At 37.1% G+C, this 69,483-nt stretch overlaps 7 protein-coding genes across 10 annotated transcripts; 4 read left to right on the top strand and 3 right to left on the bottom strand.

Moving 5' to 3' along the window:
- The first annotated feature begins 15,860 nt into the window (after positions 1-15,860).
- On the top strand, positions 15,861-29,333 carry LOC125219038 (calpain-type cysteine protease DEK1-like). Of its 2 annotated transcripts, none has more exons than XM_089066058.1 (31): positions 15,861-16,248; positions 16,466-16,609; positions 17,731-17,981; positions 18,529-18,711; positions 18,796-18,931; positions 19,138-19,268; positions 19,354-19,468; positions 19,558-20,536; positions 20,646-20,756; positions 21,494-21,552; positions 21,651-21,813; positions 22,263-22,536; positions 22,665-22,815; positions 22,943-23,054; positions 23,139-23,304; positions 23,434-23,504; positions 23,611-23,702; positions 23,807-23,969; positions 24,132-24,203; positions 24,766-25,143; positions 25,226-25,341; positions 25,426-25,723; positions 25,829-26,148; positions 26,271-26,622; positions 26,706-27,026; positions 27,116-27,220; positions 27,325-27,453; positions 27,531-27,911; positions 27,991-28,128; positions 28,209-28,445; positions 28,598-29,333. In XM_089066058.1, the coding sequence occupies exons 2-31, from the start codon at positions 16,488-16,490 to the stop codon at positions 28,901-28,903; spliced, it is 6,432 nt and encodes a 2,143-aa protein (XP_088922184.1). In that variant the 5' UTR covers positions 15,861-16,248; positions 16,466-16,487; the 3' UTR covers positions 28,904-29,333. The 2 variants fall into 2 exon arrangements, with proteins under 2 accessions (XP_088922184.1, XP_088922182.1); XM_089066056.1 differs by having other exon boundaries at positions 23,422-23,504.
- Positions 29,334-30,062: 729 nt separating this feature from the next.
- Positions 30,063-31,748, bottom strand: LOC148934151 (AIG2-like (avirulence induced gene) family protein). The gene is made up of 5 exons (XM_089066059.1): positions 31,577-31,748; positions 31,161-31,233; positions 30,728-30,820; positions 30,566-30,649; positions 30,063-30,377 (listed from the first exon to the last, which is right to left on the bottom strand). The coding sequence occupies exons 1-5, from the start codon at positions 31,690-31,692 to the stop codon at positions 30,234-30,236; spliced, it is 510 nt and encodes a 169-aa protein (XP_088922185.1). The 5' UTR covers positions 31,693-31,748; the 3' UTR covers positions 30,063-30,233.
- Positions 31,749-33,858: 2,110 nt separating this feature from the next.
- Positions 33,859-38,209, bottom strand: LOC125219039 (aspartate--tRNA ligase 2, cytoplasmic-like). The gene is made up of 10 exons (XM_089066054.1): positions 37,554-38,209; positions 37,110-37,220; positions 36,898-37,011; positions 36,381-36,671; positions 36,190-36,300; positions 36,050-36,103; positions 35,489-35,568; positions 35,266-35,381; positions 34,497-34,611; positions 33,859-34,143 (listed from the first exon to the last, which is right to left on the bottom strand). The coding sequence occupies exons 1-10, from the start codon at positions 38,055-38,057 to the stop codon at positions 34,017-34,019; spliced, it is 1,623 nt and encodes a 540-aa protein (XP_088922180.1). The 5' UTR covers positions 38,058-38,209; the 3' UTR covers positions 33,859-34,016.
- A 979-nt stretch (positions 38,210-39,188) lies between these two features.
- On the top strand, positions 39,189-43,011 carry LOC148934150 (uncharacterized). 2 transcript variants are annotated; one of them, XM_089062353.1, is made up of 14 exons: positions 39,189-39,430; positions 40,071-40,198; positions 40,278-40,460; positions 40,967-41,035; positions 41,123-41,179; positions 41,387-41,440; positions 41,541-41,603; positions 41,694-41,756; positions 41,832-41,987; positions 42,057-42,212; positions 42,282-42,362; positions 42,437-42,498; positions 42,564-42,689; positions 42,778-43,011. In XM_089062353.1, exons 1-13 carry the CDS (start codon positions 39,298-39,300, stop codon positions 42,616-42,618), a joined length of 1,260 nt encoding a protein of 419 aa, XP_088918479.1. In that variant the 5' UTR covers positions 39,189-39,297; the 3' UTR covers positions 42,619-42,689; positions 42,778-43,011. The 2 variants fall into 2 exon arrangements, with proteins under 2 accessions (XP_088918479.1, XP_088918478.1); XM_089062352.1 differs by having other exon boundaries at positions 42,774-43,011.
- Positions 43,012-51,675: 8,664 nt separating this feature from the next.
- Positions 51,676-55,629, top strand: LOC125220370 (protein arginine N-methyltransferase 1.5-like). Its single transcript, XM_089066045.1, has 11 exons — positions 51,676-51,930; positions 52,034-52,102; positions 52,222-52,275; positions 52,361-52,435; positions 53,339-53,449; positions 53,546-53,646; positions 54,072-54,120; positions 54,214-54,486; positions 54,595-54,665; positions 54,919-55,012; positions 55,263-55,629. The coding sequence occupies exons 1-11, from the start codon at positions 51,817-51,819 to the stop codon at positions 55,266-55,268; spliced, it is 1,017 nt and encodes a 338-aa protein (XP_088922171.1). The 5' UTR covers positions 51,676-51,816; the 3' UTR covers positions 55,269-55,629.
- Positions 55,630-61,868: 6,239 nt separating this feature from the next.
- Positions 61,869-65,021, top strand: LOC125220371 (uncharacterized). 2 transcript variants are annotated; one of them, XM_089066032.1, is made up of 3 exons: positions 61,869-62,408; positions 62,617-64,823; positions 64,900-65,021. In XM_089066032.1, the coding sequence occupies exons 1-2, from the start codon at positions 62,056-62,058 to the stop codon at positions 64,784-64,786; spliced, it is 2,523 nt and encodes an 840-aa protein (XP_088922158.1). In that variant the 5' UTR covers positions 61,869-62,055; the 3' UTR covers positions 64,787-64,823; positions 64,900-65,021. The 2 variants fall into 2 exon arrangements, with proteins under 2 accessions (XP_088922158.1, XP_088922156.1); XM_089066030.1 differs by having other exon boundaries at positions 62,617-65,021.
- Positions 65,022-65,379: 358 nt separating this feature from the next.
- On the bottom strand, positions 65,380-68,970 carry LOC125222448 (eukaryotic initiation factor 4A-3-like). Its single transcript, XM_048125069.1, has 8 exons — positions 68,564-68,970; positions 67,956-68,196; positions 67,794-67,874; positions 67,402-67,509; positions 66,645-66,764; positions 66,235-66,402; positions 65,969-66,055; positions 65,380-65,847 (listed from the first exon to the last, which is right to left on the bottom strand). Exons 1-8 carry the CDS (start codon positions 68,869-68,871, stop codon positions 65,734-65,736), a joined length of 1,227 nt encoding a protein of 408 aa, XP_047981026.1. The 5' UTR covers positions 68,872-68,970; the 3' UTR covers positions 65,380-65,733.
- Positions 68,971-69,483: the final 513 nt, after the last annotated feature.

Below are 69,483 nucleotides of genomic sequence, written 5' to 3'. Positions count from 1 at the left end.
ATCTTCGTGCTTGTTTTCCGTGTTTTGTTTTAGATCTGTTTTCTCTTTCGTGTTTTATGTTGAGTCCTAGTTTAGATTTGATGTTTTTCTGCTTGAGTTGTCATTCTCTGTTTAGATTTAGTTGTTTATTTTTCGTTTCTGCATGAAAATGTCGTAGTTCGTATTTTTACATTGTCGTAGCTTAGATCGTAGAAGTAGTCCAGAGCCTTTGTCCTAGTGGCAAGGAGCTTAGACATCTATGTATGAGGTGTCGAGTTCGAGCTCTTGACATCATTTGTAATTTCCTCCTTAATATAGGAGTTAATTTTTAAAAAAAGCTTTGATTGTAGAAGTAATTTTAAGTTTTATGTGTTTTCTTTTGTTTTGTCTTCTTCAGCTTTTCAGATCTGTTTCTGCTATGTTTTCTTTATGCTGATTTGTTGAAGAAGATGATTTTGTTAAAGTTGTTTTGCTTTTTCGTAGATTTCGTAGGGGACTGACAATCCCGTTTATTCTGTTTGTCCAGTTATAGTAATGTTTGTCGAGTTGATCAGGTAGGTAGCTTAGTTGTTCAGTTTAGTCTTTCCTTTCAAACCCAATAGTTAACTTAACCCACCCCAAAGTAAAGCGTGGCAGCAGCCAAGCCCCAAGCCGTATCAAACAATGTCCAACACCTCATCTCTGTGGGATTGATCCTTACTTCCCTATACTAATCAAATAGTATTAGTGGGTCAAGGTTTTTGTTCGATCGCCCTCCTTTAGCTCTCCACTTCTTCTCACTCAAGTCGGAGCCACTCAGCTTGATCAGCCTGAACTTTTACCGGATCCACTAACCCGCATTTTGCAGGTAAACAAGCAGAAATAGGCCAGTCGAACAAGTAGTAATACCGTAATCATAATAAAACTGAAAACTGAAAACATCTATATCAAATAAAAAAAATGATAATTAAAGTATTTTATAAACTCATCTTAATATTGAAATAAATTTTGCATATGAGTTTGAACGATCAATTATTTAGATGGTTATAAAATAATGGAAATGAAGTACAATTACCCATCCTCAAAATATTCAAACAATATAAATAATATTTTAAAATAATACTCTCTCAGTTCCTAAAAAGTTATGAGCATTAGCTTCAGTACGATAATAAATCCTACCCCATTAGAGATAAAAAGTTTTCAAAATTAGAGTGTTCATAATTTTTAAGGGATACACTAAAAGGAAATTATTCATACTTTTCAGGACTAAGGGAATAATATCATCCGTCCCATAAAAATATGGACATTTGAGACGGCACGAGAATTAATCCACATTTGGTAAAGTAAGAGAGAGATAAGATAAAAAATGAATTATATTATTGTTAGTAGAGAATGAGCCTCAACTAATTAGAGAGAAAAAAGTTACCAAAAGTAGAAGAGGATATTTTTATGGGACATCCCGAAATGGAACATGACCTTGTTTTTATGGGACGAATGAGTAATAATAAATATTATTACAAATATTGTTATTACTATTATAATTTTCAGCCCCGGTTTATTCGAATTTCTAGTTCCATCACTGCCCGTGCCGAAAAGAAGTGGCTCGCTTATGGTGGGGCGGAGGGAGTAGCATTCTTGAAATCTTCGGATTCTTTGGTTGATAAAATGTGTTTTGATATACCAATAGAAAGTGCTTCACCAATCAAATTGGACCCCCAATACTGAAGCCTTGTTGTTACGTACAATTTTACTAATGAAATTCACGATTGGAAAGGGGTCATGATTACCAAGTCACATTTTAGATGATGCTCAAGCTGCCATTGAAACGGAGTTCGGTATTCGGTTCACATGGGACGAACCATATGAGCGTCTTCATTGGTTGGAGTTTCAGTACCAAACTATTAGGAAGGTTTTAGCTATTCATTGTACACACTGGAATGTCCATAACAACAATATGATAGTTTCGGAAAAGGAGTGTAAATACATATTCAAGGTTTGTACTATATTTAAGAATTATTTTTATTAGTTTAAATTTGCTAATCCTCGCATACCAGGTCGCATATTCTCAAGATAAAGCTAATACATTTTTATTTTCAGAGCAATCCATTGGCGAAAGCTTACTACTATAAAGGCGAACCTAAGTTTAACAACTTATCCATTTTGTTCGGATCAAACGTGCTAAAGAAGAAGTTTGAGAATACCGTTATCGTCATTTCTGACACGACCATTTCAGTTGACGATGATGTGGGAGATACTCGATGCAACACAATGGCAGTGACAAGTGATGAGGTCACATGTCCATGGGATTTCGTCCAATAATGAGAATGTGTATCCACCTATTTTTCAATTCAGTAATCCAAAATCCAGTTCTTGTCTTGCCATCTCTTGTGCATCTTTTAGCCCAAGTAAATGGCGGAGGAGTCCCTTTATTTAATTAAGAAGTCTTGTTATAAGTTATTCCTCTTTCCTTTTCATAATAAGTTTGTGATTACTTTCTTTTCATAACTAGACTTTGATTGGATCTTGTGTATTTCTGGATTTGTAGTCAGTAACACATCAGCTATGTAGAGGCTCAACAGGTTGTTTTTTTAAAACTAGTGACTGTCTTTCAAAAAGCAGTCAAACACTTTGTGTGTGTCTTTTATATCTCTATTCTATGCTTTTTATGAATAGGACGTCACCTTAACTGATGCATACTTGTCCAATTAACAAAATTACACAGTAACTATTCTATGTTGTATTATTATTTTGAAACTTTGTATAATTCATTTTTAACTTAAAGCTACAGTTGGAGAAACAACCAACCCCCCTGGAATTCCTTCCAAGGTTTGTTGGATTATTTTTATGGATTCTCTCATTTCACCGATTCGTACTAAATAATGAGCTAATGAATCACCTTCGTTTTGCCATTGAATCTCCCAATCTGATCATTATCTCTTTCATATATTTTTAGATAAAGCAATTCATGAATTTCATCGAAATAAGCAGAGCACATTCAACAATATATTTTAAGCAATTAAAAAACATACACAAGAGTTGGAAAATGCATGCTCATTTGCAAATATAGTCCCAAACAAACAACTTTCACCTATACATTTTAACAAACAAGAGTTGTGTTTCTTGTACCACAGTAAAGCTTAATAGAAAAAATAACATTCATTAGGAAAAACAAATACATTTTAAAAGTACCATATGCTAAAATCACAAATCTAAACAAAACAAACTATGCATCATGTTTCCTACCAAAATAAAAAAGAAGACAAGCTAAAACATAACACTAGATAAACTTTCCTATCAAAGCAAACATACATAAGACTTTCATTTTTCGCTAAGAATGCGCATCACGTAAATGTCATGAGTGTCATCAGGTATGCCCATAAAGAAATCTAGTCGATCTCTTTCTTTGACGAGGGTGTCACAAATATCAAGTTTGTCGTGAATAGTCAGACCAGGAATTTGACCCAAATGATCATATAACTCATTTCTTGCCCTTGCTTAAATCAACTTCATAACCAATTCTGTCAGAAAAGGGCTCCGTTCGAAAATTATTGTCCTTGTGCATATTGGTAAACAAATCAAGGAAACCATCCATCGCATCACTTACTTTATGCTTTTTACTAGACCGTTTTGGCCTTGGGTGTCCTCCGTTACATCGTTGGGACAGTATCTTTAGCATTCTCGTTCGCCAAAATGTCTTCTAGTTTGACATGGTAATCATTATTCATTACCATCAAGTCTCATGTTCCCTATGTTGTCATGTCCATCTAGTCCATTAATAGCTCCAAGAATATATACAACGTTCTTGTCATTCGTTTGGTCATGACCAAATATTTCTTTCTAATCCTCCCAATACGCCCATAACTTGTTACGCATAGATCTAGCATTTCCGTCAACCTAAGTCATAAAGAACAAATATAGTAAATCCGTAGAGTGATAATATTAAAAATAAATCTAAAAAACTCACACCCATATTTACACCCATAAATATATTTTGGTAAATTAATTGTATGATGATATTCAAACAAAGTAATAATCAAACACAAATAAATAAACTTTGTGGCACGGCTATTACTCACACAAAGTGAATCTAATTATTTACATCAAACCTATAAATATATTTCGATTTCTCACCTAAATTTAGTGGAACAAAGTAATAATCGAAAATGATTAAATAAACACATTGGTTATACCTTGATGATTTGTTTCCATTGTTCGTCCTCACACTCGATCCTATGATCGTCATTGAGATTGAATCTAATCCTGCTGCGACTAATAATATCTCGCAGCGAGGAGTAACTCCTCTTTTGATGATATGTGAGGGGTAGCCCTTAAATCAGTGTTAGGGAAGTCCCGTTTCAAAGCATCTTCAATTTGAAGAGGTATCCGTTTCTAAAACCATTTTCCGATTTCCATCCTTGCCCTATTATGTCCTTCAAAGAAGCTAGTGGGACTTTTTCTTCACGATGAGACCAGCCATGTCTTGTCTTTTCACTCCTGGGCTTGTTACGCCTCATATCACTACCACATGTGGACGAGAACCATATCAAAATAAATCTATATAGTCGACACATAATCAATTACAAAACTAAGCTAGTAAGTAGTATTTACTAATACAAAATGCAAAGATACGAACTTTGATATCAATAGAAGTGATAGCTGAGCCTTTGGCAACAAAATATAATCTTTTAACAATCTAAATTGGAAAACTCTCTAAACCAAACAATGTTACAATGGACCCTAGTTAGCAATAGTGAGAACCAACAGAAATAATGGTTTTTAAAAAAGGGGAGCTCCCTCAAGACTTAAGCAATGTTACAAGAAATCATGCAAAAGTAATCCTGCTTGCACTCCAGCAGTCCCTTGAACCGGGACCAATAAGAACTAAGAGACTCATCGTATTCCTGCTTGCACTCCTGAATCTCCTTCTTCAAGGCATTCGTCTTGTTGGACGGGAAAAAGTAATCCAAAAACTCTAGTTTATATCCTCATGGTCCTCCTCATTTCCATGCTCGTTATGTTCAGCATCTGATTGTTGTTCAAATGTATCTACATCCATTTCGCCGCGAATGAAATTGTGTATCGAAAACATGTTATGATTAACTTAGTCTGAATTTTGATCGGGTAATAAGTGGCACTCCTGAATCTCTTTCTTCAAGGCATTCGTCTTGTTGGACGGGAAAAAGTAATCCAAAAACTCTAGTTTAAAGTCCTTCCATGTGTTGATCGAGTCCGTTGAGAGCCTTAGCAGCCAAGTATTCGCCTCCCCCTTGAGAGCAAACGGGATTGCTCGTAGACGGTAGTCCTCCTCCGTCGCCTCGTTGGGTCGCTTTTGAATGCTGCATAGTTTACTGAACTCGTTCAAAAATTCATAAGGGCATTCGTTCCTTCGTCCAGAGAACGTAGGTAGAACTCCGAGTACATTCGTTTTGATATCGATCGACCTCCGGCGCGGGTTTGAGACTATAGCATGGGCAGGTTCACCGTCGAGATGTGCGGTGAGTGACCCTATCTCCGGACCAGGGTCTACTAGATGAGCCATATTCGGGTCCTCCTCTTCCTCCTCGGTCTCGGAATGCTATGTTTCTGTTGATGACTCCGGGTCCTCCTCTCCCGACGAATTCCACTCTTTTTCACTCTCTGACTCGAACGGGAATGGATCCTCCGTCCTCAATCCTGATCTGGTGGTGATGGTAGATGTAGATTCCTTGACTCGCCACTTGTATTGGCCACTCCCTGACCCAGATGAGCTCGCCCAACTTCCAGAATGGAAGCCTGCGTTCATAAACTGTCAAGGAGAAAGAAAATAACAGAAATTAAATTATTTACACCAAATCCTTAAATGCAATAACAATAAACGCCATCCTTCCCCGGCAACGGCGCCATTTGAAAGGAGAGAAAACTACACGTGCTAGTGTTAACACGCTGTGTGCACAGAAAGAATATAACAGGTTCCCTTGGTCCAGCAAATCCACTAGATCACGCGGTCTAGGAACTCGTTGGTCGTCGGAAAATCCTGGTCGTCGGACACACAGAGCACTCTTTCAAAAACCCTCAACCACTTTACTAAACCTAGCATAGGGAAGTAGGGATCGATCCCACAGAGATGGATGCGTAATAATCATGTTCAAGGATTTGGACTTATTTTTGGGGTTGGCTGCTGCCACGCATTTTTTCTTGGGTTGAGGAAACTAAACTTAACTTGGGAATTTAAACTGCTACGCTAACAGCTAGACCTAGGAGAAACAGCAAAAGCATGCACAAAAATTAACCGAACAATCACTAGATCTAAGAAACTGCTCTAATTACCTAGACCTGGGAAACAAACTGACTTGGGGACCATGACTGAAAAAAAAACAGAGTACGGACGAAAAGCTGGCAAAACAACTAACTCTGGTACTAACTAACAGCGACATCATCTTCTTCAACCAATTTGCGTAAAAACTCAGAAGAAAAACAACATGAACAAAATCAGAACAGAGCAAACTGAATCTAAACCATTTTAAAGAGTAATAACAAAGAACTAAACAGATCTACAGATGCTAGACGAAGCAAAACAGAAAGCAATCGGAAAACTCAAAATCCATGCACAACTCAACCTCCTCACTTCGGATCCAACCTCAGACGCTAAATCCACTCCGGATCCAAGCATCCGACACAAACTCCAACCAAAAGAGACATTTCATAACTTCAGATTTAAACAACAACCTCCAATCAATCAACAAACCACAGATCTATCACCAAATTCCCAGATCAAGTATCACAGCAGCAAAAACAGAGATCGACATATAACTTGTCAAAATAAACTCTCAATAGTAGGATCTACGTAAATCAACTTGAAAAATCAAAGATAAACGCAAACTAACAGAAGTGAATAGATAATCAGTAGCATCAACAACCGCATCGACTCCCAAAAGTGAAGTTCGGCCGTAAAAGTGCAAAACGAACTGAAATTTAAAGAGATTGTATCTTCGCTCTCACGCGGACGGTGTTACGACTGAAATTCTGAAGAACAAACCCCCTCGGAACCGAAACTACCCCAGATCTCCCATTCCCAAGTGTGTGTGGTGTGTGTGAGCTAAGAGTGAGCGAAAAAGAGTGATAATTTGTGTGTTGCATGCTCTTCTATTTATAGGCGTTGGAGTGGGGCCCAGCGAGGTATAGATAGACTTTGTTGCCCTCAGCTACTGACTCCCTCCTTCACGCCTTCTTTTTCCTTAGATTCTGCTCATTTTTACTTCATTCCTTCGCTAGATTGTTTCCTTCAGCACCTCCTTGATCTAGCGATTCTGTCATACACCTGGCTTATAAATTGTGTTAGACCCAGCAAAATGTAACGCTTTTCACCATATAACCGATGCATGAAATTAGTCTTATCATTAGAGCATACCCATTTGGTTTGCATCACGTTGTCCAATGATCTCCTCTAGAAGTGGGTACAATGATGTGCTCACACAAATCTTAAGCGACATATTTTGCACTTCACACTTGCCTTCATTTATCTGCAATCAAATGGAAGATGGTTATTATTTAGTAGGAGTATATTATTTTGCCACGCTTAAACAGAGAACTTATCATCTTCAATTTCTATATTTAAATAAGTCATAAGATATAAGAAATATATTTAGGCTTTCATCATATGAGCAACAATAGTTTTTACTTGAAGAACCTTGTACATACAATCTTTTGGACCACAAAAAAAAAATCATTCATCGGGATAGCATAAACAAACAAAAAATAGATCCAATATTCTAACTACTTTCAAATTCTTATATAAATATAATTAAAAAAGAATAGTGCAAAGCTTGTGTCACACAGTACAAATGCTAATACTTATGCAAAAAAATTGCAGAGAACTAATAGTACAATGAATTTGACATCTTATTAGTTTTCTTTCTCTTGTACTCCCTCCGTTTCTTCATAGTTGAGGCATAACTTTTTGGCACGGAATTTTAGAAATGAATGTTGGACGTGTTAAATAAATAGATAAAAAAGTATGAGAGAGGAAAAGTTGGAGAGAATAAAGTATAAAGTGAATAAAGTAAAGAGAATAAAGTAAGAGAGAGTAAACTAAGAAAGAGAAAAAAGTTACCATATATAGAAATGACTCAACTATGAAGAAACTTCCCGAAATGGAAAAATGACACAACTATAAAGAAATGGAGGGAGTATTAATTTAGCAAAAGATGAGAAGAAAAGTCATTAAAAGGAAAGAAAAATATATACAAAAAGTGGAAATAGGAGGTGCTTCAAGGAAACCGAGAAAGGAAGAAGAAGCTCAAGCTACCGGCTTGAGAGAATGAGATTAAAACAGTAGTTGATTTGTTGAGGCGAGTTCAGCTAGATATGTAAAAATCCTATGCTAAAACTGATTGAGACAAGAGTAATTGACCGCGAAGATTTGTGTAAGAATATATCGAAAATAGGGCTCCACAATCACGAGCAATTGACCGCGACTGCAACGACGAGCAATTAAGCGCATGACCTAGTCCATACAACAGAATTGCGTCAATGTTATAACGAAATTGATCAGGGAACATGATTTAGGAAAAAGTTATCAAAATTACCTGCGTAGGATGACAGAATTGAGAATTGCGATTCATACACTTTTTTTGCCAATTACTGCACATTCTTCATCGTGGAGTATTGAGATCAATTTCCAAGTAGTTTAGTTTGTGAATGATGGAATGTCTGAATAAAAACAAAGGATATTTGTGTAAAAATGGTTAATGTGAGGGTATTTGTATTAGAACATAGGTTTTTCATGTTTTAAAATTGATGCAGATAAATAATCACACCATGGAGACCAGATCTGTAATATGAATGTTTATTATCTTGGTCTTCCTCGGGCCTGGTCTTAATCACAGGCTTTTGAGATAAATAAACTATTCTACCAAATGATCAATACTGTAAGTTATACTATAAGTTAATCTAGCCTTAATGTATTAGGAAATGTGTTTAGGATAGTTTGAGTTTTAGGGGACTTTTTATATATATTAAACAAAATTATCCACATGTCAATTTTATATTGGTGTGTTAGGAGATGAACTAGGAGATGTTATAGGTGATCTTTACCAGAAGGGAAGGGGGGAATTTCATTTTCCTTTTGGGCCTCTTAAATTTTAATTGATGAATAAATGGACCTATAAATTAATCTTAACTTTGAGCCAAATTTAATTACATGTTGGGCTATAATACTTTAATTGAGTGGGCTATCCATTAATTAACTTGTTGGATTAAGGTAAATGAAATTATTGGGTCTTATTAAATTCATTCTCGAATAATTTAATTACGGTGTGGGATTATTCCTTGTCCCAGAATAGTTACTTAATTAAATCACACTAATTAAATCGTGTGATTTAATTAACATATGAATTTTTTTCAAGAAAAATACAAGTGGTCGAATGAGAAATTTTGGGGAACGTGAGCTGCTGGCCTCTCAATATCGGACTCTGATTGAGGCGTGCAAGATACTCATGTGAAGTTCTTTCGAAATGAAGACAACAGTGGTCCTTGAATAACGTTTGGATGTCATCTAGATAGGCCAATTACTGTTTGAATCCTACTTCGGCTGCAACTTAGCTCCTTGGCATGCATGACTTGCCCTCTTCTTGGGTCCCCAATCTATTCATGGTTCACGTCTTGAGTGAATCCTTTGACGCACGACATCCATGATCGTATCGTTGGGTAATACCGATTTCCAATCGGGTTACCCAATACCCAAATTATGTTAAATTTCATTACCCAATTCCATAAAATTGGATATTTGGTATCCATTACGGGTACGGGTAAACCCAATACCAGATATCCACATTGCCACCCTTAGCTTTTAGCATGTTTTGGCATGAAATATTATTGAATGATTTGTCTTGCCGTGTTGTGATTTTTGTGGAATACCGGTTTCAGCAAGGACTGCAAACCCTGCTTAGACTAGTGTCACCTATGGGAGGACTAGGTTCCATCTTTCAAGTTGGACGGTCTAGTGACCGTCATGGAATGTGGCTATATTCCCAGTTCATTTGGTTCAGATATGATATTGACAACGGAAAATGGTTGATTAACCGACTTTGATGAAAATGTGATATTTTAGTGTACTCAGGCCTTTTTAAAGTAAAACCCCGAGGTCACTCAAAAGCTGGCTTGACAAATTTGTGTTACGAAATGTTATTTTGGCATGTGTTCACTAGGTATATCAAGTACTTAGACGTGCATATGTTTTAAAAATGTGCAGCTTGAGCGGCGACGAGCATGGTGAGTGTTGAGTAGACTTTTGGCACCTGCTCTTATTTAATATACAGAATCTTCATACATGATGTCATTCTTACTCTCAAATGCTTTCGCTATTATGTTTTTCTTTAGAATTATTATTTCATTGACTATGGATTTCCGAGTATTTCGTACTCACAAAAGATACTCTTATATTAATAAGTCATTTCTTAATCGATAATTGTCCAAGTATATATTATTTCTTCGTTTTCTCCTTTCTTCCCTCTAATCACTGTCAATCGTACATGCTACTCTTAGTAAAGGCGGGCGTGACACAAGCATAAAATCTTACAACTCACATTGTCATCATTGATTCATTAAGCACTGTTAGCAAGTAGACTTGCGAAATTCATATCAAAATTCTTCTACTGGATCGAGCACAATACATTACAACTCATATTGATGAACTTTTTATTAGCACTAAAAATACCTGCAAGTATACATGGTAGATCTAGTATAGCTAAAGGTCAGTACCGGGATATCAAACACGGGGAATATAATTGCAACTGGCTATCATGTACTAAGCGTCAAATACTATCTAGAGAAACAAGAGTTTTGGTGTGAAATTTATAAAACTAGACATAAAGTAAAACAATAAAAGCAAATAAGATAGACATAGGCAAATAGAGGAATTTCAAGGATAGTGATTTCACTAACTCTTTAGTTATTCTAATTAGTTCTATGTTCATCCGACTCAAGTTTACCACGATTTCTCCCTATCATGCATCAATACTAATGTCACAATTATTGTATGAACATATAAGATAAACCAATCAAAGCTATCACCGATCAAAGATTAACAATAATCAAGGTTACGGCCAATTAGTCGAACAAAAGTTTAAGAAAAATCAAGTGGAACGAGTTCTGAACATTAAACATAAAAAGAACAACATAAAAATCAATTACTATCAAACCTCAAAATTCTATTGTTTAGTAATCCATAGACAGATGAACTAAAACAATAATTAAAGTACGAGACATGAAATAAACAAACAAAACCCAAGGATGAATCTTGAAGTCTTCATGCTCATCTTGTCTTGCTTCAATCTCCAAGAATGATAGAAGAATTAGGTTAAGAGCATCTCCAATGGCGGACGTCGCGGTAGGACGTCGCCGACATCCGACCGGACGTCCGCCGTAGTGAAGAAGAAGGGCGGACACGCCCATCCCATATGCCCGTCGGATGGTCTCGGACGTCCGACCCACGGGCGGGCGGACGTCCGCCACTGTGGCGAGGGTCAGACGTCTGAGTTTTAATATTTTTTTATTTAAAAAAAAAACTCTATAAATAGGGCTCGTTGAACTTCATTTCATTCACACCACTTGTGTTGACAAGTTTCTCTCTCTAATCTACAAGTTTCATTTCTACTATAAAATGGAGTACAATAGGAACTCCCCCACCACGAGCGGAGGAAACATACCCACGTTTCCTGCCGGAACGGAAGGAAACTTTGCGGGGATAAATCCCCAAATGGCGGGGATGAATCCTCAGATGGCAGGGATGAATCCCCAAATGACGGGGATGACGGGGATTACTCCCCAAATGTTCTATAATATGTACAATTGGATGAGTCAGATGGGTGGGAAGATGCCCGGGGCAGTGGGGATGGGCAGTATGCCGCCAAATATGGCGGGGGTGGGTGGGATGATGCCCGGGGCAGCGGGGATGGGCGGTACGCCGCCAAATATGGCGGGGGTGGGTGGGTCGATGCAGCACAGGAGCCCGAGGATGCCTAGGGAATCTGACTATCACACATACATAGATTTGTTGGCCGATGATTCCCCTAGTATTGTTCCGGAGACTCAGTACGCCGGCCTCGAGACTTTCTCTTTTGAGGATTGGGGCTATCGCCGATCCGTGAGACTCCCGATGAGGCGGAGCCTGCTGCAAGGGGCAGGGGCAAAGGCAAGGGCAAGGCCAAGGGCAGGGGTAGGGGTAAGGGCAAAGCCCCGAGCTCTTCCTCGTACACGGGGGCAGAGGAGGAGGAGGGTGAGGATGATCGGGAGAAGAGGACGATCTGGACCGTGTGGAAAAATGTCGCGCTTGCGAAGGCCTGGGTCGGGGTAGTCGAGGATCCCTATGTCGGGGCGAACCAGTATGTTGACCGATTGTGGCATCGCATTAGTGAGGCCTACCTCATACTCAAACCGGCTGGGGCGAAGCCTCGCACTCCTGAGCAACGGAAACAGTGGGATCGGTTGAGGCCTAAGCTCAGTCGTTTTGCCGGCCTCTACCAAAAACAACATGCACATGGCAACCAGCGGCATGTCTGAGGAGGATGTGAAGAAACGGGCCTTATCCCAGTACCCCGACAAAGAATTGAAGTTCAAAGAGTTTGACCAATGGGAGGCCTTTCTCGTGGTCAGGGAGTCGCAAAAGTTTTGTGCGGGTGTCGACTCGGGCTGGAAGCGGACGAAGATCAACTCTTCCGGTGAGTACAGCAGCAGTGCTGGTTCGCACGAGCTCCCCGAAGTCGAGGAAGTGTCCCCGCTACCACGATCAAACTCTCACCGTCGTCGTCGCCCGATGGGGCAAAAGGCTGCGCAGCGGATGACGAGGGGAAGCTGCAGCGGGTCCTACGAGGTCGAATCGGAGGCCCCTGAAGCCCCAGATTTAAACGACCGTCTCGCCCGCGCGCAGCTAACGAAGACCCTGATGCAGAGCATGCATATGTGGTTTAGCACGCACGATCCTGTGTACAAAAGGATGTGCAAGGATGTGATCGATGTATGTCGGCGCGATTTAAGAATGCCACCCATTGATGATTATGGCGTCGAGATTGAGGGCGGGGACGTCGGAGGCGGCAGCGGCACGGGCGACGGGGACGAGGACGAGGAGGAGTGAGAGCCGAGGGTTGTATTTTCTCGACTTTTTATGATTATGTAACTTTTAGGTATTATGTAATTTTTAGGTATTATGTAATTTTTTTTAAAATTATGTATTTTTTTTCAAATTATGTCATTTTTCTTTAAGTATTATGTAATTTTTTAATGAAGTATTCGAATTTTCTCGTATTCCGTGTTGACATTTTAATTCCGTAAATTGAATAATTGCGGGAAGTCCTAGTGGATGTCCTAGTGGGAAGTCCTAGTGCATGGGAAATCCCAGTGATGTGGCAGTAAAATGGGAAGTCCTAGTGATGACGTGGCAGGAAGTTTTTGTGGGAAGTCCTAGTGGGAGGGGCGCCACCGGAGATGCTCTAAGGAGTGGAGAGGGAGGAGCTTTGGAGGCTCCCCTTTTGGAAGCTATGGAAGGGTTCATTCTATGAATTAGGTTATGGGGTATATATAAGCTTGAGAGGGATTTAAATTTGGTAAAAAAGTCTCATTCAAGTAATAGGAAAGATAGAATTTTCGTTCCCCATAGTAGAAGGAAAAGATTTATCTTCACAAGGTAATATCTTCTTTCCTTCTTTTCATTTCAGCCTAGACTGCAGTTGACAGCTTTGCGCGACTTTGGTAGAACGGCCATAACTTTCTCCGCAGAACTCTGATTGAGGTAATCTTGGTACCAACGCGAAGCTCTTTCGAAGACAAAGAGAATCACATGTAGAACGCCTTGATAGGACTTCAGGATCGCCGGAAATTTGAGTTTGAACACAGCTGTCGTGTGCCGCGTTTCTGTGGCGGGCCGCCGCACCTTGGCCGGCAGTCGCCGCGCGTTGTCCAAAAGCTTCTGAATCCTTTTGGTGGTGGCCGGAAGTGTTGCGGCGGTCGCGGACGCCAGCTGAAGCTCTCCTGATTTTGTACTTCGCGTTTAACTCCCTTTTTAGGCTCAAATATGCACATTTCTCACAAAACATGTCAAAATACCAAAATAGATAAAATATGCAAATAATGAACATGTAATGCAACTTTGACATTAAAAACAGACCAAATAGTGGCCTTAAAACAATGCAAAATCCGAGCGTATCAAATATATCAACAAAATGACCAAAAAGACTATTGAATTTGGGTTGTAATGCGGCTAAAGACGAGGTATGATAAATATATGTGGTAGGCTAAAAACTACTACCTCCGTCCCTCAAATTTTGACACAGTTTACTATTTCGGTCCGTCCCTGAAAATTTGACACACTTCACTTTTTACCATTTTTTGTAGTGGACCTCATATTCCACTAACTAATTCCTACTCACATTTTATTATAAAACTAATACTTTAAAAGTAGGACCCACATCCCACCAACTTTTTCAACACACTTTGCATTACATTTCTTAAAACCCATGCCGGGTCAAACCGTATCAAAATTTGAGGGACCAAATTGAGTACCAAAACTTTCCCTACGACACCACCCACAAAAATTTTCACATCTTTGATCTTTACAACCGACATTTCATTCCCCCAAAACTTAAGATATTCCTACACAATCATACAATTGAAGCTCTATTTTATTATTTCAACCTTTTTTTTTTCCTATAGGCCTTGACTTTATAATTGAAAGACGTCTTTTCTATCGCGAAGAACTTCTTTTTCTTTACAATTCTTGTGAACTATGAATTCTCTACGCAATACAAATCACCAATTGTCACTAGTAACTCAAACATCATTACAAATCGATTTTAATCATTAGCAAAAACAAAAGAGAATGCTAAAATGATATATAGTCAAGTGGTTAAGAGCCCAATATACTAAAAAGCATCCAACAATAATATTTTTTCTGGCAAAACACGTTTAAGAAAACATCATTGTACTAATACATTTTGATTCATTAGGTCCTTTTATAAACTTTTGGTTTATTAGGTTCTTTACCAATGTTCTTTGTTTAATCAGATCATTTTATAAATTTTTTTATTCATTATATCCTTATTTAATGCATTTTGATTTAAGAGATTTTGTACTTTTATTTTTAATTTAGTTGAATCTTTTTATTAATGGGAATTTAATTAACTTTTCTTGTACTGTATTAATTAAGTTCATTTATTTTTCTTTTCTTTTTACATATTTATTTTGGAACTAATTCAACTGAAGTAGTCATTTAAGAATCATTGGGAAAATGAAATTTTATTGATTTTCCATTATAAATCTATAAATCTATCATTTTCAATGAATTTTGAGTCGATAATTACAACTGAATTAATGTTAAAATAAAAAAAAAGAAAAAACCAAAATAAATAAGTTTAATTAGCAAAAAAAAATTAATTAAATAAATATTTAATAAAAAAACTTCTTAAACTAAACTAAAATGAATTATTATAAGCATCTAATGCAATAAAAAAGTTATAAAAAAATTAAAACAAAATACATAGTCCTAAATTCTAATGAAACAAAAATTTTATTAATAGGTTTTATAAAATAAAATTTATAAACTAATAATTCATACTCTGTGTTTTACCTTTTATTAATCAATAATTAAAAGCGATACCTTAACTTAATTTATTCTATAATTTAAAATGTCCAACGCAGGTAATTTACGCTATAAATAGGACTCATGTCTGAATAAAATCCCCCACCCACACGCGCATCATAGCAACCCTACATCTATCTCGGCTTCCCATTGGTCCGTATTCTCTACGCGCATTCCACGAGCGTGAGAAGATAATCCACTTGGCCAAAATTCCAGCTGTTAATTTTTATATTTACACCAAAAAACAAATTACTGTATTTTATTTTAATATCCAAACGAGCACACTTTACTCTTTTCTTCTCCACTGCCTCTGCTCTCTCTCCTTTTCTCTCCAAGTACTGCAACCTAAGTCCCTGCATTTTTTCCACCCCATAATTGTATTACACTTCTCTTTTGTAAAAAAGTGTAGGGTTTTAAAATTCATCTACTTTGACCTTAACACTACATTCTTGTACAAAAATTACCCTTTGCATTTTTAAAGTTTCTTGCTTTCTTTTCCTATTTAATTCCAATTTTCGTTTCTGCCTCTTCTTCTGCTCGTTTAGATGTGGTGAAGGTAGGAAATTAGGGCCATACCCTTAGCTTCTTGCTGTTGATTATGATAGGGACGGACATTGTGCTGAAAGGCTGGAGCTTTTTGAGCTGAAATCTTGATAGGAATGACTCATTTTTTTCTGGAATAGGTGAGTTTTGTGTATTTGCTTTAAGGGTTTTGTTTAATTATTGATTAGGGCTTCCCGAAGTTTAAAGTTTAAATTTTTACTTCATAATTTCAAATGCTCCCCTGCAAATTGAACTGGCCAATTTTATTTATATTTTTTCTGGTTTTTGTTAATGGTTTTTTATTTTATTTTATTTGGATTAATTTACTTCTCTGATGGGTTTCTGTTGTGCCTGTAGTTGAGATAAAAGGAGGGGGGAAATGGAGGAGGAGCATGAGTTGATCCTGGCATGCATAATTTCAGGGTCCCTTTTCTCTGTTCTTGGGGCTGCTTCCTTTTCTATACTCTGGTTGGTCAATTGGCGGCCGTGGCGCATCTATAGGTGCCTCTCTTACCCCCTTTGGCTCTCAATCTTGCATAGTGTCTTTCCTTTTGATCATGAACTGTATTAATGTGGTAGAACTGCTGCCTTGCTTTTTAAGTTATGTGCGTATTGTAATTACATCTGGCTAGTCTGGTAGTGATATGAAGTAGTAGTAAGTTAGGAGATGCTGCTAAGGGAGTATTGTTTTGTTATCATCCACCTTTAATTTTCTGGAAATGGGGGCTAATCTTGATTGCTAAATTGGACAATTTAGTTATATGGATGATTGTGAGTCTCAATGGCTCTTGGAATTAGAGCTCAGCAAATCACTTAGTGTTAACATATTCTGGAACCACTGCTTTGATTCTTTAGTGCCAGTGCTGGAATAATTAGAACTCGAACATAATAGAACCTTTAGGTGGTTGGCATATTTGAGGTAGGGTATAATTCTCTAAGTTAATCATAATTCTAGTAGTTACAGCACTTTCTCCGCATTGAGCTTTAAATCTCAGCCTATGCTAGTTCATGCAAGATAAAATTGTTTAGTTATCCTCAGGTAATTGTATTAACATTGGGCAGATATATGTTTAACTCATGTCTGATAGATGAGGAAGAAATTAGGTATTGCAATATGCAACCAGTGTAGTTGGCATTCAGCATGCTAACATTCTAATATGCCTCATTTTTTAAAATTACTATCATATTTTTATCAATTTGTTCCATATTTCTTTCACATAGTTTCTAAGAATATAACCTTTCCACCAATCACCATAGACAAGCTCTTGTATGTGTTCTAATACATGTAGCTAGAAATTATATTCTTCCCTCCTTCAGTATTGTTTGCCCTTCATCATCTATAATTGATCAATTTTATCAAGTGGGCAGCACTTTATCCTTGCCATTATGTGTGTGCTATTTTCTAATTTATGATATAGTAAAAAAATTGAGTGGTCTGTTGTCCATTATCTTCACTGATTCATTTGCCCTTGGTTTTAAAATTTGGTGGTATCTTCAGTTTCTTTTTTTACTTTGCTTTCAATTTATATGGAGGTTTCGAAAAATTCAAACAAGTATTGATGAACACTCGAAGAACTAGGCCTGTACTTTGACTGAGTTCCTCTTGATTATTGCTTCTTCAGTTGGATATTTGCTAGAAAATGGCCAAATTTCCTCCATGGTCCTCAGCTAGGAATATTGTGCGGCCTTCTTTCCCTGGGTTCATGGATAGTTGTTATTTCGCCAGTGGTGGTGCTTATTGTTTGGGGATACTGGTTGATCGTGATACTCGGGAGAGATATAATTGGTTTAGCTGTTGTAATGGCTGGAGTTGCTCTACTTTTGGCATTTTATTCTGTAATGCTCTGGTGGAGAACACAATGGCAAAGCTCAAGTATGTATCTCCTACCTTGATTTGACTGGAAAGAGTTGGAAGCCTGTATTTACAAATTAATTTTTTCTTGAACTGATCATATGCCTGACAAATTATATATTGCCCTTGGTATTAAATCCTTCCTTTTTTTCTTTTACTTTTTACTTTCAATTATCTGTATGTCATCCAATGATTTTAGAGAATAGAACAAGAATAGCTTTTAGGTCCAATTCTTCCTACATCTACACATTCCCGATAATACAGATGAGAAGGGAATAGCTGATTTGTAGCTGCCATAATCAGTAGATATAACCTTATAACAGTGTTCATTTATTCCTATAATCAATTCACTTATGCCATCTTTGGCATGAAAATCATCCTTCAAACTATGATGTGAATTGTTCTTGAATATGGCAATAGAAGGGTACATTCTGAGTATAGAAATACATATACGTCATGTGTAATAGAAATATCAAAATGTGTCCCTTGTTGATAGATTGACTGCAATTAAGTTGTGCATACCATATTGCATGCTAATGCATATGGTCCTCATGACTAACTTCTGCAGGGGCTGTTGCAATTCTTCTTCTTCTGGCTGTTGGGTTGCTTTGTGCTTATGAGCTTTGTGCTGTATATGTTACTGCGGGCGCAAAGGCATCCGACCGATATTCTCCTTCTGGTTTTTTCTTTGGCGTCTCAGCAATTGCCCTAGCAATCAACATGCTTTTTATTTGTCGGATGGTTTTCAATGGTATGCCATAGTTTGTCATATATAGGCCACAAAATGTTTATGTGAGATTAGAAATATATTTATCTATTCTTATATATCTGGCAGGCAACGGTCTAGACATAGACGAATATGTGAGAAGGGCATACAAATTTGCTTACTCAGACTGTATAGAAGTGGGTCCTGTGGCGTGCTTACCTGAACCGCCTGATCCCAATGAATTATATCCTAGACAATCAAGAAGGCAAGTTATCCTTTTAATTACTTGTGCCAGCGTCACTGTGTTCTGCAGGGAAATATTTTCCTTGAAAATAATGTAACAGTCTTTTAAGGCAATTCTTCTTTGTAATATAACCTGCTCTTGTGAGCTGCGAGATTTCTTCTTGCTTGAGGCCATTCTATATTTATCTCGACCTTCTCAACTTATGCAGTTCTATATGATCCGTGCAGGGCTCTACACCTTGGGCTTCTCTATTTTGGTTCCCTTGTGGTTCTGCTTGTATATTCCATCTTATATGGTTTAACGGCCAAGGAATCCCATTGGCTTGGTGCAATTACATCTGCTGCAGTAATTATCCTTGGTATATCCACTATAGACATCTGTAAAACTTTTAACCACTATGCACTTTTTCTTTATTCTAATCTGAAAGTTTGTATATCTCCTAGATTGGAATGTGGGCACATGCCTCTACGGATTTAAGCTTCTTAAGAGTCGCGTTGCCGCTCTTTTTGTTGCTGGGGCTTCTCGGGTCTTCCTAATATGTTTTGGAGTCCACTACTGGTTTGTTTCTTCCTTTTGCTGAAGAAATTCTGTGGTTACCAAAAAACGTTTTGTTTTATCCAGTTTCTCATAGTTTAAACCTTTTACAGGTATCTAGGACACTGTATCAGTTATGCAGTTGTGGCCTCTGTGCTTCTTGGAGCTGCTGTATCTCGTCATTTGTGCGTTACGAACTCATCTGCTGCTAGAAGGGATGCTTTGGAGAGTACAGTTATTCGTCTTCGCGAAGGATTTCGTAAGAAAGAGCAGAACTCCTCCTCCAGCTCATCTGAAGGTTGTGGTTCAAGTATAAAATGCAGTAGTAGTGCTGATGCTGGTCACCTTGGTAATGGTACTGTACCTAGCACCGGGGATCTTACTAGCTGGAATCATGTTGAAGGTATCCATAGTGAGAAGGGCATTGATAGTGGAAGGCCTAGTTTTGCGTTACGTAGTACTTCTTGTCGTTCGGTCGTTCAAGAAACTGAAGTTGGGCCTTCTTATGTTGACAAAAGTTTTGATCATAATGAGTCTTTGGTGGCTTGTTCTAGTAGTGGCATGGAAAGTCAGGGATGTGAGTCAAGTGCATCTAATTCTGTGAGTCAGGTGCTGGACTTAAACTTAGCACTTGCATTCCAGGAAAAGTTGAATGATCCGAGGATTACATCCCTCTTGAAAAAAAGAACAGGGCAAGGAGAGCTTGAACTAACAAATTTACTGCAAGATAAAGGACTTGATCCTAATTTTGCTGTGATGCTAAAAGAAAATGGACTGGATCCTATGATCCTTGCATTACTGCAAAGAAGTAGCTTGGATGCAGATACGGATCACCGTGACAATACTAACATAGCTATGATGGACTCAAACAGTGTTGATAACATGCCATCTAATGAAATATCATTCTCGGAAGAGCTTAGATTACGTGGTCTGGAAAAATGGCTACAACTGTGCAGACTATTCTTGCACTATACAACTGGTACGCCAGAGCGCTCATGGCTTTTGTTCAGTTTTGTCTTTAGTATAGAGACCACCATTGTGGCCATTTACCGTCCAAACACAATCAACCTAATAAACTCTACACACCAACAGGTACAGCCTCCCTTTATAATTTATTGCAAACTTAGTGGTGTTTTTTATAACAGCTTAGCATTTATTGTCATGCTAATTCTAACCATAAGTTTGGTCTCATTTTCTGCAGTTTGAATTTGGTATAGCTGTGCTGTTGTTGTCTCCCGTTGTCTGGTCAATCATGGCCTTTCTTAGGTCACTTCAATCTGAAGAACTGTCTATGACATCCAAACCTAGAAAGGTAGTTCTGTTTATGTCTGGAAGCTTTTAAGCTATTTGATTATCTTATTATATTTTATTTTGAGTTCTAGACTTAGATGGCTTGTATATATAATGTAATAATGTTCTGTATGCTTATCATCATGCTCTGTTAGAGAAAAGAGATGAGGGAGGCTGACAGGGAATAGTAAGAACAGAAAGTATAATTGATATACAGTGAACAAAATAAATGATAATCCTCTTACAAGGCCACTCCTCTATGAGGCCCTACAGTAAATAGCAGTCCTTATTCTAAACTCACTTAACAATCCTCTCAAACCTAAAGGAAGCTATATATAAGACTCAACTAGAAGACTAAAGGACAACATTCATAAGATAAAGCTAAAGAGACTCCATGATCTCCACGATCAAGTCTACATAAATACTCAATCCATGAAGACTTCATAAAGACTCCATGGTCCAGGCTGTTACTCTCCATAATCAGCAACTTTCTGACTCACCATCGCATGATGTGTATCATGCTCTGTAATGTCTACCCTTATATAGGATTTATCATTAACTGATTTATCCACTTGAATTTTTGTCCACGCATACAACTTATGAAAAAATTGTTCATTTTCTTGACTTCTCTTCAAGGTTGGATCAATGTACTTTTCTAGTGTCTATAGTACATAAAGTATATTTATAAATTTTTTTCCTTCTCTTGATGTTTCTGGCAACGTTGATTTTAGTAATATATTTTCCTTCATGTATTTGCAGTATGGATTTGGTGCTTGGTTAGTAAGCACTTCCGTTGGATTGTTGCTTTCCTTCTTGAGGTGCATTTCTTTTACTCATGTTTAGCATCTTAAACTACATTTCCATTCATTCCATTGTATATATAGTTAGGTACTCATGACTGTATATATATCTGCAGCAAATCATCTGTTCTGTTGGGGTTATCTTTAACAGTACCTTTGATGGTGGCATGCCTATCAGTTGGTGTTCCAATATGGATTCAGAATGGTTACCAGTTTCAGATTTCTGGTGGCACTGATGCAGGTCATGCTGGAAATCATGTCATTACAAGGAGAAAAGAGGTACAGCCTTTCCCTATTTTCTGGGCATTTTTTTCGGATTGCCATTGTTTTAAAAAATGTGGGTTCGCCTTCTCATGTAGCTGCTGAGTTCTGTATATCATGTTATGAATTTCTGAATTCTACACACATAAAGCCAAAGTTTCCTTTTTTGTCTCATATAACACCAGGAAGTGCATGGGTTGTATCCATACATTGTTTTCCCTGATGTCATATAATGACTGTATCTTCTATTAATACTGTTCGTTTTGCAGTTTCAACATCTCTTTATATTCTATGTTATTGTCTCTATTCTATCAACATAACTCCATGGGGTTTGGCTGTTTATTTTATACTAAAACTCACATTTAATTTCTCAACCTTACATAATTTATGTCCATAATAGAATATTTAAATTGCCCATGTACTCTCTTCTGCTTGTATATTCTGGAGCTAATACTATTTTTGGCCAGGGTGTTATTCTTTTTATTTGCATGGCCTTATTTACTGGGTCTCTATTAGCACTTGGTTGGATTATTTCTGCAAAGCCATTGGATGACTTACGCTACAAGAGCTGGACTGGGGATCCAAAAAGTGTTTCGTCTCCCTATGCATCATCCTTGTATATTGGCTGGGCCATGGCATCTGCTATCGCATTGATAGTTACCGGTGTCTTGCCAATTGTATCATGGTTTGCAACCTATCGATTTTCTCTCTCCTCTGCTGTATGTATCGGGCTGTTTGCAGGTGAATTTTCTTTTACTATTATGTTTTTATTGATCTTTTTCTTTAAACCACATTGGGGTTACTCTTGGTTCTGTTTATGGGCTTAATATTGCCATACATTACTAAGGATTGATTACCTCCTCTTATAGCTGTCCTTGTATCATTTTGTGGGGCATCATATATGACGATTGTAACTTCGAGGATTGGTCAGATTCCGACAAAGGCTGACTTTCTTGCCGCTTTGCTTCCATTGATTTGTGTTCCTGCTATCTTATCACTGTCCTCTGGTCTTCTCAAATGGTGCGTGATCTAATAGGCGTGAAATTCAGATGTTGCATTTCCCTATTATGGTTCTTAAAAAAGTTAGATTCATGGTCAGCAAGGGTAGTTGTTATGTGTACTGACATATTCAGATGTATGCTCACAGGAAAGATGACAGCTGGAAGCTTTCTCGTGGTGCTCACATATTTATAATTATTGGCTTAGTTCTGTTGTTTGGGGCAATTTCAGCGGTTACAGTTATAATTGAACCATGGACGGTGAGTAAACGTCATCATAAGAGTCATTTGTTTCATAATATGCCACTGTTAGCTCATCTGATCTGATTATCTGTACTGATACAGATTGGTGCAGCATTCCTTTTAGTGGTTCTTCTTTTGGTTCTGGCAATTGGCGTGATTCACTACTGGGCTTCAAATAACTTTTACTTGACACGATTTCAGATGCTATTTGTTTGTTTCCTTGCGTTTCTTTTGGCTATGGCTGCTTTTTTTGTGGGTTGGTTCCAAGGTAAAAATACATCTCATCCTTTTAATTTAAAGAAATACCTGATCTGCTTAAATTTACTTAAGTAATTTTTTTCTTTTTATATCAATGTCAGAATTAAACTTATTATGCAATAATAAGTCCTTTTTTCAGATAAAGCTTTCGTCGGTGCATCTGTTGGTTACTTCTCATTTCTTTTCTTGTTGGCTGGAAGGGCACTGACTGTGAGTTGAATCATATTACTATAGCTTACTCTACCAACCAACATAATATAATTTTTCCCCACTGAGTATCTTATCTCCTGCTCTATGTTTCTGATGGACTCTGCAGGTACTTCTTTCTCCTCCCATAGTGGTTTATTCTCCTAGGGTATTGCCTGTATATGTTTATGATGCTCATGCAGATTGTGGAAAAAATGTCAGGTTTGTCAATCTCTTGTGAAAATCAAATTATTTATTTCTTCAGTTTGTGAGGAGCACTCTATTGACTGTGCTAGATATTTATGATTGATGTCATTCCCATACAGTGCCGCGTTTCTCTTGCTTTATGGGATAGCACTGGCAATTGAAGGCTGGGGTGTTGTTGCCAGTTTGAAAATTTATCCACCTTTTGCTGGTGCTGCTGTATCTGCTATTACACTTGTTGTGGCCTTCGGATTTGCTGTGTCACGGTCATGCTTGACACTTGAGGTTTTATTTCTATCTTGATATTACCATCTGTCATTTGAAATCTATAAGACACATAGATCTTCTCCATTAAGAACCATCCTGGAGCTGGTCATGAATTTTCCATCATATGTATCATTTCTGTCTTGTGCTTCATTTTCCATTCCAAATTTTTGTCTTTATTAGATGATGGAAGATGCTGTTCACTTTCTGAGCAAGGAGACCGTAATACAGGCAATTGCTCGATCGGCAACAAAGGTGATTCCTTTCAGTTCTATTTTGTTCACAAAACATGCATCCTCTATGCTTTCTCCCATTCAAAATTAGTTACGGAGTAGCTGGCCAAAAGTAGTTAAAGCCTAATTGCCTAGGGGGCTGTAATTCTATAATCAGCTTTGCTGGAAATTCATGTATGGTCCCTAATATCACAGACTCGAATTGAGAATTGGTATTTCCTAATAATTTACTCCCTCCATCCGCGAGTAGGAGTCCCGTTTTTTCATTTTGGTCCATCCACGAATAGGTGTCCCGGTTCATTTTTACTATAAATGGTAATAGGGTCCGTCCCACATTCCACTCAAATTTCATTTAAAACTAATATATACAAGTTAGACCCATGTTCCACTTTTTTTTTTTACACCCACTTTGCTTAACATATCTTAAAAACCTGTGCCTAAAAGAAACGGGACTCCTAATGGTGGACGGAGGGAGTATGATTCTACATGCTCATTTTATAATATCGTGTGCTTTGTTCTACTCTTGATCATCCAAGTAATGTGTATGCTTTATTAGATCTGAAACCCATTCCTACTTTATGCAGACAAGAAATGCTTTGTCCGGGACGTACTCCGCTCCTCAGAGGTCCGCCAGTTCAGCAGCACTTTTGGTTGGAGATCCTACTAGTGCAAGGGATAGGGCTGGAAACTTTGTGCTTCCCAGAGCAGACGTGATGAAGTTAAGAGATCGTTTAAGAAATGAAGAGCTGACTGCAGGATCATTCTACTCCAAATTGAAGTGTTGGAGGATATTGCAGAATGATGTTACCAGTGATGTAGGTCATCGGAGAGCGATGTGTGCTCATGCAAGAATACTTGCCCTTGAAGAAGCTATTGATACAGAATGGGTTTACATGTGGGATAAGTTCGGTGGGTATTTACTCCTTTTGCTTGGTTTGACGGCCAAGGCTGAAAGGGTGCAGGTATGAACTAATTGTGCTGGCATGGATTTTTATTTTGTTTTTAGTACCTTCTGATAATTTTCTTTACCATTTGTTTAACCAGGATGAAGTTCGCCTAAGACTATTCCTGGATAGCATTGGTTTTTCAGATCTGAGTGCAAAAAAAATCAAGAAATGGATGCCTGAGGATCGTAGACAATTTGAAATTATACAGGAGAGGTTAGAAAGTTATGGGAACAAATTTTCACATGTTTTCCCCTGTTATCCTTATTTTACTTATGAATTCTTCTTGTGTACTTCTAGCTATATAAGAGAAAAGGAGATGGAAGAGGAAGCTCTGATGCAGAGACGCCAGGAGGAAGGAAGGGGCAAAGAAAGGAGAAAAGCCCTTTTGGAGAAGGAAGAGCGCAAATGGAAGGAGATTGAGGCTTCTCTCATATCATCTATTCCTAATGCTGGCAGTAGGGAGGCAGCAGCTATGGCAGCTGCCGTTCGTGCCGTAGGAGGTGATTCAGTACGTGATGACACATTCGCACGTGAAAGAGTGGCAAACATTGCCCGAAGAATACGTGCAACTGAGTTATCTCAACGTGCTCAGCAGGTTACTTTTGCCATTGCTAAAATTTAATCTATTACCCTCGAGTCATATGTCTCCTGTTTTGTGGTGGTACTTACATTCATAGTCTGAATTTCCATCTTGTTTCAGACTGGACTCAGTGGTGCTGTTTGTGTTGTTGATGATGAACCTACAACAAGTGGCAGGCACTGCGGCCAGATTGATCCTACTTTATGTCAGACTCAGAGAGTCAGCTTTTCCTCAGCTGTGATGATCCAGCCTGATTCTGGGCCAGTATGTCTCTTGGGAACTGAATTCCAACGGAGAGTTTGTTGGGAAATTCTTGTAGCGGGTTCTGAACAAGGCATTGAGGCTGGACAAGTTGGCCTTCGGTTGATTACAAAAGGGGATAGACAGACTACTGTTGCAAAAGAGTGGAGTATAAGTTCATCTTGTATCGCAGATGGAAGGTCTGTCTGTATTCACGTTTTTACTAATCTCAACTTTCTTTCTCCTTTCTTGCCTACTGTTCCTGTTTTATTTTATTCTGCTACTTACGGAGCACCTATGCATTTTTCAAATTGTGTCGCAGGTGGCATATTATTACGATGACTATAGATGCTGATATAGGTGAAGCCACTTGCTTTATTGATGGTGGCTACGATGGCTATCAGACTGGACTTCCACTTAATATTGCAAACGGCATATGGGAGCAAGAAACAGACGTTTGGGTTGGTGTTAGGCCACCAACCGATATGGATGCATTTGGAAGGTCTGATAGTGAAGGTTCTGAATCCAAGATGCACGTAATGGATGTTTTTCTTTGGGGAAGGTGCTTAAGTGAAGATGAGATTGCTACCCTTCCAGCTGCCGTTGGTCCTGGAGATTACAACTTGATTGATAATCCTGATGACAACTGGCAGTGGGCTGATTCTCCTCCAAGGGTTGGCTTCTCTTCCAAATATCCTTATAAGCATAACATTTTCTTTTGATACTGTTGAATAAAACTCGTTTCCCATTTACATAGGTTGAGGACTGGGAGAGCGATCATGCTGAGGTTGATCTCTACGACAGAGATGAAGTGGATTGGGATGGACAGTATTCAAGTGGGAGGAAGAGGAGATCCGACAGGGAGGGGGTCATTGTAGATGTTGATTCATTTACCAGGAGGTTGAGGAAGCCGAGGATGGAGACTCAGGATGAAGTCAATCAACGTATGCGCTCAGTAGAATTGGCTGTTAAAGAAGCCCTCTTGGCAAGAGGGGAAGTGAATTTTACTGATCAGGAGTTCCCTCCAAGTGATCGTTCGTTATTTCTAGATCCTGACAACCCTCCATCCAAGTTACAGGTAACCTTTTGCTTGGCATTCCTTGGCATTTTTTGCCTGAGACATTTGCAGATCTGGTTTACCTAACTCGGCCTTGAGGTGTGCCACAGGTAGTTTCTGAATGGATGAGACCTAAAGAAATAGTGAAAGAGAAGCATCTGGATTGTGCCCCGTGCTTATTTTCGGGAACAGCAAATCCTTCCGACGTTTGTCAGGTTCTTCCAATCTTGCATATTCTCCTCTGCATCACAACCTATAGCTCCTTGTTATGTAATTGCAATTGCATTCTACTTACTGTTCGGTGTCTTAACTTGAACAGGGTCGGTTGGGTGATTGTTGGTTTCTGAGTGCGGTTGCTGTGCTGACTGAAGTTTCTCGAATATCAGAAGTCATTATTACACCAGACTTCAATGGCGAAGGAATTTATACAGTTCGCTTTTGCATTCAGGTAGTTTCAGTCTTCATCTATGCCAATTCTGTAGGTGGAATTGTGATTTGCTATTAAGTTTTATTTGTTCATATTAGGGGGAATGGGTTCCTGTTGTTGTCGATGATTGGATCCCATGCGAATCACCTGGTAAGCCTGCATTTGCAACCAGCCGGAAGGGGAATGAATTGTGGGTCTCTATACTAGAAAAGGCATACGCCAAGCTTCACGGGTCGTACGAAGCATTGGAAGGCGGGCTCGTCCAAGACGCTCTTGTGGACCTTACGGGAGGTGCTGGTGAGGAGATTGACATGAGGAGCTCTCAGTCTCAGATTGATCTTGCAAGTGGCAGATTATGGTCTCAACTACTACGTTTCAAACTGGAAGGGTTTTTGCTTGGCGCTGGTAGCCCTTCAGGTTCAGACGTCCACATTTCATCCTCTGGGATCGTGCAGGGGCACGCTTACTCTATATTGCAGGTATATATGAATTACCTTCGATACGTTACATGAGTTATGAAACTTGGAATATGTTGATCATATATGTAATTTTGGCCAGATACGTGAAGTAGACGGCCATAAACTTGTCCAGATACGAAATCCTTGGGCAAATGAGGTTGAGTGGAATGGCCCTTGGTCCGATTCCTCGCCTGAATGGACAGATAGGATGAAACACAAGCTCAAGCATACTCCACAGGTAAATTGAGATATTTCTGCACAATCTCGACTTGATGGATTTGTTTTGAAGTATCTGACACTGCGTGTTCGGGGATACAGGCGAAGGATGGTATATTTTGGATGTCGTGGCAAGATTTCCAAATCCATTTCAGATCAATATATGTGTGTCGCATCTACCCGCCTGAAATGCGTTACCCTGTCCACAGCCAGTGGCGTGGTTATAGCGCCGGTGGTTGCCAAGACTACGAAACGTGGCATCAAAACCCGCAGTTTAGATTGAGAGCCACTGGTACTGATGCATCATTACCAATCCACGTGTTTATAACTTTAACTCAGGTATGAACTTACTGGTGCTTTTTTTGGATCGGTTATCACGGTGAACTCAAACCTGAGACCTTTGACATTAGGCATTCAGTGCTCTATAACAGTCATTCATTCACATGCTCGTTTTGTTGTGATGATTAGCGAATGATGTCATGTTTGTTTAGGGGGTGAGCTTCTCGAGGACAACAGCCGGTTTCAGGAATTACCAATCGAGCCATGATTCACAGATGTTCTACATCGGGATGAGGATTCTAAAGACCCGTGGCTGCCGTGCTGCCTACAATATCTACATGCACGAATCAGTTGGTGGGACCGATTATGTGAATTCCCGAGAAATATCGTGTGAGATGGTCCTGGATCCGGACCCCAAGGGATACACCATAGTGCCAACAACAATCCACCCAGGAGAAGAAGCGCCCTTTGTGCTCTCAGTGTTCACGAAATCATCAATAACTCTCGAAGCATTATAGGAGTGAGGCGAGCTGGATTCGGGAAGCAATCGAGATTGCATGAAACATGCCCGCAATGAAATTTTTGAAGAATTGGATCCCATGGTAATTATTCAGACTAGTCTCCATATTGTTAGTAATTTTACAGCATCAAAATAAGCTGAAGTTTGGAGTGGTTGTAGTGAACAGGTGGGCACAAGCATAGAGTGGAGGTGAAAAGGTTGTACATGAGTTTAGGTGATGTAAGAAAATTTGTAAATGAGAAAGGGTTGATAGGGATAGTGTTAGGATAAATAGGAATAGGTTTAGGTAGAGAAGAAGAAAAAGTAGGGAGAGAGGATTAGCAAGATTGCTGTGGCAATAGCATATTTGAAGCTCCAGCTCCAATTTTGTTGCTTCAGCACTCAATTGTATAAATATTCTTGTCTCATAATATCTCCTTCATTTTCCATTGCGCCTCTTCTCCATACCATACTAAAGCTTATTTTGGTGCGGATTTTAATGCAAAATTAGTAAAGTAAGAGAAAAAAAGAGAGAATCGATAAAGTAAGAGAAATAAAAAAAAAAAGTTGTGGAATTAGTATTAGTAAATTGTGGGTTCTAATTTTTAAAATGGAAAGTTTCTATTTTTAGGAAATTGATAAAAAGTTAAGGAATCTCTATTTTTTGAAAATGGATGGAGTATTATACAAGCTACTAATATTATCCAAAAGCTCACACTATAGAATATTTCCTCCATCCTACCATAAGTGTATTCCTTTTTGTAATGTTCTATCTAAAGTGACTCATTTTCTATTTTATCAAAATATAATACTCCCTTCGTTCTTGAAGAGTATGAACTATTTATTTTTTAATCCGTCCCTGAAAAAGTATGAACTTTTTAATTTTGGAAACGCTTCTCTCTCTAGGTGAGATCCATTCTCCACTAACAATAATTTATTAACTTTTTTTTTCTATCTCTCTTATTTTTCCAATTATACATTCAAATCCATGCCTAAAGCAAATGTTCATACTTTTTTGAAATGGAAGGAGTATAATTATTTTTCTATTCTATTTTATTCTCTCTTTATTCAACTATTTTATTTGCTCTGCATTTTACCATGTACACATTATTTTCTTAAATTATGTGTCCAAAAGAAATGTCTCACTTTTGGCGGGACGGAAGAGTACTACATAAGACTTGAAACTACAATACTACCTTCTTTCACGTTCGGAATGAATTGGATAAATCATCCATCCTAACTTGGCCAACCTGTTCATTGAATTACACCATATCTTGCTCTTATTTTACATACATGAACATCTAAGAAGAGAAGATTATTCAACAGTCGAAATTGCAGAACAATGATATTTAAGAATTGGAGTGCTTATTATCTATCCCTTCATAAAATATATCATACGTCGCAACTCGTGTCTTGGCATCAGGTAGCTCCAATTCGTTCATGAAACCCTTCGTCATCTTCAAGAAGCCATCCATGTGCAATATTTTCCACTCCTAGTATAAAATAATACACCACAGCAAAGGGATTAGGCTGTGGAAATTGACCACTGAATAATACTAGTATATGATAAACCGGCTCAATTTCTTAGCTCTGTAGGCATGCCTCATTCAAATGGACTAGAAGATATAGTACAATTCCCATGATAAGAACAGCAGCAATATGAAGTATGATAGGAACTTACTTCAAAATCCCAGCTTCCATATAAGTTTGGATCAGTCTTGTTTTCCCATACGTACGTGTAGGCTATCAGTTTCTCCATACCATCCTACCAAAATGAAGATATTCTTTTTTCATTTCAAACATGCTTATAATAGCGTGTCAAAGATCAAATGAATGGACATACCTTCACAATCACATCAACAGTTTCCCTTTCATACTCGAAATCCTCAAATTCATCCAGAATATGAAGTTCTGGAGGTGTGATGCCGAGCAGAACCTAAACCATTTGTATCCAGTTATCAAAACTTAGAATTCGATAAATGCATTGCTTGTCAAGTTGTGTATGTCCTATAGATATACACACCCACTGTAGATTTGAAATCGCAAACAGACATACTTTCTCAAAGGATAGCCAAACATAGAGGTAGTCTCAGTTTGTGTGGAGTGCTCTCGGGTTCAAGTCTATAATAGCTAACCGGAGAAGTGTTACCTTGGTTCGAATGCAATGCTCGTAGACATATTTTAACAATGTAATCCACATCATTGTACAAGATTAGAGGCAAAAGAAAACCTAAACATTACGCATCATAAATGTGACAAAAGAAATAGAATCAAACCCTGCCATCGACTTTCTTATCTTCAACAGGTATAATTGCAGGGTAAACACGTTCCTTGATACTAAACCGCTGGCTGCAAAACCACAACATCCAAATCAAAAAGAGGCAATCTTTCTGCAACAGCAAATTCAATCAGTAGAGTCCTTGAACATGTTTCGTGGAAAAATGTGTGATTCAATTTATGCACGAGCACAAAATTGAATAGCACGGAAGCAGTAATTTGTCAAAAAAAAAAATTCCGATGAGGATCGTATCAACTAACCTAAAATTAACCTTGATAATTTGAATCACATAGCTATTAATTAGTGAGGTGAAAGAGGAGTAGTTTGTGTTTTATGTTGTGCAAAATTCCAATTTTCCCAAGTTTTATACAAAAATGGGAACAGCGATTGAGAGAGAAAGAGAGAAAAACTAACTGGTTGGGAAGGACGGCAGGGGAAGAAGAGGGAACACGACCTAAGAGGGCTCGAACGACGTCGTCAGCAAGAAGGCTGCCATAGACGAAGACGTTAGAAATCGGAGCAGAAGCCATTCCTCCCTCACTCACTGCCACTCTTTCACCCCAATTTTAGAACTACCACGTGTATATATAAATCAAAATCTTTAGGTGCATTCATTTCATTAGGAAATTGATTTTTTTCCTCTTTTTGGGGTTTAAACATGTGACATGTTCCGAACTGCCAGCTTTGTTATAACCTGTTAATAAGATACACAAAATGTATTTTAATAATGATATCAATACTCTCACCGTCTCATCTTAATTCAATTAATTTGTTTTAGCAAGGAGATTAAAAATGAATATTTAAAAATTAAGTAAACAGAGGTAAAGAAATAAAAATGTGTGAGATATAATATGGAGTACAATTTTTGAAGAAAAGAAATTACGCTAGAGTTCAATATAATGATCCAATAAAATTAACTATCATTGGAAGGAGGCGTAAATTTTTTACACAATTCTAACGTGCGCATTTATCAATCGACCAATAATACTTCATCTATTTCATAATAATTAACTAATTTTATTATTTTGGATTGTCCCTTAAAATTTGACTAATTCTAAATAAGAAAAGTTTTAAATAACTACACATTATCACTACATTTTTCCGATAGTCCATAATTCAGTAACACTATTTCCACTTTATTTTTTTCATTATCTCTTATTTTACAAATTACTTATTAAAACTGTATCATTTTAAGGTGTGCAATTTTTATGAATAGAAAGATTATTATTACTAACTCAAAAATATAGTACAAAATTCAAAATTTCAACTAGTCATTATGGCATTGATTCAGGAAAAATGATAACAGAGGCGATCAAGATTTTAATGTTCAAATTTAGTACCAATGACAAATAAAAGAATAGAAAATTACACATTGAAACTTGTACGAAATATCATGTTTGGTAGTCACCTACTATAGGTTTTCCATATCAAAAGAAAACTATAATCAAATTTTATGTGAATTAATTATTAACCTATCTTAAATATATTCTTAATTTCCTATCATATAAACAAGACATTTCTTGTATGAAACATCTTCCAATATGATTAAGTGAGTGATGTATAATGGGATTTAGTGATTACAAAATGAGATTTGGATACAGAAGCATTATAGGATTTAGATATGATATTGCAGGATTGGCATACTTTTCTTTATTTTAAATAAGGATTTGATTAGGTTTTATTGATTTTGTTTCTTAATTAATTAGGATTGGATTTGATTTGATTTGATATATTTTTAAGTTTAGTTAATGTAGAATGATTATTACAAATAACGTTTCAAGATAAGAGGTGAGTATCTTCAAAGAGATCAATCATAACTTCATAAGTATCTTCAAAAGTGTCTTTCACTTGCTGTCTCATTATCGTATGATTATACTCCATTAAATTGTGAAATTATTTAATTGAAATGGATAGCTATATTATCCATCTAAAATTAAATTATAAGATTCAATTTCATAAATCAAATATAATAAATATTCAATAATAAAATACTCCCTCCGTCCCGGCTAAGATGACACATTACTTAGCCGGCACGGGATTTTAGGAGTTAGTGGTTAAAGTGTTTAATTGGAAAGAGAGAAAGTGGGTGTAATTATTAAAATAGAGAGAGAAAGAAAGATGAATATTTTAATAGGTGTAATAAAAAGTTAGTTAAGTGTATTAATTGGAGAGAGGAAGTTTCCAAAAGAGAAAATGTGTCATCTTAGTTCGGACAGACTAAAAAGGAAAACGTGTCATCTTAAGCGCGACGGAGGCAGTATAATATTGTAAATTCAACTAGCCCAAAGAGATCAATCATTTGGATAGTTATAGATCACATGCTCACGCGTTAGGATTGCCTAGCAGTTTTGTTTTCTGTTTCACTTTTTCATCAAATATATCAATTGCTAATAACCATATCTTGTGCACTACTCATTGAATTTGTCCACATATCTTGTGCACTACTCATTGAAACTCATTGAATTTATGGACGCAGCCTTTACTCTTATGAAGAGTTCGGTTTGCAAATTGTATTCGAGATTAAATTTGTAGTGTCTTTAGTTCATGAGATTCAATCTCACAACTCAATCCTAGATGGATAATCATAGAATAATTAGTCTTAACTAACCCCCTATGACTAAAATAATCTCACAACTCAATCATAGATTATATCTTGGTATTATTTTATCTTGACAACCGAACACCAACAGAACAAATATTAAAATCACATACTGTATCACATTTGGAGATCTGAATAAGAGAACCAAGAAAACTGTATTTGTTTACACCACGACGTACTCAATTAATCTAGTTTTTTCGTTTTTAAGTGCCAAGATGGCATGATATTTCTCCAACATGACTAACAACGAGGCAATCAAGGCGTGATCCTCTGTGGGTCACGGGGGAAAAGTGATGTTTTTCGAATGTTGTTGAGTGCACAGAATAGCATCACCACGCGCTCCAACCCGACTCCAAATCCTCCGTGAGTTGGCGCCCCGTACCTGCATATACAAAAACAGATGTTAAACATGATTTCAACACATAGTTTGAAAAGAATTCAAGCGTGCAGTGTATATTGTATAGCTTTTCCTGATATGGATGAGACAGGCACTAATCATAAGAGTAGTAACAGTAATCAAGAAGATCCAGAAGTATGCATCAATGTCTAGAATGCATATCCGGACACTATTGGTTCCTAAATATCGCAAAGAAAACAGGGCACACAAGATGCCGAGAGTTGGGCTCTCACAACCAACAACCACATGTAAACATAGCATAAGTCTCTGTTTACTTGACTTTCTAATCATGGGAATATGAAAAGCTATAGAAAATAGAGGGAGATAAGGAAGTGAACCTAAAGGCATCAATGTATGTCGATATAGTGCTAACATCAATCCCACAAGCTTGAGCACGCTCTGTCAGAAACTCAGGCACGTGAATACGCTGAGCTCCAGATATGATTTCCTCACCTAACAATAAAACCAAGAACAGATTTAGGTAACAGATCCAAGTAATACCAATGATAATTTCTAATCCACTATGAAGGGAGGAAATTTGACAGATTTATTTGAGCTAACAAATTCACATAAATTTTCACTATTTTCCCACCACGTATGATAGATAAAGTAAAATTATACTCACCCCGCACACAAGCTATTTGCCAAATTCTGGTTTTAATGATTTTGTTGGCTTAGTTGGTTGAAAGTATTGAGAGTTGATAAGGCCCCCACTTAGTTGGCAGAATGTGTTATAAGTGGGCCCAACAGAGGCATATTTTGTGAATAAAGAAAGTTAAAAGGTTGTGTATATTACTGTAGGAGTGTGATCAAATGCATAGCTAGAGACCAAATCTCAACCATTAGATCAAAAAATGGAATGATGAGACTGGATGAATTTTGAAAACATGGAGTTCACTATAATGACATTTTGGTTCACTCTGTGTTTTAAAATCCGTGTTATGAACTAAAACACCTTCATAGTGAACTAAAAAACTCTTACAATGAACTCGTGTTTCAGGCTCTAGTAAATATTAGGAAGTGCTCCCAGCTACAAAGAGAATTATTTGCCGAGAATTCTTCTAATACTTGTTTGAATACATGAAAGCAAACATTTTCTGCACTTACCTCTAATGAAGACATCAAACGAGTTGCTATACTTTGGATTATCATAGCATGGCATGGTATAGAATGGTCGAACAGCCAGAGGATAGCGATGAAGTATGTAGAACTCAGTACCATACCTAAAATTGAAAGTGTCCATAAAATGCATAAACTAACATGTGATAAAGATGGGTAAACTAACATGTGAAAAAAAATAAATGAAATAAAATAATAGCAAGCAGTTTACTTCTCAAGAACAAGTTGGCCAAGCTTCCGTTCCGTCTCTGTGTTGAGATCTCCAAAAGGATCAACTTCTATGCCAGCCTCCTATATTTGGAGAAGTTATCCAGTTAAAGAAAATGTGTGAATTTATGAAAACATGATAGAATTATACATGCAAACTCAGCATATTTCTGCCATTTTCTTGTATCCATACTCCATATGTTAATTCACTCTGTCAACTTCTTGAATCAATACTCTTAATGCAATAAGTTAATTACTATGCAGATCTATGGAGCTCATACATATCATGCTACATTTAAGCAGCTTAGTTCTCATTGAATATATCATGTTATACATTTTCCAGTTGTTTATTATTCTGTGTTTTACTGGACCAAGATGCAACTCGCAAGCACTTAATTTGTTTCATCTCATCAGTTAAATCAACAAAAGTTGAGAAGAAAACTCTACTTCTAAAGGAAAGAAAGTCCAACTTGTATAATTAACGGTCAATGAGGATCCCTTAAAGTATATCACTGCCGAACTTTATATGCAACCTTAGAACAATATTTCACATTTGAAATCTTACCTTAAGCATTTGCACCCCCTCTTCAAATGTAAGTCTTAAGGTCTTCCGTAGATACTGCAAATTCAAGTTCAATAATGAGCATTCCCAAAATAGTGATGAGTATAGCATTTACTCAAACAGAGTCGAATAAAAGAGCGAACCTTCAGCTTTTCAAATGGGTATTGCTTGTTGATGGCTTCAAGTTCTTTAGCACATTTCTCATTCAAGGTGTCAAACATTTTCACAAATAAGCCATCGACAATGTCCATCACCTGCGTGATCAAGTCCAGGTTACTACTGGTCTATAAAAAGTAATCTACAAGCAGCCAAAACATTCAGAGTTTATATATACCTCTGAATAGTGCTTCTTAATCCTCATTTCAACATCAAGACCAATGAACTCACACAGATGTCGATGAGTAAAAGAATCTTCTGCTCTGTATACTGCGCCAATTTCAAACACACGGTTAAAACCACCACAAATGGCCATCTGTTTGTGAAGCTGGGGTGACTGTGCCAAGCATGCAGGCGTTCCTTTGTAATCCAATCTGAAGACAGCAGCACCGCCTTCACTAGAACCCGCAATCAGTTTAGGTGTGTGGATCCCACGGAAACCTTTGGATAACAAAAATTGTCTAAATATCTGCACCAGAGAGTAATAATCTGTCAGCATATACAGCTGATGATCGGGGCTGCTGCATACAAAAACTGAAATCATGAGCAGCACAACTGCAAAAGGTTAATCATCCACGAACACAAGATGCCATAAAAAGAAGAGAAAAAACCTAACCAAAACCATTCCAGCATCTCAATGACTGCATAATACATAATGATCATGTACAGAAATGTGTAACTCAAACTATGTTTACCTCCTCAACTTGACACTGGACTTCAAATATTCCTTGATTTGCAGGAGTGCGCAAGTCAAGAACCCTGTAATTCAGGCGAGTGTCCTGATTTACACGAACAAGTTGCTCGCCCGCCTGCATATAGAATGCAAAAAGTTTTGGCACAAGTTTTTGAGCAAAAGAACAAGCCAAGTATGTCTTTATGCTTTAAACGTCGCTCGAATGCTCGATACCTGCAGAGCCTTTTCAATTTCAGCCTCGCTTCTAGCTGCGTCTTCAATATTGATAGGCAGTACAGGAATAGCCTTGTTAACACAATAAAGCTTCCTCACTTGAATTTCCACCTATAAAAGTAAAACACAGCATAACTTTACTCATCATAGAAAGCAGCGGCGAAAAAAATTTCTTAACTGAAGATCTATAAATTTGCCTAAATATCTAAAATCAGATCTAAGCTCTACAGTTTTGCTTAACCGTAGAAAGAAAAAACGAGAGAGAGTCACCACCATAGGTCGTTATCCTAAACCTAGCCATGATTAAATCAATTCAACTTGTTTCAAATTCCGAATCCAATTTTGAATAATTCAACCAATAGTGACGATTACCAATCAGGAGAGGAATTACATTTCAATGGCAATACCTAATAAGATACTTATTCAACAAAATTGGAAGCATACCTGCTGAGAGGCGCCAGTAATGGGCTGAGACGGCACGGAGACGATCCCTTCGATGTCAACAATGCTCTCACGGCTCAATCCGGTGGCGAATTTCACCATCTGCGGGCTGACTAAATCCGGTGCGACGGTTAAGACGCACTGCACGGTGAAGCACTCCTCCCGGACGACGAGGAACGCCATCTTTTTCCCGACGGCGCGAATCGCCTGCGCGTGGCCTTGAATGAGCACGGATTTGTCCTTGAGGTCGTCGGTCAAATCCTTGACCGGCGTCCAAACTGCGGCCGGTAGCTCCTTGGATTGCAGGTCGTTGAGAGGGATTTCTCCGTAGTTGGAGGCCAGCGGGTCGTCGGCGGAGATGGAGAGGTTGGCGGTGGTTGCTGCAGCAGATGCGGCGGCGGCTTCTTGGCGCTTCCGCTGGCGCTCCAGCTTTGCGAGCTCCTTCTTTGAAGGCTTCTTCTCGCCGGACTCTTCGGCAGCGGTAGTCATGGGCTCCTCAGACGACATCTTAGAGGGAGAGAGTGATTATGGTGGAAGAGAGAATATGGAAAAGCGAGTTTGATTTGGGTCGCAGCAGCCGACTTCGAGGTTTTGCAGTCTCACCCTATACTTGGGTTTTAGAAGAAGACTTCACTTTCTCAATTGCTTACCCTAAAAATGGTCGAGAGATCTTATTCTAAAATCTAAATGACATTATTTCTATCTTTTAACAAAGGAAGTAAAGCAAATAATAATAATTTATTTATATATATATATATATATATATTTATATAAAATGGGAGTTTTGGAAAAGAAATACAAAAATAAAAAGCACCGTTATAAAAATTATAATAAAGTTAGAACGGATGCGCTATGATGACGCAGGTCGTGCAGAGTTCTCAAGGATGCGGCAAAGTTGGTTGATTTAGCGCGGCTCGTGCGATAAGTTTGGCTAGTACACTGGCCGTTTTGAGCTCTCAAACATTCGGGCGAAGGTAGCACGTTTGGTAAAAATTGCCAAGAATTTCCTCTATTTTATTTAAGAAAGTTTTCTATCTTTTATAATTTGGAAGATGTATATTTATTTCTTTTTCATACAAAAAATAAATATGATAGTTTGTTTTGTAGTATAGTATTTTTTTTTTTTTATTATTATTATCTTCTTCTCTTGGAATTTACTGTATTTTTAAAAAAAAGATATATTTAGTTTTTCAGATGAAAGTAATTTTCTTTCAATTTATTTCGTTTTTCTCTTGAAATTGATTTTTTTAAAAAGAGATATTACAGATTTTATTTGTCTGACACTCATATCATCTCCAATCATTTACACCAAACTCAAATCCATTTTTAAATATATGTATTTTTAAATATATGTTACACTAAAAAATAATTTTACACCAACCATTTACACTAAATTAAAGATTTACACAATTTTTGGGATTTTGTCTCACAAAACTTTTGCAGTAACAAATATGGTGTTGTTTCACAAAAAATGAATTTGAGTTTGGTATATGATTAAAAAAGATTTCTATACCAAAAACTCATTTTTGGTGTATGATTGGAGATGGTCTCACATCAAAAAAAAAAACGAACATACGTAAGAAAATCGATCATAGTAAAACAAAAAAAACATGTGTGATTTATGAATTATGATCATATTTTTGGCGACCTGTGTGTATAGAAACAATAGCACAGTGCGAATTACAAAACCAACGTAAACTGATCATAATCGTTCAAATTCGGATCTCCGGATCGCCGTGGTGCCTTAATGGCGGCGTTGAGACTTTTCCTCTTCACATTGTTTTCATCACTGCTCCTCACCGCCTCAATTTCCGACGTCGAGGACGACTCCACCAGATCAAACGGCCTAGATCACTTGACCTCCAAGATCCGCACTCTAGGTCATTCATTTCTCCCATTTAATGTGCGATTTCGTTGTTTATGTTTCCATATATTCGCTTTCTGAATCATGAATTGCTATACAGTAATTATATATGGATAAACAACAATATGCTGCGAATTTGAAGAGCGGATGTTATTCTCACTTGTTAATTTGTTAATGACCATTTCTAGAAGCTGTGGTAAAGTATTTCGAGATATGGATCGTTGGAAAAATACATTAAAACGAGTGCAGTCTCCGAAAAAATAAGAGTTGATAGTGAAAAATCGAGAATTCTGGTGACATCAAAAGATTCCCTGTTATCACAATAGTTGCTGCTGAAAATGTGCAATTGAGAAGCACTGCTCTTCTTTGATTTTGCATTTACTTTTTCTTATTTCAATTGAGAATGATAATTTTTTAGGCAATTTCCTTATCATGTTATGACAATAATACATTTTATTCTGCACCTTAAGCTTCTTGCCAAGACGAGGCGACAACAACAAACTTATACTACTAAATTAGGAAATGAACACGGGGCAGACATACAGTTATATTAAGTGTCCAAGAATTATGCTTCCATTTAAACTTTCTGGTCGAGTGCATTTTAATGTGGCAACATAGTAGTTTCTCATTTCCTTTACATGTTTTTCAATCTGCAGAGGGTCGTATTGAGGAGAAAACTCAAGAAATAAAGGACAGGGATGCGCTGATTGCAGCTAGAGAGAAGATGATCAAAGAAAATTCACATAACATGGCATCTTTGGAGAGTGAAATTGCTTCTCTTAAAGTGAGTGATTGCAAAGGCTTTGTTATGGAAATATGACTCATGTCACATCTTTTAATATAATGTATTGTTTGTTGCTTAGGACAATAGAAATCCGGATGTGGAGCAGCTGGGTGAAGCTAATGTGAGAGCAGGTGAATTGGAAAATCAGGTGGAGAAACTGAAGAAAGATCTTGCAATGCAAATCAAGGATAAGGAACAGTTGGAAGCTCGGGCTCATGAAGTTGGGAAAAAGGCATCTGAATTGAATTCCAAAGCTGATAAGGTAAGTACCCTCTATCAATTCAAATCATTATACTTATAGTTTCATTGGCGAAAGATAAAAAGGCCGGGTACATACAGAGCATGATGAGATAACTTTACCAGATTATCCTTCAATAGGATTAGTATATGTAGACTAAAAGAGCAGTTTGCTGAGCTTAGAAGTTTTTAAAAAGTAGTGTACAAGTTTTATAGTAAAAGCTTCTTCAAGGCATTTGACAAATTTTTGTTAGAACTATCATTAGGAGTTTTCAATATTTAAGGGATTTTTTATTTTTATTTTACTAGATTTAGCTGTTGTTTACAACTTCCAAATACGCCAACAAAATAAGATCCTAACACAGAATATAACAAATAGGAGCTCCTTAAAGTAAGTTTGGCTGAGCACCCTCTAAGTTAGCAGACTAGGTCCGGTCAAAGTTTAGTAACAGTATAATGTGGTTTAGACATAATGAGCAGAAATTGAAGAACTCTGTCAAATTGTAAGCAGTATTGTTACTTTTTTCTCAGCTTGAGAAGATTGTTGATGAACAGAAAACTAAGTTGCGTAAAACTGAGCGTGCTCTTCAAATAGCCGAGGTATGTTTTCATAGCTACTGCTCCTTATGTTGCGATTCTGTGACGGTGGTGACTGATTGTTAGTCTTTTGTATGTGATCCTTGCTAGGAACAAATGATGAAAGCAAAGTTTGAGACAACGTCCAAAACGAAGGAGTTGATGAAGGTGTAGTTTCTTTGGCTCAATCCTTGCATATGGACCCACCCACCACATGTTTGTTGATTCTTTCATGATATCTGGCCTGGTATCTTACTGTGATAGTACATCAGCACACAAATATGTTTGTGTGTTATATACATATCTAGAACTTTGCTCGCCCTTTTTTTTCCCCATTTCTACTGGTTAAGATGTTTCATTATGAGACCCATTCAGGTTCATGGTGCCTGGTTTCCACCATGGATGGCTCTCCGTTTAACTTACTGTCAGGTATTTATTTTCTTCTTATTGAACCATATTTTCTTCTTATTGAACCATATTTTCTTCTTTGTAGCCTTCACTATATTATACTGATGTCACTTTATTTCAGTCTCTTTTTGAAAGGAAGTGGAAACTGCATGCAAAACCTGCTTTGCAACCGTGGCTACAGAGGGTCTGGTCTATGTTTAAACACACAATTTACTTGAGTCACATGTTTTCCTTTCAGATTATGTATTAACTGTCGACTTCTGGCTTATTCTAGGCTATTGAGAAGAAGGCCCAAGCTATTGAATGGGTTGCACCACATATTGAAAAACTGAGAACTGTGAGTAGACTTTTTGTGGGATCGTTCTAAGTTTTATGGTTATCTGCTCGTAAAATGCTGTTTTTCTGTACGAAGGAATGGTTACCTGCGGTTAAGGGAAAGTGGGACAACAATGTTGAGCCGCATGTCCAAAAACTAACCAGAAAAACAACAGAGATATATCAAGTATCCAAGAATACTGCAATGCCATATTTACTCAGAGCTGTGGATCTTGTTGATCCTTATTATCAGGTAAGATATTGTTCAGTCCGCTTACTTATTCATCTCGCATTCAAATGAAATAATCGGACTATTTTGCAGGGACTAAGGCGAGTAAGCAGACCATACATCACTCAGGTGGCCACTGCAGCAAGACCTCATGTTAACAGATTACACTTTGCTGTGGAGCCCTACATGAAGGGGCCAGTTCGTGCATATGGAAAATTCCTAGAGTCAGCGACTACATACCATCATCAGGTATCTGTGCTCCAGGATAACTTGGTTGATGATACCTGTGATTTTATTTGTGAACTCATCTATGATCAGGTTCAAGACAAGGTGCACGAGAAACTTAAGAGTCACGAGCTTACTAAACATATAGCAACGAAAGAGCTAGTCTGGTTCGCTGTAAGTCGTGTGTTCGATTCTACTCATAATTTGGTGCACCCCGTGCAGCTTAACTGACATGCTATGTGTTTTAGGCCTCTGCGCTGCTGGCTCTCCCCGTCTTTTTCCTGTTCAGAATATGTTCGGTTGTTTTCTGGTAAGTATTGCCTCGCTTGCTTCATTTAGTATACTGTGATATGTAAAATTATTGCCATATTTCAGTGGGAAAAAAGCAAAAAGGCAAACTAGAAGAAATGTAAGCTCCAGGCATTATTAAAAGTAGAGAAGTAAGAGGTTGAAATGTTGGAAGGGGAAGCACATTGCACCACTTTATTCACTTAATGCAAGGTATGAAAATTTATCTACCAATAATAATATAACGCAGTTTACCATCTTGAATGATAATGCTTTTTTCAAAAATAAAATTGGCAGGCAGGTTTTGGCCTCTCTCAACAAAGTACGTTTGTATACGAGGACATGAACTCATAAACCAACTCAGTTTTGTTTTTATATTTTTAGGAAATTTGAGACTCACAATATAAGTTAATTTCTTTTTAAAATCTTATCAAACTATAGGGTGTGTATTATAAAGGGTGTTAGCAAACTTTTGTATCTGAATTGATATTGTACTTCCATTTTCTTTCATATAAAATAGTTATCTCCTTTTTAATCTCGTGATCTTTTCGTACACAGCTAAACATAAATAAACTCGGTTTGATTTTGCTTTATTTATAGACGGCTCTAATAAGGTGATTTTGGGTTACTTGTATTGTTTCTTACTCTGTTTTTGGTTTGAGTTTGCAAGGTTTAGCTTGATTTTGGCTTTAATCTTAGTTGGAATTTGCAACATTTATTTCTCGGTATATTTTGTTCTCTTTTAATTAGATGTTTTACATTTTATCATAAAATAAAATGACTTAGTTGGATAACCCAGAAAGAAATATTTGCAATTTAACTAAGTCGAAACGAACGAATGAAGTACTGATAAATACGAAGAATTCTACAATGATCACACATAAACATAATATCCTTTTACAAACAATTAATAACTTGCTTATTTAGAAAACTTAATAAAAAGTAGTTATACGGCCACGAATATATTAAAATAAATATAGAACACCGATCCAAAACTAAGATCAATCGTATACCATTACATGCTAAAATGAGTGGATGAGATTAAATCTAATGGATTTCAACAACTAGTACTCCCTCCATTCTTAAAAATTTTATCATTTATTTTCATTTTCGTCCGTCCTAAAAAATTTGTCATCTTTCACTTTTACCATTTTTGGTAGTAGACCTCACATTCCACTAATTATTCTACATTTTATTATTCCCTACGTCCCAGAAAGATTGTCTCATTTCCATTTTCACACTCGTTTTGCAAAAATAATAATAAATAGTTAAAGTAGAGAGTGAGTAAAGTAAAAGAAAGAATAATGTAGAGAATAGTCTTACCTACATTATTCTTTCTCTTATTTTACTCTCTTTCAACTTTATCTATTTATTATTATTTTTGCAAAACGAGTGCAAAAAATGAACTGGGACAATCTTTCTGGGACGGAGGGAGTATAAAACTAATACTCCCTCCTTCCCAAGATATTAGACCCCTTTCTTTTGGGCATAGGAATTTAGGAGATAGTTGTTTAGTGGTGTAAGCAGAGTTGGTAGTAGAGTAAATTTTTACCATAATTAGAAATGGTTCAAGTGTATTGGGACACCCCAAAGTGGAATAGGGGTCTAATATCTTGGGACGGAGGGAGTATATAAAAGTAGGATCTGCATACCTCTAACTTTTTCAACTCTCTTTCTATTACATGTCTTAAAACCCGTGCCAGATCAAATGGTGACAAATTATTAGGGACGGATGGAGTAGATAAAATATCAATATAAGGGCAAAATTGTCAATCTGTTATAATAGAGTAAAGACCAACACTAGTCCTAAACGTTTTTGGTCCTAAACATTATCTTTTGGATTTTTTGGTCCTGAACATATGAAAATTTGATCATTTTGGTCCTCTGTCAACATTTTCGTTAAAAACTAACGGTCAACGGGTTTAATCCCGATTTTGACCAAATTAAACTTTTGATTCTGATTTTTTTACTCCTTAATTAATTCTCTAATTATTCCCTAATTATTTTAATAAACATTCATTTTAAATCATCTAAATTATGGCCGACGAAGCAAAGCAACGCCGCCTTCTCCGCCGGCAACCTCTCCCCCTCCAACCACGTCCTCTACTCCAACCTCTCCACCGCCTACGCTTCCCTCCACCAATTCATCGAAGCTCTTTCCGACGTCGAGAAGACCGTCGAGCTCAAGCCCGATTGGGTCCGGACAAGGGTCCTCAGCTTGAACATCGCCTTTTTCGATAGAGCCGGCTTGTTGGTGAGGATGAGGGCGCATCCGCCGGTGCGGAAGAGGCAGTTTGTGAGCATTTTAGAGTGGTCGTTTCCCATGTACCAGTTGGGGCTGCAGCCCATATCCCGGCAAGGTTGTAGACCTTCACGTCGTGTCTCAGTTTGTATTAATTGATGATGCGGGCGGCGGGGAGGGGGCGGAGGAGAGCATGGAGATGTTGACGACGAGGAGGTCGATGTCGGAGGGGGGGACGGCGGTGCGGCGGAGGAGGGCCGGGATGTTGTCGAGGAAGAACTCGTCCATCTCGAGGAGGCCGTCGGAGAGGGTGGGGGGGAACTCACGGCCGTCGAAGACCATCTGAGGGGCGTAGGTCTCCTCGCCGATGTCGGAGCTGACGATGGTCTTGAGGAGGAATTTGTACTCGTGGAGGCCGAGCTGCTTGTTGCGGAGGATGATCTCGCCGAAGAATTTGGTGCTCAGCTTGCAGTGGTCGCCGGGCTTGTAGCACTCGTAGTCGAGGATGATCTCGCCGGAGAAGGAGGAGTCGCAGTGGACAGAGAAGAAGAACAATTCTATCTTTTTTAATATTATTTATTTCTGATTTTAAATAAATATTTATTAAAATAATTAGAAAATTAATTAGGGAGTAATAATTCAGAATTAAAAGTCTAATTTGATCAAAATCTGGATTAAACCCGTTGACCGTTAGTTTTTAACGGAAATGTTGACGGAGGACCAAAATAATCAAATTTCCATATGTTCAGGACCAAAAAATCCAAAAGATAATGTTTAGGACCAAAAACGTAAAATGACCATATGTTCAGGACCAATTTTGACCTTTACTCGTTATAATATGATCATTTTCATGGTTATTCTTATATCAACATAGTGTATTAACAATATCAATGATATAGATATTTCGACACACGTACACGAAAACTTCAACAAAGTTTTATTGATATTGTACATGCATTATATTGAAAGTTTTTATGTATTTATTGATGAAATAAAATCTTATCAATATATGCTAAAGTTGAAATAAAAATTACAAAATCTCATTATCCGATCATTGTCGGAAAATACATGCAATTGAGATCTCGTTAGAATCCTTATAAATTGTCTTTAATTTGATATATTTTTACAAAAAAATAATTTAAATCGAGAAATTTATGTATATTTAAAGTTTTAAGATGATTTTGAAGAAGAAAAAAATGGTTAGTTTAACTACCATATATAAGAATTGACATTAATACTCTTCAAGTTTATGTAATAGTAATTTTTTTAATCTAAAATATAAGAGTGAACTTCGTCATTAGTTCCTAACCTTTTGGGGTTGTTGCACCACAAACCCCCTAACGGAAAAAAAATCCCAAATAAACGCTAACGTTTTATATAATCACGAATGAAGTTTTTTCGTTCCATTTATATTGCTGACATATGATTTCTGTAACATTTCTATCGTCAACTTCTTATGTGATTTCCTAATAAGTTCTGATACTTCATATGGCACCACAACGGATATGTTCGACGAGTACCTTCACGTCGGGGAGACAACTGGCCGCGATTGTCCGAAGAATTATTGTAGGGGAGTTGTGGAGGCTTTTGGCAACACATATTTGCGACGCCCGACTTCTGATGATTGCCAGAGCCTGATGAGGATGCACGAGACGGTGCACGACTTCCCTGGAGTGTTAGGGAGCATCGACTGTATGCACTGGCAGTGGAAGAACTGCCCGACGGCATGGAGAGGCCAATTTACTAGTGGCTACAAGGGCAGCCACCCGACGATGATCCTCGAAGCCGTCGCTGACCACCGCCTCTAGATTGACATGCATACTTCGGTGTAGCCGGGTCGAACAACAACATCAACGTCCTCAACTCGTCCACCCTCTTCGCCGATCAATGCAGGGGTCGCGGCCCGACCATCGAGTTCACTGTCAACGGCCGCAGATATCATATGGGGTACTACTTGGCCGATGACGTATACTCAATGTGGCCTGTTTTTGTGAAGACGATCAACTGCCTAATTGGAGACAAGAGAGTCTTGTTTGTGGCAAAGTAGGAGTCTGCGCGTAAGGATGTGGAGCGGGCTTTTGGGGTACTCCAATCACGGTGGGCCATCGTGAAAGGTCCGGTGCGTTTCTGGTTCAAGGAAGTCATCGTCGACGTCATGTATGTGTGCGTCATCATGCATAACATGATAGTCGATCAAGAAGTTGGACATGTCACCGATTGAGTCGATGATGAAGCCGGATCTAGCTCCAGCACGACGACCCCGCCTGTCGCTCGAGGATTACCGATGTGCTTTGGTGAGGTTCTAGAGAAATAGACCTCAATCAGCCAACAAGACCACGCGGCGCTCATGGGCGACATGATTGAAGAAGTTTGGAAGCGTTTCGGCCATTGAAGATTTGTAGTTTATTTATTTCGTATGTAAAGTTTGAACTTTCTATGGAATGAAGTTGTTTTCTCCAATTTTTGTAGTGTTTAAATATTCAAAAAATAAATAAAATGCTTAGGGCGGGGCTTAGGGCCGGCTATAGTCCGTTCCATTGTGGATGCCCTGATGTAATAATCCTTCATGATTGATTGCATATTTTTGTTTTCACAAGGATTTGCTTTTAGATTTTGTACAGTGTAAAGCATTTTTCGAGCATTTGAAGTATATTATAAAAACTCTTCGTTTATTTTTCATAGGATAAAACAAATTATTTTTGTTACCGTGTTTTTATTTTTAATATTTAAATATATAAGAAAGAAAATAAGTCAAAAGTCTTAAAACATGTGGGCGTTTTCATTTAAGTACCCAATCATTGATATGGCAAATTAATTGACAAAGCTTAGGAGATGCAACCAAGGCACATTATTGAACTGCAAACCCCTCCATAAACCCATTCATTTTCGCCACGCTCGAATATCCCCAATTCTAGAGATACAAAATGTCGCTGGGAGGCGTAGAAACGGAGTTCGACGATGACATGCCCAACTTCTCTCCTACAATGTTCACGGCGGCTTCGATTTCGTCCTTGCTACTCTTTATTTTCATTTTATTTATCCACTGATTTTCTTTTTTTGTAGTTGTAGTTGCATTATTTCCTCCTGTGGTCTACAACTCTACATTTTGCACTCAGTGCTGTACATGCGTTCTGCACTTCTACTCCTTCGTGTCTTATGCTTAATTAGCTGATAACATTTTTCACTTTATAAGCTCGAACCTCAATTTATCTCTCTCTTTTTAGTATGCTCACCTCGATCATTCGTTTTTGAGAAGATGTAGCTTCTCTCAAGGTTGTATAACAATTGTAGGAATTGAAAATAGACCGTTTCCTTTCTCCAGGATTCATTATTCATTATCATACGTTGTTTCACATTTTTTCTTTCATATATTCTATCTTGAAATGAGTATTATCTTCGTGTTCAATATCATGAGATCAACAATTGAACATCCGCTTTTTGGGGGCACAGAGTTCTCTAATTATTCTATTTGGTTGTTAGTACATTTGTACTGTGTTGTTGCGGGGGTATAAAGAGTCACATTTTGAGAATCAGTGTGATGATAATGATACTCCTTTTTTAGTGTTTACTACAACTTTGATCCCTTACAAAGTCCGCAGAAAGTAACAGATAAGCTATATGATAACTTGTTAAATTAATTTATGAGTATGTGGTTTACACTTTGTATGCATTGGCCATGCCCATGATTGATATACACTTGATGCTTACCAGCAGAACAAAGCACCAAAAGTTCCATTTCGAGGAACCAGGTCTTATTTGAATGTTTCATGATGCAGATGGATCCTAAATATAGGCCTAGCCTAGTGGACAGTGATACCAGCAGACATCTGCTTTGCCTTTTACTGGGTCAGACTTAGTCCTAAGCCCTTCATAGTGGAGCAGTCATTTTGTTGGTTTGTTCTTCATCGTTTACTGCAATTATTTTATTTTTCTTTATGCTTTCATATATGCTATTGTGTGCTTGAGCTTCCGTAATTAGATGAAACATATTTTTCTTTCCACTGCCTGACAAATCTTTCACCCACTATATTTTGAATGAACTGTCTTCATGCTGAATACGTTATTTTCTATCTAGGCAAAATTAGCTCCTAGATTGACTTGGGCTTCGTCAGGATTCTGAGATTACATTGAAACAAGAAATAGCTTGGGCTTCTCATCTAGCTATGCAGGTGAATCATGATATTTGGAATCTGGTTATGTGGTCTATGAAAATGATTACCATTCTTATAATAGATCTAAAGATGTCCTCTTCTCTTCTGCGTGGTCATCTCAAAAGAAGTATTGAGGTTTTCAGTTAATTTTCAAATTGTTCCATGCTTCATTTTCATGCTTGTAAATTGTAATCAGTTAGACTTGTTGCACTTGCTATTTTGTAAGCTTATGGTTCTGTGTTTTTGTTTTGGTCAAAATTTGTCATTATGTTAGTTGTACTTGACAAGGGTTTTCAATTATGTTTTCAGGTCCTCATGACCTTCTGCATCTTTAGTTGCACGATGGTTTGGAGAACCCGTTAGGGCTGCCATAATTAATACATATGTAATTAACACATTCTCAGCAGCACATTTATAGCTTTATTGCATGAAGGTTGTTATAGATAGATTTTTGGTCACTTCTGGTGCAATAGCAGCTCAGTAAATCGAAATGTATTGAAAAGATAGTTCATTGAAAAAAACACATAGAGAGGCATTTCCTTGTAATATAGCAAGATGCTTAATTCATTAATATAATTGCCAGTATCTGTTGCACTTGCGCTTCCCTTTTATTCTTTTTCCAACCTATTGAGGACCAATGGTCAAAATTATGTAGTAGTCAGTCAGAAGTTTCATGAGGGAAATGTTTTTGCTTTGGTGTCAACTGAAAATTTTCTGCTGGCGTATCCTAAATCAAACATTAAAAAGACCCTTGAAACAATCACACCCCTAGATCTGTGACATTTTTCTATTATTAAATTCTTCGAGCATTATAAAGCCAGACTGTGGTGTTTTTTGAGACCTAACTATATATATCTTGAAAAAATTGATAATGAAGTACTCTTAATATGTTTGACATGGTACAAGTCTAAAAGGAGCGTTTGGCATTAGAACCTAAAACATTCCCATTTCCATGTTTCCCACAGCTACGGCGTTCCTCAATTTGGTGTATTCGCATTAGCTTTTACTATTTCACCTCCATAGAAGACTACACATTCTACTGAACATTTTAATATGACTTGCCGGTTTGCTGATGTAAATTTTCTCATTAACTGAACTGCTGTCTTGGCAGTCGTTTCTAACCAATGCAAAGGGATATCCTTGTCTACCAAAGCATCACCAGAGATTAGTAACTGCATTTTTCAATCACTCTGTTCAGATACTGTTGTGCAAACTTTTATTTTATCCTAATCTAATGCTTCTAACTTGTTTTGGTGCACATTGAGCTTAAAAGTCCTCTTATGGTGCACTGTTTCTGTTATATTAAGTGTTTGGATTCTCAATTCTGTAATGATGGACATGACAATTGATTTGCTAACTCGAGAGGTTGATTATATCAAGTTCCTACTCTTCAGTCTGGTCCCTGCCAATATCTATTCGAGTTGTGTATTTATTAATCATTTGAGTTAGAGCGACGAGTCCTTGAAGATTTTGTTTCCTGTGCATACTTTATAGGTACACAAGGTACCTGCGGGTACTTCTGAATCAAATGTTGAGACCCAAAATGAGGGTGAGTAAAAGGTTCTGAGCTAAGTTAATCTTACAGCTTCCATTGATTATCTAGAAAAAATGATGGATAACTAGGTTCTTGTGAGCCTGATATTAGCTTACCCATAAGCTCGACTTGTTTAAGTTGTTTTCAACCTCTGTCCTTTAAATATGTTTCATTAGTTTAGTGTTATATAGTAGCTGTTTTTTATGATTCTTTAGTAGGAGGCTGGGGACACCCCTTAAAGGCATACTTAGACTATGTTGCTTTCCTTTCTCAGAAAATGGACCCTCTACCCTAGCAAGAGTTCTTTGAGGTAGAGCACCATTGCTTTGATGTACTTTCAGATGGTGTTATGCAATAATTATGATCCTTTATTATGTTTGACTAACTTAATGTGGCATTCCAGCTTGAAATATAGAGATTACCTACCATCACCCTTACAGGTAAGTTGGTATATTAACACTGTGTTAGGGAGATTCAATATACAGAACAGAAAACAAAACGGATAATCTATCTGAAAGTCGTGATAAATCACTTTCAGATCAAATCAATTTCGGTGGTTCTACCAAACTATTTGATCGGATAAAATTCAGAGAAATAAGAAATATCATATGTATATTCGAGATCAATACGAACCAAAGAATTGATCAGTTCTTAATCAAGATGAAGGGTTGCATATGTTAATTTCGAAAAGTTGCATCTGTTAAGTTCTTAACCGAATTTAACTGATTTTCAAAGTTTTTGAAATTGCAAATTAGTCCTTTGATTTTCAGAAATTACATTTTCGGATGAATTTCTTATAAAGCAATTTCGTTGGAAATAAAAAAATTCCAAGCTGACCTCAGCTAGACCCCAGATAAAACTCAAACCTATTTTTGGTGTAGATAATTTCTCCAACCACACACCAAACTCAAACCTATTTTTGGGATTTTCAATGAAATAACACCAAATATGGTGTTTACTCCAAAATTTTGTTAGAGAAATACTTAAAAATAGTGTAAACTTAAAGATAGTGTAAATAGTTGGAGTAAAACTATTTTTTGGTATGACATATACTCAAAAATAAATTTGAATTTAGATTTGGAGTAAATGGTTGGAGATGGCCTAAGATACTCCTCTCCTAACTTGCCGAGTATTTATACAACCAAAAGTGAATGCAATAATTAAGACAATAATTATGATAATAAAGATAATAATATGCCACCTCATGAAACTGTCACAGCCTTTATCTCTCCTCTTGTAACAGCTGTCATCCACTACTCATCACATTAACCTCCACCTGTAACTGATGCCATCCACTACTCAGCGCCTCTCTCCAATAAAGAAGGCATTACTCTCTACTTCAGGAGCTTGAACGCCCCCATAATCAGCGACTCTACGGTTTCCCCTCTTGTATACAAGCCAAGGTCGATCTCTATGTGTAACAATGGCCATGTCCAATTGAGCACCACTTTGATTCATCCGATGATTGATTCTCTTTTCTTTACCTGTGGTAACATGGTTTGCACCAAACACATATTTGGAACCTCTGTATAGTCCATGTCGCTGTTTAATTAAGATGATTTTTTAAACACAGTGTCTAATGGTCTTTATGACATCTTAATTTTGATAAGCATATATTGTATCATTGCAGTATCAAAGAGCAGTTGCCAAGGCATTGGTTGACCGGGTTTCTGATGAAGATGCTTCTGGAGTGACTACTGTAAGCTCTATTCTTTGTATTAGTAACGATAATGTTGTCACTCTAGATTTCTGCAAGTGCAGCATGAGTTGGACAATCCTGTGGACCTTGCAGTGATATGATTATTCTCCTTGTTCTAGGTGTTGATGGTTGTGGGTGTTGGTCGAGAGCCTCTTGTCCGAGCATCACTGCAGGTGATTTCCTGTTTCTTTGCCTAGAGAATGTGCGAACTAGAAGAGGTTGATTTTATTCTTGCTGACATATCACATCATGCAACAGGCAGCTGAAGAAACAGACCGAAAATTGAAAGTATATGCGGTGGAAATGAATCCAAATGCTGTAGTAACACTTGATGTGAGTTGTATTTTGTCCTGTCCATCTACTTGTATTGTGGTATTTGTATATAGCTATCTGATGGTCCTTTGTATAACAAATGTATTTGCTTGCTGTAACATACTGCTACTGATATTCCACCTTAGAAATGTACAAGGCGTGTTCATTCTGAACATAATTTTCACTCGTGCTCGTTATTGCCAATGATACCTGTTCCATCAATAAGTCTTAAGATGGTTCATCGATTGAGGATTCCAGCTACTATGACTTGCCTCTCCATTGCAGTTATGTGAACCCAACAATTCATGTTACAGTTACTGTGTGGCTAGTGGTATTATTTGATACAAATACAGAATGGAAAGTGTACAAACGAGGGCCTCGGGCTGTGTATGTAAGAAATTAACACCAGGATATACATGGGCATGATAAGGAATAAGGAAATAAATATCTAGAAAATTTTGTTTGAGTATCTCTCTTTTGTTTGATTTTTTTTATCTCTTTTATTTAGGAAAAACTCTTTTTTGATTTAGGATAGGATATCTATTTCCTTATAACTTTCAGTTAGGAAAGAATATCTCTTTTCACATCCATAAAAGATGAACCTCTTGTTGAGAGAGGGCATATCGTGAAAGATCACTGGTGATGATCGGTAAAGATACCGTGGCCTCCTGCGGAGCAGTGAATTGAGATTAGTAGTATTTTCCAGCCTTTATTTTCTGTAAGAAGGTCATAATACCTAGATCAAAGGAACGTACAATTTTGCTGATATTTAGGGTTCTTACATATAATACAAGTACTATTAATTGGATGAGAGATCCATTTAAATAAGTTTGCCTTTATCCAATGGACATTTAAATCTAAAGATTTTTCAACAATGTAGATTACTTCAATGTATGTCACTGATGCTGTTACTGATGCAAACAGAACCTTTTTCTCCTCGAAACAGAGTTTGGTCTAGAAGGCTGGGAACAAACTTTCACCATTATATCCAGTGACATGCGTGATTGGGATGCACCTGAGAAAGCTGACATATTGGTACCATTCTTATTGTGATCTTACATTTAAAGAAGGCTCAATGTGATTATATTCTTCCTCATTGCACTTAATATTCTTCAATATTTGACCATGTAGGTCAGTGAGTTGTTAGGATCTTTTGGTGACAATGAGCTCTCACCTGAGTGTCTTGATGGGGCTCAGGTTTTCAAGGAAGATGGAATTTCAATCCCATCATCGTAACTTCATTAATGCTTTTTCTCCACCTCTTTTTGAATGAAATTAACTGTTACACAGTCCACTTGAACTAGGAGTAAATGATGTATGGTCTATTTTATTCTTTACTTGGTAGGATGTTTTAAAGGCCTTTTTACAAAAGAGTGTCTTCAGCCTTGTGTTTATTTAATCAATTTAAAATGAACATAGCTTAATATTGTATCAAGGTTACCTCTGATCCTACTGGATCTATTTGTTTGTACTCCGTATTAAAGAGTCAGTGCCTGTAACACTTGAGTTATTTCTTGTTAGGCCTATCTTGAATAAGATTTTCTTTGCCTCTATTGTTAAATCACATGTGCGTATGCAGTATAATATGATTGATTAAGGGTGGTATACCTAGACCCCTTTTCTTATTCCAAATTGCTTATTTTCTGTGATTTGGCAGGTATACAAGTTTCATCCAACCTGTGACTGCTTGCAAACTTTACAATGATGTAAAACCCTCGTGTTTGATATCCATATTTGAGTTTCCATCTCTCTCCTAGATTTTCAATTGCTTACTTATGTTTCTATTGACAATGGTACAGATCAAGTCACATAAAGATCTTGTGCACTTTGAAACTGCATATGTGGTCAAGCTTCACTTTGTAGCCAGGCTTGCAAATACTCAACCTGTGAGTTTCTTTGCATGGATGCATATGGATGTTTGTTCAGTTGTAATTTATTCACCTAAATTGGATCTCGTGGTTCACATCTTCATTTGCTCAAATAGTTATTCACCTTCACCCATCCAGAACACTCAGATAATCCATGCAATCAGCGGTACAAAAAGCTTCAGTTTGATATTCCGGAGGACATTGGTGCAACCTTGATCCATGGCGTGTGCTTCCTCTTTTTCATTTTTTTTTGAGCTGGGAATATTGGGAATATATCGACTTACGTTATCTCATATGCTCTTCTTTGTACAGTATGCAACACTTTACAAAAATGTACATCTTGGTATTGAACCGTCTACAGCCACCCCAAACATGTTTATCTGGTATGGCAATTGATGAATGCTTACTAAGCTTGTTCTTTGCAAATCCATGCTTGTTTATTCACTAACATGTAATGATTCTATTCGGATGCAAACATTAAAGGCAATTTTTCTCTTTTTTCCAAGAAATTGAAATGGAAACAAGCTCTGTAGGAAAGAGAGAATATGCTTATATCACTGAGCTACTCTTAATCTGTTTTATATATGAGCTTGGAAGTTGGAACTTATTATGATAAAATCTTTTACACGTGCATAGGTTCTCTATATTTTTTCCATTAAGGGCACCCGTGAATGTTAAACCCGGTTCTCCTTTAGAAGTTCATTTTTGGCGCTGTTGTAGTTCTACGAAGGTTTCAACTTTATCTCTATCTTTTTAAACATCAGCCCAGATCCATGTTTTATTTATTTCAATCTAGTACTCTGATTTCAAGGTTCTCCTTTTAAGATTGTTTATTTATCAACACAATCTATTGTTAATGATACGAGAATCAGACCTGATTTTTCTTGTTCTCGTGTCATGCTAATAGTAACAACCATTTTAATAACATTCTTTAACTCGTGCTTCTACTAAGTGTTCTGATGAACATCTGATCATCGCAGGTTTGACTGCATGATAACGTAGGAAAATATGAAGTTAAACATGATAGTTTTGTAGGAACGATGACAGGTCTGGTACAAGAGGTCCGTGACTTCACCGTCAGCTTCACCATTGCACAACACCAATGGTCGCTCGTACTGGGTTGGGCTGTAGGTGCTTTTTTAAAATTTGAGCACGGTGTCCTTTCCCGGAGATAGATTTGGTTCAAATGCAAGATGACGCACAATGGTGATGTGGTATATTAGTTGAAAGGTCGCTAGAGGTATATATTGCCTTCATTGTTTCATGAATTCTGAGATAAGTAACACTTTTCCCATCTTGTATGTACTACTATATATTTTTGCATATAGATATTTTATCTTCTGCTTACACTTGCATACATTATTTGCATATTTGTTGGTGAGTCAACGGACAGTGTACAGAAGCAAAAGAAACAAAGTTTTTGTCTTTTTGTTTTCAAAAATTGACAATTTTAATTCTCAAGTATGTGCCTATTTTTATTATTTCTTATATCCTTCTAAAATTTTATTAATTTGTTATTTGAATTTAGTAATTAACAGTAATTGATTTAGGTTGAATCTCTACCAAAAGCAAATAAGCAATGACATCATCATATTCATAGCCCATGCGTCTAATTATATAGCTATTGCTTCGCCTATTGAATTTTCTTGAATGTTTTCATGTTAATGTTTAAAATTATAGGGCACGTGAGGAAAAAATTAAAAGTTTAATCTCTCTGATCAATTTGCAATTTAAAAAAAATAACATCATTTAAGTAGTTGTACAATTTAAAAAATGATGTCATGTTATTGTTAACTGATAATTATTCAACTGTCCATGATGGAGTAAATTTCTAGCTTCTTGTGTCAAAATTTATTGTTGTGAAGCTTATACTTCCCTCCCCCGTCCTTAAAAATAGATACTTATGAAATTGCACGATTATTAATATAAAATTGATAAATGAAGAGAGATATAAAGAAAAGTGTATCATAGAAAACTCATTAGATGAAAAGAAATACCGCACGTGAAAAGAAAAGTTTCCATTTTCAGAGAACAGACTAAAAAGAAAATAATTTTTAATATCTATAAATATATAAAAGGCTAGTTTTGGCTATTATTTTAAATATTTATAAATTTTGGACAAGATATTAAATATTCATTAGTTATGGACCTTTTGAATATTTGTTGAATATTTGGCAGCTATATAATCTGTGGCACTATAAATTAATGGTATTATATAATTTGTTGAATATTTGGTAGTTATATAATCTGTGGCACTATAAATTAATGGTATTATATAATTAATGGCATTATAAATTAATCTATCTATCTCCCAAGGAAGATGACCCCTTCCTTGGACGGCACGGGATTTTATGCAACTTTATTTTGTGTGTTAAGTGGAGAGAGTAAAGTAAGAGAGAGAATAAAGTAGAGATAAAGGGATTTCCATTTTAAGTAATGGGTCATCTTGATTGGACAAACCAAAAAGGAAAGTGGGTCATCTTCAATGGGATGGAGGGAGTATTATGTAATTAATGGCATTATGAATTAATCTATCTATCTATACGTATATAAAAGGTGAGTTTTGACCTCAATATGATACTCCCTCTATCCCTGAAAATTTGTCTCTTATTTCCATTTTAATCCGTCCTTAAAAATTTGTCACCTTTCACTTTTAATCATTTTTTGCAGTGGATCTCATATTCTACCAACTCATTCTCACTCACATTTTATTATAAATTTGTCTCTTATTTCCATTTTAGTCCGTCCCTAAAAATTTGTCACCTTTCACTTTTTCTATTTTTGGCAGTGGACCTCATATTCTACCAACTCATTCTCACTCACATTTTATTATAAAAACAATATATATAAGTAGGATCTACATGCCACTAACTTTTTCAACCCACTTTTTACTACATTTCTTAAAATCTGTGTCAGGTCGAATGGTGACAAATTATGGGGAACGGAGGAAGTGCTATTCATTAGTTTTGAGTATAAATTTAAATATATAAAACTTTGGGGTAAATTTAGATATTTGTAGTAACGGGAATGAATATTTATGTGTAACAACTGTCATGAAATAAATTAGTCAATAAACAGCATTTGCCTGATGAATTTAAATTATAGTAAATAGTAATTACAAATATTTATGAGTTTTGAGTATTTGAAATGTGACGTTCAATCAATTAGCCATATATGTATTGCCTATATTAACAAATCATCAATTGGCCAATATATATGTGTGTTCTCCCTATATTAACAATATATGTATTCGGTGTCTCCAAATTTTAGTCTTATTAATCAAAATGATTAATTTAGCATATATCAAGTACTCCTAAATCATGTAACGGATTCCTATGCCACAATTGATGTAACCGCCAATAGTGTGGAAAATAATTGAATGGCCTTAATTTGCAGACAATTGTTAATAAACGTGTAACAAACATTAATATATATCATCATTGTTACATAAATCGTGAATCTTAAACTTTCCGTTATAAACTGAATTAATAATTCCAATTAACTCATTCAGTTACAAAATTAATTAGTTTATATTTCTAACTAGATAATGATTAACTATTATACAAAATTATTTAGTTTATTTTTATTATAATCATGATTATTTTTATATAAACGGTGCTATTTTCATGATGTCAATTTTATTTAATAACTAATTATTTTTATTTTCCTAAAAATTGATTTGTTTGTTGCTCCATTTAATATTAGTGCCGTTACAAATTGAGAATTAATGGATACAATTCAAATCGATGGCTATAAATATATGCCATTTGATAGGTTGTAACACATTCACTACTTTCTTCTATCGCATTACTTAATTACTACCTCCGTCCCCCAAAATTTGCTACACTTTGACCCGACACGGGTTTTAAGAAATATAATGGAAAGTGAGTTGAAAAAGTTGGTGGGATGTGGGTCCTACTTTTAATGTATTAGTTTTATAATAAAATGTGAGTAGGAATGAGTTAGTGGAATATGGGGTCCACTACCAAAAATGGTAAAAGTGAAGTGTATCAAATTTTCAGGGAAGGACCGAAATAGTAAACTGTATCAAATTTTCAGGGACGGAGGTAGTATTACTTTACGCACTTTTTTTATGATTATTATTATACTGTACTAATATTTGTTGTTTGTGCTTTTGTTGTAGGAAGAAAGTTCAGACGATGGAAATGAAATTAATCTTCCTCAATAATCTACACTCTACTGTAATGTCATCCATAAGTTGAAACCATGGAAGCATCAATCAGTTGAAATCATAGAAGCATTCACTAGCCGAATTTGGTTTCAAAATAGGTGAGTATTTTGTTAAATTTTATAGTCATGTACATATTGGTTTCGAAATAGGTGAGTAATTTGTTAAATTTTATAGTCATGAACTCTTACAAATTGCGACTTTTAATCAAATATTTCTCAGAATTGCAATATAGGGTATATAGGTGATTTTTATTTGAAGTTTTTACCTATATAAGATGATGGAGGCCAGTGGGCGATGGAGTAGAGCTTCATAAGCAGAGCGAGTTTTGATCTTATTTTGAAATTTTTATAACTATGGGATGAATTTCAATATTTATAAGATTATGTAGAAATGAGTGAAATTATAAAATGTAACTGTAGTATTCATGTTACTGGATTCCTTTTTTTTTTTTTTTTTTTTTCTTAGAGCTTAATCAGATGATGTTTCAAATGTCTCCCATTCATGTATTGTTAATTAGAGGTCTCCAAATTTTTATAATTTATTATTAACTATTCTAAATTTGTTGTATATATGTTTAATTGTATGATTCATAGTTATTTTGTTAACAATTTTGATATAATAATACTACCTCCGTCCCTGAAAATTTGATACAATTTACTATTTCGGTCCGTCCCTAAAAATTTGATACACTTCACTTTTACCATTTTTGGTAGTGGACCCCATATTCTATTAACTCATTCCTACTCACATTTTATTATAAAACTAATACTTTAAAAGTAGGACCCACATCCCACCAACTTTTTCAACCCACTTTCCATTACATTTCTTAAAACCCGTGTCGGGTCAAAGTGTAGCAAATTTTGGGGGACGGAGGTAGTATTATTTTTAAATCTATTAATTAATTTACGATCTAATATTAATATTTTAAAATATATTAATCTGTGCATCGCGCAGGTATGATATTAGTAATATATAAAGATGTGGTTGACTTGACGTATAAAATGATGTCATTTAAGTAGTTGAACAGTTTATTCATAGTATTTTTATTTGTCATGTCATACAAAATGTTAGGCCTGCTTATTCGGCCGGTTCCAGTTTTAACCGGACCGGTTGACCGGTTAACCGATTTTAAATTTTTATAAATCTTAGAATCGGAACTGATCGGTTCCGGTTTGGAACCGGCCGGTTAAGAACCGGTTGATTCCGGTTCCGAACCGGAACCGATGTGTAATTTTAATCCGAATTTATTTATAATTTTAAATAGTTAAATACTAAAAAATAATAATAATCCAACATTTAGAAATATAACAAATAATACCTACAAATTCAAATAAATACATAAAAAATAAAAACTAACAATACACTAATATTCATATATGGATAAGAGTGATGTCAAGTGTAGTACTTTATGTTATCAATTTTTATTACAAAAATAGGAGTTCTAAACTTTAGCAATTTTTTTTTAAAAAATGAGTTTTAAAAATTGAATTCCATTTTTCCTTTTTTGGCTAAACAAATATTCAATGGAACTTCCAATACCAATTGATCTTGTTCTGACTTTTTGGTTTATAACGAAACAGTTACTAAATTATTCACAAACAAGTTAAAATCGCATGTTAATGAATTATTACAAAAATTTGTTAGTATAAAGTTAAATTTCTATCGTATGAAATGATATTGTATTTGTATAAGTTCTTTTGGAAATTAAAAACAAACTTCATTTAAATTAGATTTATTAGTATATTAAATTATAAAAAAATAAAATTGAATTAAATCCTGTTCCCGGTTAGGAACCGGTCGGTTCCGGTTCAGAACCGGAACCGATTTTATTTAAAAAGTTGGAACCGATACCGGAACTGATTTTTCTGGTTCCGGTTCTTCAATTAACCGGCCGGTTCCGGTTCTGATTCCGGTTAACTGAGAACCGAAGAACCGTTTAAGCACCCCTACAAAATGTCTCCAATCTGAAACTATGAAACAATTAAGAAAAATATCAAAGTTGTGCTATAATTAATTATATTTAAAAATTTTGAGATTCACCAAACTTTATAATTTTTCAACAATTTACCTAAAATAGATTATTGAAAATTTGAAGGCCCAATTAATTAATTAGTTAATAAATCAGATTGGATTTGTTGAATCAAAAAGGGATCATATGCTGGGCCCGGACCGGCCCAGCCCGACCCGAACGAATAGTCTGCCCCTTTCACCTAAGGGCGTGTTTGGTTTGGTTGTTACCATAACCATTTGGACCGATCAGATAGAGAAAAGACAGTGCTTATCTTTATGGCTATTAGAAGTATTGACTGTTTGGTTTGCTAGCTAAGTCATTTGGCTCATTTGAATCTGAAGTTAACATTTAATCATTTTTCTTCTCATGCCGTGATTATTTTCTGAAATGACGATCTTGTCCCCGTCCACTCTAAAATGCACACTGAAGCAAGCAGTTTCTTATTTTCATTTGTGTTGCCGCTTCCACTCACAAAGTCAGACCAATACCACTTCACCCTTAAAAAATCAAATCCAATTGTGTGGAATCAGTGCATCAAAATTCATTTTTCCCCAGATGCACGGCGTCAATGAATCTTAAGCTTTGTCGTCAGAAGATTTTGAAGACGGTAATCAATGAAATTTCTACATCTCACTATTTGAGATTACAAATCATTTGTAATCTGTTGCAATAATCCTAATCCGTATCATTAACTAAAAACACGATAATTAACTGCCTAACATAAAAATTTCAGTTGGATTAAAATCAATGAAAGCAACAAGAGTTGCAAGAATTTCTCTGCCTTGTCAACAGAAAACATATTCTACGATGGTAAAATCTCTCTTCTCCGTCGATTAGTATGTATAGTTCAATAGTGAACTAGGGATAAGCCGGCGAGAAGGAGCAGGCGCTGAGGACGGTGGTAGACGAGCAGTAAACATCGTAGGGGCCGGGCTAGGGCTCGCGTGACTCGGCAGTTACGCCAAAGGAGAAGGCTATGTTTGTTTGACAGCTTGCGACGCCGACGGAGCGCGGGAAGGCGATGGAGCCGAGGCCAAGGCCAAGGCCAGCATCGATGCAGAAATCAGCAGTGAGAAAGCTTTGGAAACCGCCATTGCTGCCATGGAACGAAGGTAGAGAGAGAAAGGGTAAAGGCTTGGAGAGCAAAAATAATGAAATGGTGTATTAAAGAAGAGGGTACGCTGGTAATTTGAGTATATAACTGGGTTACTGTTCAAAATGCTGATACTTATCGGTACCAATTTGACCGATACACTAACTGCATATAAGGGCCTTCTTTCAACGGGCCTTGGTCTTATCTGCGGGCCATCCAGTTACCTTAACTTTGAAACCAAACATCTGATTAACCCAGCTAATTCTGCATAACCGTGCCTAACCAGCAAACCAAACACACCCTTATTATCTCACCTCCTTGAACCCTAACCCTACCGTTTCCCCACCAATTATCGGATTCAAATTCCGCTACAAATAACATTCCAATCCATTTACATCTCTAACAATTCACAGATTCATTCTATTATAATTTGGGGCTGGATCAAGATCAAGATTCGTGATCGTTGCAATTTGAAAAATGTATAACGGAATAGGGCTCCAGACCCCTCGGGGATCCGGAACTAATGGCCACATCCAGTCCAACAAGTTCTTCGTGCGCCCCAAGACCAACAAAGTCGTCACCGATTCGACCAAGGGCTTTCAATCGGATCAAGGAATGGCCGGCGTCACCCGGAAACCCAACAAGGACATCTTGGAGCACGATCGGAAGCGTCAGATTGAGCTCAAGCTCATCGTCTTGGAGGATAAACTCACCGATCAGGGCTATACAGATGCCGAGATCGCTGAGAAGCTTGATGACGCCAGGAAGGCTCTCGGAGCCAAGGATTCCGATGATGCTGCGGGAGGAAATAAATCGCGCTTATCGGAGAAGTACGTTTTTTTTTTCTTCTATACTTATCAAGTGTGTTTGTGTGTGAAAGTTTAAAATTGATAATCAGCTGCTATTTTCTGCTTTATTGTTCGAATTGATTGTACTGTGATTTTGGAGTTGTTGATTTCGATACTGTTTCAATTGAATTGCTTAATTTGAATTTTGTTTTTGAGAGATTAAATATCTAATTTCTTTGTGGATGATCAGGGTATCGGTGACACAGACTCATCAAATAGCTGCATTGAAGGAAAGGCAAATGGAAAATCTGAAGGCTGCACTTGGAATTGAATCCGAAGCTGAAAAAGAAAAGAAGCGCAGTGATGCCGAGGCACGAAATTTCAAGGAGGTTCTTGATGAGGATGAAATTCTGGATACTGATACTGAACAGAGGGAAGCAACACATAAAGTTGTAAAGAAAAATGAATCTGGTAGGAATAAAAAAAAGCGGGCTAAAAATTCTGATAGTAGTGAGGGTTCTGATGCTGATGTTGGGAAGAGAAGGGGAAAGTCATCTAAGAAGCAGAAGAGAGTTTCTAGGCATGACAGTAGTTCGTCTGGTTCAGATTCAGAATCACAGTCTGATTCGGGTTCCGAGTCTTATCACGATAAGAAAAACGTTAGAGCTCGTGGACGCCATGGTTCTGATTCTGATGACAGCCAACGCTCGCCGAGGAGAGGCAAGAAAAAGCCGAAGAAGTCTTCAAAAGGAAAGCGCCGTGATTCTGGTGATGACTACAGCTCCCCTGGAAGTCCTGAGAGGAGAAAGCAAAATGAAAAGAAGTCTTCAAACAACAAACACCATGAATCTGATGATGACCACAGTTCTGATGAGAGCCCTGACAGGAGAAAGCAAGAGCTAAGGACGCATATGCTTCTGTCTAAGAGCAAGCACCATGGTTATGATGATAACAGAGCCCGTGAGAGTCCAGCGAGGAGAACGCTTGAAGAAAAGAAGCCATCAAACAGCATTCTGGTGTCGAAGCACAAGCAACGTGAGAGTCCTGAGAGGAGAAAGCAAGAGCTAAAGAAGTCTTCAAACAGTAGGCGGCATGATTCAGATGATGATTACAGCTCTGGGGAGATCCCTGAGAGGAGAAAGCAAGAGTTAAAGAAGCCATCCAAGAGCAAGCGATATGATTCTGATGATGGCTACAGCTCCGGGGAGAGCCTTGAGAGAAGAAAGAAAGAGCAAAAGAAGCCTTTAAAGAGCCCACGACTTGACTCTGATGACTACTACAACTCTGGTGAGGTCCCTGATAGGAGGAAGCTAGAGTTAAAGAATCCATCAAGCAGCAAGCGACATGGTTCTGATGACAAGTTCAGTCCTAAGAGAGGAAAACAGGATCATGACAGTAGAAATCATCATAAGGGAGCTCAGAAGAATGGGGAATCGGACTCAGATGATAAACATAATCCTCGTGAAAGCTTCAAGAGTAGGAGGCAGAGGGGTTATGACCAGAGCAGGCAACATGATGATTCGGATGTTAATTTGGAGAAAGGTGTGAGAAGTGGAACTGAGAAGGTGATTCCACTACCTGATAGTCCGAAGCACAGTCATTATGATAATAGTAGGAAACCCAGGAGTGAGATACAAGATAAATTTGGTGATAGGTATGTTCAAGGAAGCGACAGTGACAGAGAAGATAAAATTGGTGACGGGTATGGTCAAGGAATCGACATTGACAGACAAGTTAAAATTGTCGACAGGTATGGTCAAGGAAGTGGCAGTGATTTTGATGAAGCACCCAAAAGGGGAAGGGGACGACGTGATGGAGATAAGGATGATCTAAATAGAAACAGTAGGAGGGATGATCGCTATAAGACTGATGATGGCATCGAAAGAAGTAGAGGTAATGCAAGGAATCAAGATAGAGTTGAAGAAGCCATGCCATTTATGAAGAAAAAAATCAGTCATGGTGATGATTCGGGTTCCAGAGGCAGAAAGAAGGAGCTTGCATGTGACGTTACTGATGGCCCAAAGGATAACGATGAAGGTTACCGGAGAAGCAGAAAAGAAAGAGTGGATGATGAAGATAACCATGGAAGAAATCACGAAAGAGAAAGAGGGGATGCTGAAGGTGGCTTTGGAAGAAGGCATGAAAGAGAGAGAGGAGGGGATGATGAAGATCGCCATGGAAGAAAGCATGAAAAAGAGAGAGATGATGGTGGAGATCGCGATGTTAGACGTCATGGAGATAGAGAGCCATACAAGAGGGATCGTGAGCATCAACGAGAAGAGGAGCACACAAGTAAGAAAGACGAGAGGGGCAGGGAACACATTTCGAAGAGGGCTAGGTATGATGAGGGACGTTCTAGTGGAGGGACATACACTGAGGAGGACAGGAGTGATGATAGGCGGTCCAGACGCCGGCGATAAACTAATGGGGGTGCTGCTTTCTTGAAGTTTGGTGATTGTAAGTTGTCTTGCATTAAGTGCATAGTTGTTTATCATGCAAATAGATTGCCTTATAACTTCCCCTGACTTTGCAGTGTGATATGCGCTTTGCTTGTGTCGCTACGTAATGCGTTCTGCAATATGAATTCTCATCTTTGACAATGTCTTGATTCCTTCTGGTTGTCTATATCCGAAAATCCTTAAACCTTGAGCTCAATTTCTGTTATTCTTTATTTCTATTAGAATTTCCTTCTCTTTAGGGGATATTGGCGTTTAAAATCATAGACTTTGACCTAATTTAATGGAGTACTTTTTACCAAGTTAAAATTTGTTTGGATAAATTATGAACTTATCCCTTATAGTGAATTTCCCATCAGTTGGGAAAAAATTGATTTCGTGAAAAGTTTCTTAAAAAGAGTCCACGACCAATTTTGAATTTATTGGAAAATACCAAATTTTGGTTAAAGTTAACTAATATAGCATTAATATATTTTGACATCCTAAAAAAAGCAAAATCCAGCGACAAACTTAAGTGCGTACCCAAACAAGGGCAAGAAGAGTAAGAGCATGAGACATAGTACAAACATCCAACCATAATAAGCACCACAACCCAAACAAGGGCAAGAAGAGTAAGAGCATGAGATATAATACAAACATCCAACCAAAATAAGCACCACAACCATTCCGGATTAGATCTCCTACAAAGAGTGCCAAAAAAGGCTTCAACAATTAGTCCTAATCTTCACACAGCGAGATCAAAACCACACCACACCATGCCACAAACAAGCACCCAGCATTGAACGAATTGTTTCATTTTCTCGCCATAACGAGTCGCCAATAACTATAAATTACCAGTCTTGAATCTTTGCTCACCATCATCACACGCTGCATGTGCTTTCAAACAGTCGTCTTGCACCACAAAACAGATGTTAAATCAAATCGGCCACGTTCATTGGCATTTCATCGATCTGTGTACTGTAATACTGCTCGATATCCCTAAGGATCTTGATGTCATCACTTTTGACAAAGTTTATGGCAACACCCTGCACTCACCATAACACAATGGGACCCGATTACAAAGTGAACTTGATTGAAGAAGGGAAGAGGTTTGTCAACCAACAAAAAATATAAAAGAAAACACATGTTACAGAAGCTGCAGCATACCTTTCGCCCAAAACGACCAGATCGTCCGATTCTATGGATGTAGAGCTCTCGATTGTTTGGAAGATCATAATTAATCACCAGAGAAACCTATGGAAACTCAATGCAAAGACAACAATAAGATATCATTCTTATATTAACTAGGAACGAGGAAACAAGTATCAAGGAAAATAACATATTGTCCCTTAAAACTATGACTATCAAATATGAAGTTGAATGGAAAACAACCTTATACAACAATGGGAGAAAAATAGGAAATAGTGGTGTACCTGTTGAACATCCAATCCCCTAGCCCAAACATCTGTTGTGATAAGCACACGAGTTTGACCAGACCGGAATTCACTCATAATCGCATCTCGCTCCTTTTGAGGCATATCTCCATGCATGGATGAGACAGTAAAGTTATTCTCACGCATTTTCGCTGTCAGCCAATCAACCTGCCACAGAGAAAAAGTAATTAAGAGGCATCCAGAACCACCATTTCAGCTCAGATACATCTTAATATTTAGTATTTACAACGGAAACTGGTAGCATAAGAGTGAATGCTCGAAATGTTATATGGTTTTGATTTACTCAATAAGAGTGAAGGGAGACAATGCACATACTTATCTTCCTTATGAAGAATGATAATTTAAGTTTCAGCAGAGAAACAATGTGAGGCCAAATGGGTTAAAACTACCTTGCGCTTTGTGTTGCAAAATATAACTGCCTGGGTTATGGTAAGTGTGTCGTATAAATCACACAGCGTATCAAATTTCCATTCTTCTCTTTCAACTGCAACGAAAAATTGCTTGATACCCTGAACATAGAACGCCATATACAAAAATGAGAACATGACTTCTTTTCAATATTGCATCTCGAAAGCTAATGCATTTTTATTGCTACTTTCTGATCAGCAAAGACCAAAAATACAAAAAAAAATCATTGAGCAGGACATGGACAAATGTGAACAATGTCGTGTTTGGACATTGTGGTGCCAAACACAACATATAAAAAAACTACTCCCTCCGTCCCGGCTAAGATGACACATTTCTTGGCCGGCACGGGACTTTAAGAGTTATTGGTTAAAGTGTTTAATTTGATAGAGAAAATGTGGGTGTAAGTATTAAATTAGAGAGAGAAAGATAGATGAATATTTTAATAGGAGTGAGAAAAAGTGGTTGGGTGTATTAATTGGATTGAGAAAACTACTAAAAAAGGAAATATGTCATCTTAGTTGGGACAAACTAAAAAGGAAAACGTGTCATCTTAAGCGGGACGGAGGGAGTAGTTTCTTTCGCTTCTGTTACATCTACAACCACAACATAAACAAAAATGTTGTTTAGTGGTCTATAACCTGAAATGGAGTGAGAAACTAGTGACTCCTCCTTCCCTCAATCAGATTAAAATACCTTTACTATTATAAAAGCAGAAATAGGAATAGAAAGATAGCTCACCTCCAGGGTCAATTCATCACGCTTTACTAATATGCGAACTGGATCAGTCATGAATTTACTTGTAATCTCCAATATTTCATTTGGGAGGGTGGCAGAGATTAAGACAACCTATAATAGCACACACCCAGTTAACAATTTGCAGGAACTATATTATAGTATTAATAAAACATGGATCCTCCAAATCTGCCAGTGAGCCTCAGCTATAAAAACAGCCAGACATTTTCAAACACGTCTTTCCAGTTTCCACTACAATGAGCATTTCAAACAACAATAGTATTTTTATGCCTATATGTCTAGAAACATGTCTGAAATAGACACTTAATCATCACTTCTAGTCAGATGTCGTTCCTCGCACAAATTTGAGATAATACCAACAATAGAGGGCTTGGTACCTGAAGGTCAGGTGGAAGGTATCTGTAGACATCATAAATCTGATCCTTAAATCCCCTGCTCAACATTTCATCAGACTCATCCTAATAAAGTTGAGAAAATATAATAAGAATGAATGATATTCAATAGGCCAATAAACATTTCCAAAGGTAAATGAAACTCACCAGAATCAATATTTTGATTGCTCTAGTACGCAAAGTTCTTCTTTTGATCATGTCACAAACTCTACCAGGAGTACCTGATACCACCTGAACTCCATGCTCTAGTTTTCTTATATCCTCACCCACACTTTTGCCTCCAACACAAGCATGAGCTTGTACATTTATGTAGTCACCAATTGCCAGTATTACTTTCTCTGTTTGAGAAGCCAACTCTCTAGTAGGAGATAAAATCAAGGCTTGGACCCTAATTTTAAGGAAATATTAAGCAGGACAAATATAAGTTACTATAATACAGAAAGTTGGGACAAACAAATGTTCAGTTTAACTATAGAAACCACGGAATACAACAATACTGAACCTCAAGTATCACAAATCCCTTCAAAAACATAAAAACTTTTTTATAAACAAAGTGCAAAAATACCAACAGTTCCATGAAACCATAAAAAAGTGACATGCTATTAAGCTACCAGACAACAGCCAGGCACTTCACAGAATAAAATTCCTTCACAAACAAAAGGAAAACCCCAATGTTCAAATAAATTCGACCAGTAACAGTCTTAAAAATATCATCATAAAACAATGGGAATTAAAAAATGAGAGAAAAAGCATACTCGGAGGACTTGGTATCGACAATCTGGCAAACAGTTAGGGCAATCATTGAAGTCTTTCCAGTACCGGATTGCGCCTGAGCTATGACGTCACGGTGGGAGATAATAGGAAGAACTGCGCGCTGTTGGATGGCGGAAGGCTTCTCGAAGCCGTAATTGTAGATTCCTCGGAGGAGCTCCTCCTTAATTCCCATCTCGTCGAAGCTCATGATTGGCTCCACACCTTTCGACGTTTCGAACACGAGCTTCGCATCGTCTTCCTCCATAGCTCTCCGCCCCCCGCCGCCTCTCTGAGCCGCCGTAGTCGCCATGGATTGGATGGTGTTTCAATTAGTGTTGCTTCTGCAAATTGAAGGAGAAGAGAATTGTGCCCTAGTTTTTCAATTTTGAGACTTCGCCCCCAATTTGCACTCTGCTCGCCAAAATCGCTATTTAATATACTTAAAGTCGTGTGTTTATTGATCCTTGTGCTTATAAAAGGATATTAATATTGTATTATTATAGGAGTAGTAGTGTATACTTACGAATAAAACTAGTACTCCGTTATTCGTCGCATTCGCATATATACGATAAATCATTTTACATCGTGCCCATAATTCTAGTTTAAATCATTACGTTTAAATTTGGTAAGAATATAGTATTAGTTATATTATGCTGAGTTAAAATAATAATTAAAAAAATCATATTCCTTGTACTACATTTTATTTCATTTTATCACAAATTTTTGTTAAGTATATATATCTTCGTACTAATGTATTTTGTTTCACTAGTACTTTTACAATTTTTTGTTTCATTAGGTTTCTATTAATGAATAATAGGTTGTTTAGTTGAATCTTTATTTGTTTAATGAACTTTATAATTTAATTAATTTTTTGTTATACTTCCTTCGTCCCATAATAATAGTCATTTTTATTGTGGACACA

Source organism: Salvia hispanica, chromosome 1 (genome assembly GCF_029641045.1).
Source record: "Salvia hispanica isolate PSC_SH4W2 chromosome 1, Shi_PSC_v1, whole genome shotgun sequence".
NCBI classification, from domain to species: Eukaryota; Viridiplantae; Streptophyta; class Magnoliopsida; order Lamiales; family Lamiaceae; genus Salvia; species Salvia hispanica.
Note: the sequence above shows the minus strand (reverse complement) of the source record. Positions and strands in the feature narration are given on the sequence as shown.

Bases quoted from the DNA above. Each gene is read 5' to 3' on its own strand.
- LOC125219038 (XM_089066056.1), top strand. From the start codon at position 16,488: ATGGAGGAGGAGCATGAGTTGATCCTGGCATGCATAATTTCAGGGTCC. The intron at 23,703-23,806 runs GTTTGTCAATCT...ATTCCCATACAG, and splicing joins GATTGTGGAAAAAATGTCAG to TGCCGCGTTTCTCTTGCTTT. The intron at 25,342-25,425 runs GTTAGAAAGTTA...GTGTACTTCTAG, and splicing joins TTTGAAATTATACAGGAGAG to CTATATAAGAGAAAAGGAGA.
- LOC125220370 (XM_089066045.1), top strand. From the start codon at position 51,817: ATGTGTAACAATGGCCATGTCCAATTGAGCACCACTTTGATTCATCCG. The intron at 51,931-52,033 runs GTATAGTCCATG...GTATCATTGCAG, and splicing joins AACACATATTTGGAACCTCT to TATCAAAGAGCAGTTGCCAA. The intron at 54,487-54,594 runs GTGCAACCTTGA...TTCTTTGTACAG, and splicing joins TGATATTCCGGAGGACATTG to TATGCAACACTTTACAAAAA.
- LOC148934150 (XM_089062353.1), top strand. From the start codon at position 39,298: ATGGCGGCGTTGAGACTTTTCCTCTTCACATTGTTTTCATCACTGCTC. The intron at 40,199-40,277 runs GTGAGTGATTGC...TTTGTTGCTTAG, and splicing joins GTGAAATTGCTTCTCTTAAA to GACAATAGAAATCCGGATGT. The intron at 40,461-40,966 runs GTAAGTACCCTC...CTTTTTTCTCAG, and splicing joins TGAATTCCAAAGCTGATAAG to CTTGAGAAGATTGTTGATGA.
- LOC148934151 (XM_089066059.1), bottom strand. From the start codon at position 31,692: ATGGCTTCTGCTCCGATTTCTAACGTCTTCGTCTATGGCAGCCTTCTT. The intron at 30,650-30,727 runs GTATGTCCATTC...TCATTTTGGTAG, and splicing joins CTGTTGATGTGATTGTGAAG to GATGGTATGGAGAAACTGAT. The intron at 30,378-30,565 runs GTAAGTTCCTAT...ATTTTATACTAG, and splicing joins ATGGAAGCTGGGATTTTGAA to GAGTGGAAAATATTGCACAT.
- LOC125220371 (XM_089066032.1), top strand. From the start codon at position 62,056: ATGTATAACGGAATAGGGCTCCAGACCCCTCGGGGATCCGGAACTAAT. The intron at 62,409-62,616 runs GTACGTTTTTTT...GTGGATGATCAG, and splicing joins AAATCGCGCTTATCGGAGAA to GGTATCGGTGACACAGACTC.
- LOC125222448 (XM_048125069.1), bottom strand. From the start codon at position 68,871: ATGGCGACTACGGCGGCTCAGAGAGGCGGCGGGGGGCGGAGAGCTATG. The intron at 66,403-66,644 runs GTAGTTTTAACC...TCTCTGTGGCAG, and splicing joins TTTGCAACACAAAGCGCAAG to GTTGATTGGCTGACAGCGAA. The intron at 66,056-66,234 runs GTACACCACTAT...GAGTTTCCATAG, and splicing joins GGGGATTGGATGTTCAACAG to GTTTCTCTGGTGATTAATTA.
- LOC125219039 (XM_089066054.1), bottom strand. From the start codon at position 38,057: ATGTCGTCTGAGGAGCCCATGACTACCGCTGCCGAAGAGTCCGGCGAG. The intron at 37,012-37,109 runs GTATCGAGCATT...TTCTATATGCAG, and splicing joins AAATTGAAAAGGCTCTGCAG to GCGGGCGAGCAACTTGTTCG. The intron at 35,569-36,049 runs GTAAGATTTCAA...CTCCAAATATAG, and splicing joins AGGGGGTGCAAATGCTTAAG to GAGGCTGGCATAGAAGTTGA.